Raw genomic sequence first — 64,743 nt, 5'->3', positions numbered from 1 at the left:
ACAGTGTTGAATAAGAAAGCCGTGCATTTAAACTTCAGAGAATAGCCAAGTCAGGCTCTCTGTACAGAGGAGGAAAATCCAACAAGATAAACTGTGCTCAAACTTCAAGGTCTTATGGAAGAACCAGAAAAATTTTACAAAATAGTCAACATGCTCCATGAAATCTCCTATGAGCTTCCTTTTGCACCCAAATATTGATGTGCAAAAGATTTATAGGAAGGCCTTCACAAACAATGACTTATAATCCATATCCATCTCTGAATATAGTTTCTAGAACTTCAAAAGATTCAGCTTCAGCACAGATTAAAATGGTGAATTATCTGGTTACCAAAAGGCACAGAGCTCTGCCATTTTTATTTTCTTCTCTTTCTGTTTCTTAGTTGAGCATAGTTCTACAACAATGATCCATATCACACACTTGAAACATAGGTTGGCATGATGGACACTAGAGGACACAATCCTCATGTCAATCATGTCAAACACTTGTAGGGACAATTATAAGAGAAATTATATGTCATACAACATGTTAAATTTAAAAAATATTAGGCATTTTCATCAGGAAGCTTGCACAAAGATATTATTTAAGATTCTAAAGTACTATATTTCCGCTATCTGCAGTTCTTCAGCAAGCATAAGAATAAGCATTTTTCTTGTTCCCATATATATAATCTTACAAGTTGCTGTGTCAACCACCATTTCGTGCTTATACAAATGTAATTGTTAAAAGAGTCCAGGCAACATACTTCCATCTGGCTTATTAACAAAAATCCAAGCCTCAGCAGCGGCAACCTCTGCTATACCAGCATGCATCTGAAAGATTACAATGATACCATACTACAGAATTTCTTTCCCCCTGTTTCATTTTAAACTATTTATTAAGCATGAAAAATTACAGAATACGGCAGAAATGTTCTCATCACAACCATCTATATCCTCCAATAGCTCTCCAAAATAGAATCAACCCTGCATCCATATCAGTTATGCAACAAAATAAGCAGTCAAGCACTTTTATAAGAGAATGCTAGTAACTGAGAAACATGGTTCATACAACAAGGGAGTTAAAAGGAAAAGATTCTATATTGTCAGCCGCTAACCGATAGATTTGTGTTTTGCATTCTCTTAAGACCATCATATCTTAAGATCTTTCTTTTGAAACATATTATATAACTTTTTTGTTTTCAAATTTTGTATGTTACTAGAAAGCAATATTTAAAAGAAAACTGAGGCTGATAAAGCAGAGGCCAAGAACTGAGGGGCAGCAACATGTATTAAATGTTATGTATAAACCAAAAGAAATGGATTCCATTACATAAGTTGAGCCTCAAACAAAATGGTTTACACTTCAAGCACAAACATAGATGGTGCATTCGTTGACTTCATATACACCACATCCATGCATTCTTCCATGCTTCCACTGGCCAGCATAGCGATATCAACCCTTCTCCCTGAAAAAGAAACATTTGTCTCCATAACACCATAAATTGAGATATATGCCTGCCAAAATCTCAACAAAGTTTGGCAGAAAAAGTAAAATGCATGCTGAGAACATAGAAAGGGCCTAGCATGACACAACACAAATGCGTAATATGTGCATGTTTATATTGGGATTTTAGGAAAAGCAACCTGTGCATGGTCATAAAAAGGGGCATATTCAAATGCAAGGATAACAAAAATGAAACAAAAAGAAACAGATAAATTGATAGAGGAACATACGGTTTTCTCCCAAAATATTTGATCCACACATCACTCTCGTAAAATGGTATTTCATACAGCCCATCAGCCAGACAAATGTTATCTTCAACATCCAGCTCTAACCATTCTTTATCTTCTGGAGTCATGACATCTCTTGATATTATTTTACCTTCAGCTCGCATTTTTGCTTCAAGCCTGGAAAAAAGGAAAATATCCAACTTCACTGTATCATGCATAAATCTATTGCTGAGATTGTGAAACCTACGTTATAACATGAGAGCATCATAAATAGTTAACAAAATGTTACATACTTGGAACCTGGCAGAGTTTCTATATCAGGTATATCAACTTCAACAACCCCATGGCCTTCCATGTTGTTTTGCAGCCATTCACCTTCATACCTATGAAAGAAAACATCTCGTAAGATTTTCTGTTTTCTTGTAATAACATAATGTGTGCAGCACAGAAGTAATTCAAGCAAGTCATTAGCCCAATAAAGTACAAATTTATAGACCCAAAAAAAGAGGGGGAAAATGAATTATTCAAATGATACTCTCAGAGTTGAACTATGCAGAAGCATACATTTCAATCCTACAACGACAGCACAGCCTTATCTGCATGTTTAAGGGGCCTTCAATGTAGGATGGTACTAGAAGATATGAATGAAGAAAGGTGAAAAACAACCTTGTGATACAGCAACAGAGATAAACAAACATAAGTATCATCAAGACTGATGAGTTAAACATTGACAAACCTGACCAACCCCTGTTCTACAACATAAACACCTTTGCCATGAGCCAAGTCATCCCAAACTGTGCCTTCATGCCTTAAAAAATTGCAGAATGATAATAATGAGCAATCAATAAGTCAACGGGAGACATGAATCAGGCATACCATTACTGTGGACTTCAAACAAGTGGAAAGCAAACTATTGGATTAAAAATGAGTAAACGACTAACTTCAACATACACTGACATATTCTCCACATAAATCTATAATTTTGCATCTCGCCACCAAAACTTAAACTTTTTTGAAGTTTTAACTCTTCATAAACATATTCTACTTTTGTTTCTATATTTAAAGGCACTCTTTGTCCTTTTCTTTCTCTAAAGCAATGTAACTTCCAGAGCAAAGACCAAATGAAACCTGTAAGAAAAATGTAGCTACCTCATTGAAAAACTCCTCAATCCTATGTTACTAACTAAACTTCCTCAATTACCAAACTCCAATAAAGTAAAATGCATTCCCTTTCAAGAAAAAAAAAAAAAAAAAGAAAACGAAGAAGATACTAACAAAATGAAGAAAACATTAAAAAGGAAGTTTCTTTAACATACGAGCTTCCATCAGGGAAAATGTAGCTGACCTAATTGAGGAACTCCTCAATCCTATACAACTCTTCAATAACAGCTTTGGGGTTGGCAATATCACGATGATTATTTTTATCCGGTATAGCCGGATAAGGCTTCCGACAAGGAACATAAAACGAAACAATCTCCAGGCCCCCACCTGCCTTAATCTCATCCCTTACAATTTCACAATCTTCCTTATCAGCCCAAACCGGGTCCCAACCTGGTTTGGTCATCTCCAACGGAGCATCCACCCAATACTCTTTCAAATCCTGCTCCCGCCAATTCTCGGGGTCTTGTGGAAAATCCCATATGTCTTTGCGGTAAATGTAGTATTGGTCTTCTTCTTGGATTCTCTTGAGTCTCCTACTCTCGAGCACCCGAGCGTACCTCCGGATGTTGGTTTCGGAGGTGTTTTCGGATTCCGGTGGAGCCTATCCGGGTCGGGTGTAGGTGAGGGTTTCTGAATCAGATTCTTCGATATGAGTCAGGGTCGGAGTCAGGGTATTGCTGTTGTGAGTCAGGAAGCCGTTGTACTTGTTGATCTTCTTCTTCGTCCTCTGGGTCTTGCTGTAACTCAGTGAGTTGTTGTTCCTCTTCGTTGAACATTGTTAGAGGAAGATGAAGAAGGTAAGGTGGAGAATGTGAAGAAGAAAGATTGTTGTTAAGAGAGGGGAAATGAGAGCGGAGACTGAGAGTGGTTTATCATTTCAAAAGGTTTTGGGCTTTTTGGCCTTTTCCTTGTCTTTACTACAATTAGAATTTATAATTATTTCATTTAAAAAAATAAAAAATAGTTCACATACTAAATATCATTAAAATTATTAAAATTCTTCAAAATATTTATTTAGAGTATAATATTTTATATATTGTAACGTTTTTTTTTTGTTGGTTTTTTGTATTTTCATTGTATATTTTTACCAATTATATAATTAAATGTATAATTTTTTAATTTATTATAAATTATAAGTTTTAATTTTTGTAAAAATGTTTAAAATAAAAAGAATAAGAGAAGTACTTTGAGATAGAATAATATTAGTGTTTAAATATAAGAGGGTTAATGAGAGTGTGATTAACGGAGAACAGCAAACAACATATAAATATATTTTCTTTCATGTGTTGTCTCAAATCATAGATAATATTATATTATAATAAAATTTATTTACATGTAATTTTATGTAGATAATTTGTATTATTGACACCTAGAATAATTGTTTAAGTATAGTTATTTTTCAAATAGTTTTATTATTTAAATTTAAAAAATGTATCAAATCTTAAAAAATTAAATTTATTTAAATCTTTTTATGTTAAATGAGATAAAGCTATTGTGATCATTCCAATAAAAAATAAAAATCTTATTTAAAATTAACTTGAACATTTTTTATAAAACATGTACATATTATTTGTCTTGCATTTTAAACTATGTAAATACTTTAATTATTTGCTTTGATTTATTTTAAGTACCATTAATTAGACATATCATAAAATTGACAACTTTATAATAACAACAAAGACATGTTAAAATGGGTATTATGAGTTAAAGGCTTTAAAAAGAGTGGTAAATATTAAAATATTGATAATAAAATATAATATAGATATATCTCCTTTAAATGAATTTTTCAATAATATATATCTTTTTTAAATTTAAAAATCTCATATATTTTTTTCCTATTTATATATTTCCATTAATCCTGTAATATTTGATTCTTTTTTTAAATTCAAACAAATTAAATATCAATTATTATATCTTTTTATTTATTTAAATCTACTTAACAATTAAAGCATTTAGGTTAATCACTCATTGTTGTCTTTTAATCCACAACTACATTATTTTCATTCAAATTCTTCCTTTTTTTAAGTATAAATTTCTTAATTATTTTCAAATTTTTAATGTTCTCATCAAGATTACAATTTAGTTTTTTAATTATAATCTTTATACTAAAAATGATCTCATGAATTGTGCACAAAATATTATTTTATATGAAGGTATCAATAGCAAAGTTTGCTGATGCAATAAAGAATTTTTAATTAAAAAATGTTTAGATTAATTTTTTATTATTTTGTAACTTAAGTTGGGTCTTTTACATATAAATTATTAATTTAAAAACTACATCAGATACAAGAATAAAAATATTTCAAAGGAATTTCTTTCACATTTAACATAATTTTTTATCTATAAGCAACATAAAATTTTTTCGTTGAGAATTGATATTTAACTGTTGATAGGTATTAAAATATAATATTTTTAATTTATTTGAAATAATAAATTGTAATTAATAAATTTACAGATTTAAAATATTTTAATTAATAAATAAAATTACTTCGTCGCACGCCACAAACTAATAACAAAATATAACTACATATCATATATAGGCTTCAAAAAACATAAACTTAATTTTAACCACCAACAATTTGTGAAATAAAAAGACTAAATGAAATAATTGAAAGATGAAATTAAATTTAAAAAAAAAAAAAAAACATAATCATAACCAATCCTAAAACCCTAAAATCTATACGTTAACCTTTTATTGCTCGTGATTCGTGAAAATTAAAAGACCCTTTTGACATTGAAGCATAATTAAACTCGAACTCAGTAACCCTTTTCTTACGTAACTCAACCACCTATCTCCAAATCATTCTTTTGTCTCCAAAAAAACCTACTTTCACTCTACCCTACATATCTCATAATTCTCTGCGGCATTTCCTGTAAGTACTTTTTTTTCTACGGCTTTCACAGCATCCAGGGTATGCTTTTTTAATGTTAACTACTGTAGCTCTGTTTAAAGAATTTGATACAATAATGTTACTGTTTCTACAACTTGGGTTAGGGTTTTTTTTTTTTTTTTTTTTTCTCTTTTCACTGCTTGAGTTGTCCTTTACTTTAAGCGACACCTTCTTTAGTAGTGTTTACTTCTGTTTTACTAGCTTTTGTTTCCCTTTCACTTAATGTTTTTTTTTCTTAATTTTTTTCTTCTGGTTTTGTTTTGTTTTGTTTTTTTTTTATTCCTGTCGTTTAACGTGGCCTTATTGGTTCTTAGGTTGAATTGAATAATGTATAAAGTTTACAAGAGTAGACCAAAAAGGCCCAAGTGTAGCAACTCAATTGAGGAGAAAAAAGGGAGGAAAGAACAATGCTGTTTGGTTCCAGTAACCCCGGCAAAGCCTCGTCCAGGAAGGTCAGGGACAAAGAAAGTTTATGAAAGGCGGTCGAGAAAGAAGCTTGCTACACTAGAAAAGGACTGTGACTTGCTATCTGGGAGTTCTTTAGCTATGAACTGTTCAAATGAAATGAAAACTCTAATGGATTGTGACAAACCATCTGCAAGCTGTGCTACCATGATTTCTTCAGATGAAAGCATTGTTCTATTTACTTCTTGTGTGGCATTGACAGGCAAAGGAAAGGAGCAAAGTTCTGACAGAACAGAAAGCATAAGTGTAAGTTTGGGTTCTGTAGTTATAACAGATTTGAACATGAGCTTGGATTCTAGATGCATGATAAATTTGAATGCTAGAGAGGAAAAGGAACAGGTTTGTGTTCCAGGCTTGATAGAATTGAATATAAGCAAAGAGCGCAGTTCAGAAGGAACCGCAGGCTGCTGCTTGGAGTCTACAGGCTTTACATCCACAAGCAAGGAAAAGGAACACAGTTTTGATGGAATAGAAAGGGCATGTCAGGGTTCTGCAGGCTTGATAGATTTGAATAAAAGAATTTATAGCTTGGAAAATGTTGATGGTTCTAATGAGCAAGTAATGCAGACTCATGAGGGTGAATCCACATGTTTAGTTTCTGATACAGTGATTGAATGTACTGAATGTTTAGATATCTTGGGCTTCAAAGGTCTTAATGATTGGGATTCAGTATTGAGTTCTATTCCTTTCATAGAACTAAGTTTGTCCGAATCTAAAGACTCTCAGTCATATGTATATGCACATACAATTTCACAAGGGTCTGCAACAGACGAAAACTTTAAATTAAATCACAGTAAGTGTTCTGATTTTGTTCTTTAGTTTTATATGTATCATTATTTCTTTATTAATATAGTTTATTTGCATAAATTCCATTTCTTTATTGACATAGTTTATTTGTCCTTTAGTTTCTTTTGTATCATCATTTCATTAGTAATATAGTTTATTTGCATCAATTCTGATTTCTTTATTGACATAGTTTTTCTTATTAATAAAGTTTACTTTACATAGATTTCAAGAAGTCTGAACATAGACCGAAAAGGAAGAAATATAGACCTAAAGTTGTAATTGATGGGAAAGCAAACACACCAAAGCTTGCAACTCCAAAGCAAGAAAAAGAGACAAAGTTTGCAATTTTAAAGCAAAACAAAAAAAGGAAATCAAAGATTGCAGCTCCAAAGCAAATTAATGAGAAAGTAAGGAAGGAGGTCATATCTCAGCCATTGGATCTGTCTGAAATTGAAACCAAAGCACCTGTTGCGAGGGCTTTGGATTTTCATTTGGAAAGTCTACATGCTACTGTGGATTTCGCTTGTCCTAAAAAGAAAAGAAGATCAAGAAGAAGAAGAAAATTGAATTGGTTCGATTTCATTATTATGAATATGAACAAAAATGGCAAGAAGAGTAAGAAAAGACTTTTTACTGTTAATTGGTGTGGGAAAAAAAGAAGGTTACAAAAGAAGAGGCCACAAAAGGTAAGACTTAGAATCACTTCAACTCCAGTTTACTTTTTACTTTTACTAATGAATTGTTTTTTTAACTAATGAAGCTTATAAATTTTTTTATTCACAGGTAACTGATGTGCAAGCAAAAATTGATGTTTCATGTAGTGAAAATAATGGATTTGAAGTTGAAGTTAGGGTCAAGAGTTTAACAGAGATGGAAACCCCAGCTTTAATAGATGGTACATGCAAAAGCATAACTGAGTCAAACATATCAGAATTTCAAAAAGTTACAGGCAAAAGAAAACGTAAAGAACAACCATCAGATGTCACAAAAGGTAACACAATATAAAATTAACACAAAAAAGGAGTTTTTCTATATTTTTGAAGTTAAAACAGTAAAATAAATATTGCTTTTAATGCAGGTCGAAGCGGATTTTTAAGTAAAAAGAATATTGATTTTATTATTCGGAAATTGCAGTCTTTGCATATCAGTGACAAATATACACTGGTTCCATATAAAGTGCCATTGTTGAAAATAATGCCAAAAGTTGATTTAGATGCTGAGACAGTGAGAGTTTGGAATTTACTGATGCATACAGAGCATGATAGGATCGAAGAAAAAGTAAATGAAGAAAATGAGAAATGGTGGGAAAAAGAAAGAGAACTTTTTGTTGGACGGGTATCTTCATTTATTAGCTGTATGCATCAAATACAAGGTATATTTCCTCTAATAAACAGTTCATCTTTACATTATCTATCAAATCTTTTTTGCTTATATTATCTATCAATTTTTTTTTCTTTTTACATAGAATAATGAACAACTAAAAAAGCCTATAACTAATATGTGCCTTGATAAGAATATATTATTGTCAATATATGTTAGTTAGTTATGTAACCTTGCTGACAGCAGAACTTTTTTATAGGGGATAGAGGCTTCAGAAAATGGAAAGGTTCAGTTCTGGATTCGGTGATTGGAGTTTTCTTAACACAGAACGCATCGGACCACTTTTCAAGGTATAGAACAAGTTTCTTAATTAGTTAGAAAAAATGAATGAAACTTAATTGAATTAATTTTTTGTTAATTTTTTTTTTTCACAGTAATGCTTTTATGGCACTAGCTGCAAAGTTTCCTCCTCCGCCAACAAATCAGAATAGTGCATGTGATCAAGAGTCAATTGGAAGTAACATGACAGCAATCCAGACAGAATTTGATGAAGAAGGTAATAAATATTTTGTTAATGAACCAGAATCGGAAAGAAATAAAGAATTTGGGAAAGAATTGGACTTGATTGGTGGGATAGAGGAAACATGTTCCATGCAGATTGAAGACCCAAATATAACCAACTGTTGTGTATCCCATGGATTAACACAAGAAGCTATTCACTGTTACCAGTATCAAAATATGCCAATTGATACAACTACCATTAGCAAGAGGGTTAGAGGGAAAATACCAAAAGCAAAGGAACGTGGTTTTGACAAGAAAAGAAAATCTAATTCAAGGGAAAAGAAGAAGAATGGCAGTGTTCCGGATAGTTATTGGGATAGTTATTGGGAGACTTTAAGGATAAGATATTCCACTGGGCAAAGAAGTAATGATCAAATGGATTCCGTGGACTGGGATGCGGTTAGGCTTGCAGGCCTTAACGAAGTAGCAGGTGTCATTCAATTACGTGGGCAGCAGATCTTACTTGCAACAAGAATTCAAGTAAGAAAACCACGAAACACAATAGCATAGTCACTTAGACAGAGAAATACTCCTACAAATCTTTTCATCTGTTGTTTTTGCAGAATTTCCTTAACCGATTGATTAGAATACATAAATGTCTTGATCTTGAATGGCTACGAAACACCCCACCTGATCAAGCAAAGTAAGTCTACAAATACTTGAAGTTGCAAAATAAATATGTATATACTTATGTTTATTTTATACCTTATATAAATATGTATATACTTATATTTTATTATATGCCTCATACAAGGGCGTACCTATTGGAAGTTGAAGGATTAGGGTTGAAGAGTGTGGAGTGCATACGTCTTTTATCATTAAGACATGCTGCTTTCCCAGTAAGATTTAATCTAACAAAATTTTAATAACTTCTTTGTCAATTAAATTTTGCTGCATTCTAAAAGTTTATTGTTTCTTCAACAAGGTTGACACAAATGTTGGCCGTATAGCAGTACGTTTAGGATGGGTACCTCTTCAAGAACTACCTGATGAACTTAAAATTCATCTGCTTGAATTGTAAGTAGTATAAGATGCTGAGAATCAAAATCACTATTTTTTATTAGAGAAAAATAAAAGAACATTGATGATAATATCTTTTTGCAGGTATCCTATCCAGAATTCTATACAAATATATTTATGGCCAAGACTTTGCACCTTTCAACAGGAATTACTGTAAGCTTCCTATTAAATTATCTCAAAGCTTCCTATTAAATTATCTTAAATTATCTTAATTTAATGTGCTCAGATAGTAGAATATTTGTTGATTTAATTAAATATATTAACTAATAACTTGACATATCATACAGGTATGAGCTTCATTATCAGATGATAACCTTCGGAAAGGTATTTTATCATGATAATATGGACATATGTTGTTAAAGAACGATAATGTTTTCACTTTTCATTTATTTCATTGCAGATGTTAAACTGTTTTTATATATTTTAAAACTTTTTTCAGGTTTTTTGTACCAAAAAAAATCCAAATTGTAACGAATGTCCAATGAGGGGAGACTGCAGTCATTTTGCAAGTCAATATGGAAGGTTTGCATCATACGGATAATTAATATTATTAATGCCAGTCTCATTTAAGATTTCATTTGGAATTTATAAGAGACATTAGATGCTTATTTAAGATACCAGTAACTTAGATTAGACAAATGAAGTGGGAAAAATAGATTTTGCCATACTTAATTCTAGATCATTGAAATAAGCAACATTCATTTATATATTTGTATGTGATAGTAAATTTTTTTATTATTTTCTTGTATTGATCCCAATAAAATTTAATGAGAACATAAAGTGAGTGGGTCAAATAAATAAAATTTTCATCCATTTTTTTTTATAATGGTAATATTAATATTTAGGTTTCAAACAAGATGTTAAAAAAGTCTTTATATTTATATTTGTGTATAAATATAATCATATGTTAATAAGTATATATGATTAAAATATGAAATGTGGTGTATATATATTTAAATATAATTGTTATATACCTTCAAAAGCCTATATAAAATTAAAATCATACATGTTATTGTGCACAAAATTTAATTTTTAATATTTACTTATTCAAAAATATCTATTTACTCTAATATCTAAAGATATTTTTTGAACAGTGAAAGATATATAATAAACGCAATAATCAGGTGACATCCAACTCAATTTATAAATTTAAGTATGCTTTATGCTTATTTAATATATATGTGTTTGTGTGAGATAATATCTCAAAATAGTTTTTTTATTAAAGCATATTCTTTTATTAATATTTAAAAACTATTGAACTTAATGCCGAAGTTTTTCAAATAATACAATGTGAAAGATATTTATGTGTTTATATAATACGAATTAAATTTTTTATAGCTACGCCTAGTAAACGTTCTTTTGCACCACAAACTGTTGTAGCACCGTTTAGATTTATAACATGTGTGGCTTTGTTGTTTACATATCAAAACTGTTGAATGCAGAAAGAATGCCCTGCCAGGCCCATCTGATAAAATAAAAGCCAGTTCAGCCGCAATTTTCAACCCCCTGACGTCAGCTTCTTCATCAGAGCCTATACCACTTTTGGGTTCGGGACACCAAATCAAGATTTGTGAGCCTATCATTGAAGAACCTTTTGAACCACCAGCAAAACTTGAACCTCCGAAGTCCCAGGAACCTGAGAGTGTATGCGATGATTCTGAAGGAATTCCTATTATCAAACTAAATCGAGATTTTAGGACAACTTTATGCAGCCAGAGCAATATCATTTGTGATGGTGAGAGTTCAAAAGCATTAGTTGCTTTGACTTCACATGCAGCTTCAATCCCTGCCCTCAAATTGAGGCGTCTCAGCCGATTAAGATCAGAGCATTTAGTGTAAGTAATCATATTTCATGCAAACTTATTTTGTATGATTTAAATTCGGCGAAGAGCTTAATATAATAAACAAAAATTTTTTAGCATGTGTCAAATAATATTCAATTATGTTGAACATGGTTTATAGAAATGAAAGTTTAACTATTCTCAAGTTAACCACATTAAATTTTATGTTAAAACTTAAAGATTATCTTATTATTATTTCAAACATAGGCAATAAATACAAACTATTTTACTTTTTTTGTTCATGCAGTTATGAACTTCCACGGAACCACGTTCTTCTACAAGGGGTAAGTTGTCTCAACCAATAAATTCTACCAAGACACATGAATTTAAAGTCTGATTATCTCTGTATGTTACAGCTAGAACAAACAGAATCTGATAAAGATGTGCAATACCACGTTGCTATATGGACATCAGGTAACGATTCAATGCAAACAATATAAATTATCAACTAGTCAGTTTATCTTAATAATTGATTAGTGCATAAAAATTCTCATATTACTTTTTTTCCTCTCTTTTTCAACCATATTCTCACATAAGGATTTCTTATAACTAGACCTCTATTATTCAAAGTGTTTACATTTTGGCCTCAGGTGAAACTGCAGATTCATTGGAGCCGCCAAAGAAAAGTTGCAATTCTACAGAGTTTGAACTTTGCAATGAACAAACATGTTTTTCATGCAACAATATTCGGGAACAGAATGATAATATAGTCCGTGGCACTATTTTGGTGAGTGAACAAAAAATCACTTCATCAACCAAAAAACAACCCCTGAATTATGTGCATATATTTGCTGAAGTAGTTGCAGTATACTAAATTACAACTTGCATGAGCAGATACCTTATCGTGTAGCCAATAGGAGTAGCTTTCCATTGAATGGAACATACTTTCAATCCAATGAGGTAAAATCATTTATTTTATTTGTATTAATTTAGTCAAACTTGTTGCTGTGATCACTAGAATTTGGTAACTTTTTGCTATATAACATTTGATCTCCCGTTAGGTATTTGCTGACCATGAAACTAGTCTTCGGCCCATTAACATTCCAAGGGATTTGATATATAACCTTCCAACCAGAATCGCATACTTTGGATCCTCAATATCAACAATTCTTAGAGGTAAATAATCATGATGAACACTTAACATGTAACCTCAAACAATTTGCTCATAAAATACCTTGTTTGAAACAGGTGTATCAACGGAAGATGTTCGGAGATGCTTTTGGGCAGGTACGAGAAAAAGTTCCTAAAAACCATTTAGCAGTTCTATTATTATTGTTATAGCTATTAACATGGTTAATTGACTAATTAAAAAAATGTATAAATACAATGGTCTTTATGAACCATATCCTAAGGTATGCTCTATCTCTCTTTAAAATTATACTAATAGACTATTATTTGGGTTTGGAGGTGAGTACCAGATGTGGCTTAGTGTTCAATACCATATACTGATCAATTTCTTTTAAGTTTTTTCATGTATTTGGAGGGTTGAACTTCCGTATCAGTTAAGATGTGAAAGACATGGATATTTCAAGAAATAGAGCAATATAACTAATATTTTTTTATCTAACTATTGTTACACCTAGGGTGGTTAAATTCTAGTACTAATATTTTCAATTTTGTTTTTCAGGTATTGTCTGTGTTAGAGGATTCGAGAGAAGTACACGAACTCCTAGACCACTTGTAAAGAGATTCTACTGCCCAGCAAGTAAGAGGGAGAAAGTGAAAAGAGAACCGAGTGCCATACTTAGGAAGCCAAAAAATAGTGGCAAAAATATACCCAACAAGTTGCTTTCACAAGGTAGCATGTCATAAAACTATTTTATATTTACATATAATTGGTAACCCATCAAATAATTTTCTGCATACTTATTTTATAAATAATTTATAATCAGCTTTGGGTTTGTATTTATAATAGTAGAAAATAGAGTCGATGTGTGTTTTTTGTCCATTTTTTCTAACTGGATTGCATAGTTCTTTTCCAATATAATAACCATCGATATTCAAAAGAGAGATACCTACAATGAAATTTTTATATTTTCCAAATGAAATTAGACGGTCGAAGTGATTTTTATTGGAAAATACTTATGAATTTAAAAAGATGTATAATAATATTTGATTGTTTCTTGAAGTATCTTATTGCATACACCTTCTTTTTTTTAGCAAATATGAAATTTTGTCAACTCAAAAAAAAAAAAAAAAATCCTCAATGAAGTAGGGTTTAGAATAGAAGAGTGTTATCCCTTCATATACCAAAAACAAAAACTGTAAAAAGTTGAAGGCATAATTTAAATAATTCATAGCATTCCTCCAAACATTTAACAAATAGACAAATTAAAATTTGAATTTCTTTTTATTTTTAAATTATCTACGAGTTAACCAATTACGTAGTCACGATCTAATAAGACTGGTCTAACCGTGTATGATATTGGGTTGTAGTCATAGTCATTCCGTGCTATAAAAGCAACTTTAGAAAAGCGTGTTTAGCTCTTCTAAACGCTTTTGCTTTCCATAGTTCTTATCCATTCAAATCCTTTCATTATTAAAAAATTTTTTTTTTTATTTTTTTATTATATAGACGAAAAACACATAAATAGATTGGGTTTTGGATATGGCCAAAAAAACAAGATTTGTGTTATGGACTATGCAATTATAGGTTATCCTCATTTTATATATTTAACTTTTCTCACTCCATAATTCGAGTTAACAATATTAATATATTTCCTTGAAAAATAAAAGTCAATAAACAAAAAAATTAATAAAATAATTTTTTTCTTCGGAAGGAAGATAAGCTTTTGAGAAATAAAGTTGTCAAGTTTCAACTTGAAAATCAGACCTATTTCTCCTAAAAATTTGGCTGTGAAGCCACCTCAGATATTTTTGTTTTCCTATAAAAAAGTTGGATTTGAATTTTAAAATTATTAGATATTACTTTTTAAAAATAATTATAAATCAAATAAAGTCAATAACTGTATAATTTGTTGACGTTGAACTTTTAACTTTAATAATTAAAATTTAAATTTTTATAATCTCAAATATAAAAGAATATAAATCAAATAAAATTGAATTAAGTTTTGAATTTTAAATATTTTAAGTTTAAGATTATAGTCTAGTGCCAATTAGCTTTAAAAAAAAACTTTTAAGCTTAATATTATGCTATTTCTTATTTTAACAATAATAATGTGAGGGCTCAAAGTAACATGCGTGCCGTAGGCAAATCCTCGCCTAAACATTGGATAAGAGATTTTTATATTTAATGATTCATTGATTATAGATTTTAAGTCTAACAATGTGCTAGCTTTTAATAAATGAAGAGTACACACATCATTCAAATATTATTCTACTATTAAAGAAAATTAAAAAAAAATAATTAACCCTTTTGAGCTTTCATTGTTTTTCTTTTTTCCTTAAATTGTATAACGAGCATTTGTATCCATCGCTGCCTTTATATGCGTAATATCCATATATTAATCAAAGTAACCATGCGAACTACTTTCATGTGTATGTATATAAATAGATTGATACAAAAATTTCGAGTTATATAGTATTAACTACGGAAATATTTTGTCCGTAATAATCAAAATAATTCAAGCTAAATTGCTACAAATTTATTTTTCATTTTACAAGCAAATTAAATTTGAAAAATAATATTTGATAGATAATTTAATTGGGAACTACAACAATTATTTCAATGTATAAGTTTTTTTTTTTTTTAAGTTAAAATCCTCTCCAATTTAAAAGCTTAAAAAAGTAAAGGAATATATAAATTATCACATGGATTTCATCACCTTAAAACGCTGTCGTTTTCTAGTATTAGGATTCCGCGCCAATGGCTGAAGCACCGAGTCCTCGTACCTGCACGGCAACACCCGTCTCCTCCCGCGTTTTGTCCTAACCACGTGCGAAACCTCATCGAAACGTCCGTGCAAACCCACCACCCAACACTTTCTCTCTTCCTTCACCAATTCCTTACCGTTTATCTCCTGAATTCCCAACTCGCTACCGAGTCCACCACGTTGCAACTCGTCGTTTTTCGAACTCAGTTCCCCTGTTTCAGTAAACGAAGGTGAAGAACCATCCTCCTGTCCAAACTCCCTGTCGCAAAACGGCTCCGTTTCCTTCTTTTCATCTTCAACGTCGGTCTCTGAAACTGGGTTTCTTTTCTCCTCAAGCAAAGAATCATCTTTTGTACTTTTCTCTTGATTTGACTTGGCTTGATAAGTAGAATCTATACCAACTGATGAACTGTTTTCAGTTTCTGCTGAAGAAGTTAACTCCAGGTTCAAGTCAATATGGAAACCCTCATTACCAAAAGGCAGAGCCTCGTCCTGAAAGCTGTTTGAGGTGGAGGAAGAATCGTGTGCTTGAAGAAGATGATGGAAAGATGGTTTTGGTTTCGAGTTTTGTTGGTACTGGTGTGAAGGAACAGAGGAGATGATGCTAAGGATCTTTTGCAAGCACATTTGAGCTTTCGAATGTCCGTCTCTTTTACCACCAACGAATTCATGCGAATCCATTGATATAACAAGAAAGCAAAAAGAGATCAAAAAGAAAACAGCGCCTCAGGCCTTCCCTTTTTAACTCCTCATCTAATTCTTCAGTTTCTGCAAAATCACGAGAAAGAAAATAAACTCCGAGAAAGACACTATCCCAAGAAACCGATCTCTTTGCTTAATTTATTCCTTCTTGTTTTTTTCTTTTTTGGTGTTTTACAAAGTTGTTGAAGAGTCAAATGAGAGGGTTAATTGGGGAGTATAATTGTAATATAAATAAATGACGTGGCGCATGTGTGGAAGGAAGGAAGGAAGGGATAGCTGCCTAAACGATCAAAATATGCTTACCTTGAGGGGAAAAACATAGATATATATGACCCTTGCTTTATCACGATGATGATGATTAAAAGTTGCGCTCTCCAGTCTTCTAGGCTGAGCCTACTTCGACGTCGTTTTGATTTGGGTGTCTAGATTCTGTTGGGCTGCTTTTTGCTTCTATACCTTTGACCTTTTGGAGGCAAATTCTTTGGTATTATTTTTTTTAAGGAGAGTGTCCAATTTCTTGGAAGCAGAGTTTCAAAACAGAGAGAGAAGATCAAGGGAAATTATTCTTTGGTCGAAACAGAGATAGCTGCTTTCTGCTTTCAGTACTACCCAGCAACTATTCTTTCTTTTAATACTTTTACTCCAGAAACTATTACTACTAAACTACACTATAAGAACATTATCTCATAGTCTTGCACTGGAGCAACAAAATTTTGATACGAAATGAAAATTTTTTTAAGTTCTTTGGGATCCAATCAAGTAAAATGGTAGTAGTACTATATGTTTTCATGTTTTATTACAATAATCAACCAAATAAAAAGATGTTTGATCTTACCATCATTTTAAACTGAGGTACAATGAAAGACCCAATTCGGTGAAAAGAAGAAACTTTAAAAAGAATGTGAGGAAAAGTTTGGTTTCTGCAACCGGGGCCCTAACTTTGAACATGTGACACTTTTTCCTAACCTGGATCTTCACACGACGAAGGAAGACAATTAACCTTTTAGTTGTCTTCCAGCAACATTGAAAATTTCACCATTACTTCAATTTCAAAGCCAATAACCATCTCTTACAGTCGTACTCATAAACCATAGGCCCTTTTTATTTTATTTAATAAAAAATTGCCACCTTCATCGACCATTAATTTTTTTGTACAAAAAAATCGCAATAACCTTAAACTTTTTTAATATAAAAAAATCATAATCTAAAAAAATTAAATTAAATTTCAAACTCATCGACCCTTAATTTTCATTTTAGCAAATACCATGATCTTTGCATATATACCAAGAAAAGGATAAAATTAAGATTTACTATAATGTTATCAAACTCTAAAACTGGATAACATAATTCAAGACTGGTACTACTACATTAATAAAAAGCATTAAAAAATACATCTGTCACCAATCTTAAAATTTTGCAATCTGCACTTGCCATTGACAGTTTACAGAGACACCATAGTTCCTGATTCTACCAAATGCCTCCTGTTTCTGCCACTTCGCAGTAATTCCTGCCACAAAACCCATCAACTTGTAAACAGGAAAAAGAAATTCACTTTTTTCCTTTTCATTCTTTTTTTTTTTTTACCTCGACCTTCGTTTCTTTTTCGTCGAAACCACGGCTGCAGCTGTTGCTGTCGATCTCTGTGGTCGCTTCTTCCATGGCTCCAAAACCGAGTCTCTAAACCTATGTGGCAAAACCTGACTCCTCCCTCTCTTTGATCTAACCACCGGCGATATATCCTCAAATTCCTCAAACCCTTCTTCTCCAACCTTAACCAAACTGTCTGTATGCCTTTTCATTGACCCACCACCACTTTTTTCAACCTCCTTAACTTGCTTCCTCTTTTCATTCAGGCAATAGTCCCTGTCTGAAATCATCTCCGCCGCTTCTATTAGCAAACCCAATGAATCATTAAACGCTGCCGCCGTTTTAACTTCACCGTGATCAGTAACGCTTTTAAACTCGTCACTTTTTTGCATTTCCGTGACATCAGAAGAAACATCCGTCGCTGTAGCTGTAGCTGTTTTCTCTTCTATTTCTTCAGTTTCTTCTTCTTCTTCTTCTTCTTCTTCTAAATCTGGTTGTTTGCCAACGAAGCTATTTTCAGCTAAAGACTCAGATTTTTCTTCACTCTTCTTATCATCATCATCATCATCACCATCGAGAAAAGAACCTAATCTTAAGTTTAAGTCAATATCAAACCCTCTCTTCTTAGAAGGGTTTAGAGTATTTTCACATGGCGGTGGGATAGTTGAAATTAAATGAAGAATCTTTTCGAGACAAGCTTGAGCTTTGGAACATGATCTTCCATAATTTGCGTTACTAAAGCAAGAATATCTGACCTGATTATTGCAGTACAAAGAAGCCATTTTTGTAGTCAAACAAAAGAACCCAAACCCCCCTTTCCTTTCACATCTCACAAGGCTGTGCCAAATTTTCCGAGAAAATTCAAGAGAGAAAAATGAAAAGTAAGTAAATGAGAGAGACTGAGAAAAAAAACAAACAAACAAGCTAAAGCATGCCCAGATAATCTGACCGTATATAAATATAATAGTAGTACTTTTGTTTTCTATATTCTTAGAATTTCAATTTATAAATGAAAAAATGAGGAAAATATTTAAAGAGAAAGAAATGGATTCTTTGGTGCATTAGTGACGTGGCCTTTTGGCTGCCCGCCCGTTGCATACGTGGCGAGACGTGATTGCTAGATGAGGATGGTTTTGGCACGTAAGGAACCGATGAGAACAAAAGTTGTCACCGGGTTTGCGGCCTTGGCCTTCGGCGTTTCCCTTGTGCTTTTTTGCAAATAGAATGGTGTCCTTTCCTTGAAAGCTTTGGGTTTTGTGTGACCTTTTGTTTTCTTTCTTTCCAGAAAGAAGAATATTTTTTTAAAAGAAATTTATTCTTTTTTATTATTAACCTTATCAAATAACATAAATCTTTTTAAAGAATAATCCGTGTTTAAGTTCAAATTCTCAATCATTGGATGAGTGAAATACTCTTTTTTTACAAGTAACTTCAATTTTAATTTCACTTCAAGCTTTTGTGTATTTTAAATTACTCTTTTTTAATGAAAAATGTAAAAATTTAAATTTTATTAATAGATCCCACAATTATATCACCTATATTTTTAAATTACTCATTCCGGTAGGGAGGCAATATTATTAGAAATAGTCAGTCCAGATATTGACCCTTCGCTGCATTTTCTTCTCCTTTTTTAATTAGTAGGGTCCTCACGGTTTTACTAGGAAATGCATTAATGTGGAGATTTTATATAATGAACAAAGCGAAAACAGATCAATCAATGAAAAAGTTTAGAATTTTAATATTAAAAAAAAATAAAAAGTGAAAACAGGCCAATATCACCATATTAATTAAATATAAACAAAAAGCACTTTGATAAATCCTTTTAGCAGCCATAAGATTTCAATTTTGCAAAGGGTTGATTAGAGTAGTCGGAAATGATTAATTGGATTACATGGTTACTAAGCATCCTCATTTAAGAATGGATAATGCCTGGGCTAATAAAGAAATAAGCAAATATTTTTGTCTTGATCTACCAAAGTAGCTAAAAACCCTACAGTTTCATTTGATAAAAAGGATGAAGAGTGACGAAGATGAAAATTTTATTAATTTAATAATTAAAATAAATAATTATTATTTTATTTTATAATTTAACTATTAAATTAATACATTTTTTTTTTTATTTTCACCGTTTTTTTCATTCTTTCTACGCCATAACATGAGATTGTTATCCATTACCATCACTAGCTCTACAATGCTTTGGGTGCTCCCTGCTGGAAGCCAGAAGGAAAAAAGTATAAGAGCAATTTCCTTTGCAGTTTTGGCATTTGGAGGTTGATTTATTGAAACTCTCCTCTCTTTCTTTAACATAATTATGTTGTGAATCAAATTGCATACTTAAAAGTAAATATAATTAATACTGATATGGGTTTTCCATGTAAGTGGAAATTCATGATGCATGCCCACTCTTCTTTAATACAAAAATAACATCTCTATTTAAAAATTTACAATTTGATATTACTTTGCATCAAGTATCCTAAAAAGCATTATTCAAGATTACTTAAACGTATTATTTATAATAATAAATTTGTATTATGTGCAGTAACCAAACTGAAATTTTCACTTTAAAGGAGGGAAAAACTTATATTTAATGTTTCATAAGGTGAAATTATAATATTTTTATTTGTCTAAACTTTTCAAAATTAATTATATATATAATAAAATTTTAAAAAATTTGACCGCTCGTACAGCAGCACCCCTAGTTCTATCTATGATTAAATGTATTAAAATAAATGGGATTTAGTTGAATCAATAAAAATTTAATATTTTGCTTATAAGATTTAGATTTAAATTTTATTATTAGCAATAACTTTTAATGAATAATTTATAAATTTAATATAAACCCTCTACTAAACTTGCCATGGTTTTAAACTAAAAAAGCCTCCTTCATCTTTTTTTTTTTTTTAAATGAGAGTTAATATGATATTTTCAATCATTAAAAGAATATTTTTTCAATAAAATCTTAAAAAGTAATTTTGTCATATTTTAAACAAAATTTATGTACTTATTATACATTCGAATCCATAAATCAGATTTTTTTTTTTTTGCAATATATAACTTCCTATTTAATAATCTCAAATCTCGAATACAATAGACACCAAGATTTTGGAAGATTTGCCCATTGCTTCTAATGATTGTTAGGGTGGATCTATCAAACTCAGTACAATGTTAGCAAAAAACATATGGTTTTCATTCTAATTGTATTAATTACAAGTTGACAGAAGTTGAAATCATGATCTCATGTGGGGGATGTTAAAGCTTTGACAATGACCTTACTAAAGTTACTGTTGTTTCCATGGCAAGTTTGCTCTGTTTTCGACACCCAGCTGGCTGCAAAGGTTGTCCGATTATTCTGACTTGCTGGGGAGCCGTGTCTTCAATCTCAATGGAGTAATATCCGCGTTGTTTTCAAAGTAATTCTTTTTATGAATAATCATATAATATATTTTTTCTTTCTTTCATATTAATTATTTTTTATTACTCTTTTTCCTTTCTCTTTTTACTCATCAGTTCACAAATTTAAGATGAATCCTATTATTATAGAGCAAATATGTTATTAAAAGAAAAAAAAAAAGGGAAATAATTACATTTCTTTATGAAAAATCAACCAAAATGAGGTACAATTAAAATTCTTTAAGAGTAGACTATTTACAACAAATTTATACCAGCCGTCGGATGACAAACACATGGCATTTAGTGGAAATTTTAAGGGCCCAAGATCCTACTATTTGTCACATTATATATATTTAATAATTAATTTTCTTATATTACTATTATTATTGCTATTACTTTTAATTTGCTCAAAGTCTCAAGATGTATATAAGAAGTTGGGCTAAGACCCAAACGATATAAGCTGGGTTCAGATAGTTGATAGAGGAAGGCCTAGAAAGACTAGCTGGACCACATGGACAACCTTACCTGGTCCAAAAGGTATTGTTGAATTATCTAAGAATGGTTTGATTTGCAATGCAGGCATGGTTCAACATGGTGCATGTGTTTCTTTATTCAAAAAATTAGGTTCGATTTTTAGGAACTAGTTTGAGTATGTACGATTTTGATCCAAATTTCAATTGTGAACTAGTTTGAACTTTGTTGGAATTCTATTGAACGAAGAATTAATTATTTGATGGTTAAATTTATTTATTGGATAAATTTTAAGAGTTATAGAAATTTTTGGTGATTCAAGTAATAGGTTTTATAGATATAGAGTCGGTCTAAATCATGAGAATTAATGTGGAAGTTTTCATTGATATTTATGTGTTAGATGAGTTTGTGGTAATGTGAGATGAAATAAAAGGGTTTTCATGTGTTTACACACTAGATTAGCGTGTGAAAAGTTTGTTTGTTTCAGGCTTGAGTTAATATTTATTTTTTGATATTTTCTACTATCTGTAAGCTTAACGTTTTCTTGGATGTTGGTAATTGACGTTGAGCAACATTAAATTACGTCTCTTGTATTTATTTTATATTGATACCGTTATTAAATATATTTTTACTTCAAAATCCTAACAAAGCTGGAGTTAAAAGACCAGCACCATTTTCATGCTCAATTTGTTTGCAAGAAAATTTTTAGCATAGTCGTTGTCACTATTATTGTCAAATACTTTATCAGGTAGACATCTTCGATTACTCTGAGACCTAATTTGCTTAATATAGCTTTAACTTGCATTGCTTTCATCATACTTGTCTTTTCCCCAAATCAATGGGGTTAATTCAGCATTTGATATTGAGAAGATTATCATTATTTAAACTGTTAACTACGTTTATCTCAGTCTTGTCTAATAACCCTTTGCCTTCTTTACTGCCTTACATCCACGAGCATGGGATTTTTGTTTTCAACAGCAATCAAAGTAGAAAGCTAGTAAGCTCCAACAACCACTTGGCTAAAATCACATGACCATTGAATTTTATGTCGGCCTTGTCAGGCTTTGATACCTCCACATCCCTGTTGGTAAGATTAATGTGGCATATCAAGGAAACTTTCTTTGAACTATATAGAAACATGCATGCAATTCCCCCCCATGTAGGGAAACGGGCCTGACGTCGCCTCTGCATTTATTTATATTTTGGGGTTCTTTTCCCCTTGCTATTGTTGATTCACAATAAGAGAATATATATCGGTTGGCAGGAGAGGCGTTGTCATTGCAAAGTCAACATGTATGATTGCCGTTAAGATCTTTGCAAATTTACCCTCTAATTCTTGCTGTTGCACAAGTTTCGTAGGGAAAAAGGTAAAACATGGAAAACAAAGATTTTTACAAGTCAAAACTCAAGATCCTTCCAAAAGCAACCTGATCTTAATCAACTTACATGAGAAAGACAACATCTTATCAAAATGAAGACAGCACAATCGAGTGGACCCTCGATTTAGTCTATATTGTCGTGTCTTTTTCCCTGTGTCTATCGTTTTGTGACTAGACAGTCTTTTTGATTACTAAAGAGGCAATGAGAGATAGAAAACATGAAAAATGATCCAGCACTCAGCAGACCTAGACAAGAAATAGAAGATTTTCATTCTCTCTCACTACTAGAGATTGTTGGTTAAACACTTTATTCATTCACTTTTAGCACAGAAGTTTAAATATTTATGATTATCTTGACTGAAACAGTCTGAAAGGACCTTTTTACCGACACATTATGCTCTTTTATCATAGTGTTTTAAGATATTTACTTATCATCACATCATTGTTGTTTTCATCATGTATTTATATTGCTCTTTGATATGTAAAAAAGAAATTTCTTTCATATACTAATGTTCCTTAATCATTCTGTTAAGACTTTTTTTTCTTTTCGCTTTTGGCTTCTTTGTTTGTTCCTTTAGATTTTGTCTTTTATAAGTGGAAAATATTCTAAGAAACAATGGAGGGAGCCCTAATCAAGGGAAATGGAAAACATGACTCACCCTTCTGGAAAACTTAAGTGTCAATTCTCTACCTTGACTGATTCAAAATTTCGACGTATATTCTCATTTTGGGTTTGGTGATATTTTATTATATGCAGCTCACCCTTTAGCCACTTATCAGACAAACTGAGTTGTGGATAAGGGTTTTATTGATTTTGTGACTGATTCAGGGGGGATGATTATAGGCTTTACTTGATAAAGTTTCACTAGTTAAGTCGGTGGTGGAAGCTCACCGGTGTGGCCTTCAATCACACAAAAGTACAAATTAATACACATTTTTCTATGAATTCTTCCATTGTTTTTTCTTTCAGCATTCATACAAAATTTTGTTTCCTATAAGTCCATATCAATCAATCAATCAATCTGCAAGGGAAAGTAATGCCTTATCTAATTGCAGTACAACATTTAAGGAGTACTGGACACGTCATGATTTGTCATATCTCGGTGAAGTAAAAACAATTTCATCAGAATCCTTTTAAGCTGCATTTAATAATTCTGACTAAAATGGATTAACTTGTTTGTATAAGTAGCATAAGCGAAGTTGAGGAAGCATTTAACTGTTTGACATTAGCTTCTGATACTTTCATCAAGTTGTTTAAAGTTTAGTAAATTCTAAGGCACCAACCTTAGTTTACAATTATATAGAAGAAAAAGGGTTGTCTCCTCCATATTAGCATTTGTCTTCTTACAAGCAATCAGGAGGGACTGTACTGTCCAACCATAAAAATTCTGTCAGAACGGCTCTAGCCAATGGTGTTATTTGAGAATGGGAATACCTCTTGGGTATCAAATAATACGGTTTGAAGTACTGATATTTACAAGCTATCAGATCAGCTGGTTTAAGTAAAGAGGTCCAAATCAATAGACTCCAAAACAGTCAAAACAAGCTATTTAATCTAAGCTATGCAACTGCAGCCTAGGCCCTACAGAATTGGCACTTTCGAATGGGGAAAGTGAATGCAGTTGAATCTTTCACTCAATTCCCAACTGTCTACTGAATTGCTTTTAATCCCATAGTCACCAACCTAGCGACATTTAAAAGTTTCCCCAGGGTCTTCCTACTCCCAGTTGTTAATACGATGTTCTTTTATATTTAATAAATATATTTTTTATAATTTTATATTTAAATTAAGTTTTTTTTGTTTAAAATAATTAATTTTAAGTTAAATATTTAATATGATATGAAAATTAAAATTTTTTTATTTTTTTCAAATTTATCATGTAATGATTTCATATAATTTTTTATTTTTATTTTTGTTGACACATGATAAAAATTTGTTAATGTGATGTTAATAAATAAATAATTTTATGTAATTTTATATTCAAATTTAATTTTATCATTTACTGTCCAATGATTTGCTTAAAAATGATATTTTTGAACTCTAGTCTCCAGGGGAACTACTTTTGGCTTTGGCTTTCCGTATTTTTCTTGGCTGATTCAAGCTGCAGCAGCTTACACCTTTCGATTTGGTTAAATATAGCATCCCATTTTTCACAGATTAGACAGAACAAAGTTGCAAATTAATGAAACTAGCTAGACATAGCTGCACTAATTGTTCTAACAGTTACATTAATCACCATAATTAAATCTATACTAACATACATATAATTATAAAACCTTAACAACCCATTCTAGTGGCTCTCACACTACGAAGGTTAACATTTAAGAAGAACTTAATTATACATAAATAAAAATAAAACATATATATAGGGGAATTACTACTAAGTTAAAACTATGAAGATGCGACATCAACTTCTTCAAATCCTCAGTATGGAAATCTCAAGGCTTATGATGCTGGGTGTAAATGTAGTCCAAGTGGGCATCTGAGATTATCCTTCTCTTCAAGCATCCATCATCTCCAGTATCACAAGCTTCTACCCCCATTAGTTGCTGCAAATTAAGCATTGGAAAACAAAAACATTACTACTTTATGGTAGTAAGATATTTAGCCACTGTTATAGGATAGAGTCCATAGTTGATTTAAAAAGACGTAGTTTAAGCTTACATTCATTAGTTCAATGTCCTCCATATCAGTGATTTTACTAAGCTCGGCCTCTTGATCTTTTCCTGCAGAAGATGCACAACTTTAGGTTCTAATGATTGCTAAACCAAGGAAGGTGAATAAGGATAAGGAGACAGTACCCACCTTGTTTGTTTGCTATGAAACGAGCAGATAAATGGGAAGAGGAAATAAGAATTAGAAGGAAGAAAAGAAGAGCACCAGAAAGAAAGCCTTGCTTCATGATTTCAGCTTGACACACTTTGCTTGAAGTACGCTCACAACTTGGACACAAATAGAGACAAAAGAGAGAGAGAGAGAAAGAGCTTGAAAGTTTTGGGAGTTGGGATGGTGGAAGGGGGAGATGCCGTATATAAATACATGCAAAGAAATTCTAGCAGTGTAAATCACATGAAGGCTGATCACTTTGGGCCATAACCCACCCAAATAAGGCAGTTACAAACTTACAATACTAAACCTCAAGATGTGGACCTAAAGGCTGAAAACCATGCTCGCATGGCACCAATATGATGAGGAGAGAGAGAGAGAGAGGTAAGAGCTTTAGTCACTGTCTGCCACAGTGGTCGTAGAATAGTCCAAGAACTCTCCAAAAATCAATGTAATCGTGGTTGAATTTGTCAACAGTGAACTTTTGGACATTCTGACAGCTGCTGCCCACACCACCAATTTTTGACAAGTGGCAAAATAATACTGTCTGGTATTTACATCTTGAAAAGACCACACAAATTTATGCAAAAAACAATCTTTAAAATTTTGGTTTAGTAAAGCAAACAAAGCACGAAGGGCATTTCCAAATATACACTACAAAATCCATTACCGTTATTGCATCCACATGCAAGCAACCTGTACTAGTGGCAAACCAACCATCCTCAGCGGAACAAAGTCACTAACCTGGCCCTTTTCGAAGTGATAATTTTCCTTGGTGGTAGGCAAGGATATGAAGTCAATTTTATATTCTCCCACATTTAAGTTTTCTATCACGGTTGTAATGCCCTGGAATTTGTTAATTTGCATGGGAAAAGATGGTGCAATCTTTTTTGAAACAATGGTGGGGAGCCACTTCATTTTTAGAGTTTGTCAGATGAGTGCTTTTGTCCTCTCTTAATGGGTTATCTTTAAAAACTAAAAATGGTGATTATGCTGCTTCTCTTTTGGAAGATTTGATCTTTAATTATTTGCAGGAAGAATTAAAAATTTTCCAATCAAAAGCCATTGTTGGGATTGGATTCTTTGAGGACAAAATGTTTATTAATGTATGATCAAATTCTCTTGAGAATTGAGCTGGAAAATTGAAAGATCATGTCTGCCAGCCCCAGACAAATTTGATTGGGAAACATGATAATATTAAACTCCTATGAACACTTTTATGGCTAGTTGTGTGACAGTGGCATTGGAAAATGATACATGGAGTACTAATTACTCTTAAATCTTTTTTTTTTTCTTTTCATTATATTGCTAGTCTTTTAAAACAACACATTTGTAAATTTGAACAATTCTTTTGCTCTCTCCTGATTTAAACTTGGAATTATAATATGTGCCCAGACTTTTTTTTTTTTTTAAGATTAGCATCAAATATTATTCTTTTCCTTAGCATTTTTTTGAAGTAAGAATATTAAAACTTTAGCTTCAATCTTGCTTGATGTGAAGCAAAATTGCAATTTAGTCTTTGCTTATGTTTGAAAAAGATGAGAACCTATTGCAACTATAAATAATTAATGAACTTAAACATTTGAGCATATATATTTTTATTCAAAAATTTCACTTCAAAGCTTTCTTTTTCTAAAAAAAAAAAACAACTGACATAAAATTTTAATAAAGGACCTAATTTTCTGTGCTATAAATATATAAATATATATATATATATATATATATATATATTAAAAACATGATTGCACATATCTCTGTGGGTTGAAGCCAACTTCATCGTCAACAAATTAAAGAAATACCCCATTTGACAATTAATTTTATGTTTCATCTCAGGGAAGAATATTTTATTTCCCTGCATCGAATATCTCACAGTAGCTAGTCTCTAAAGAAACTACTCTTCCCACGACTGTGATCTACTGGAGAATTGATGAGTTATGGCATATCTTGATTTTGGCTTGATTATTCTCATTGGAGGTTTTTGTCAAACAGGTGCACTGATTAATCACCATTTTATGAAAAAAATTCAAACAGTTAATGCACTTGGTACCTTGAATATGACTAGTCTGAGTGTATATTAAATGAAATTTAATTTATTAAAATATGAATTTTAAATTATTTCATGTTAAATATTACTTAAAATTATATCTAACTGAATCTTATATTTTATTTGATTAATTCATGTAATTATTTTTAAAAAATAATATTTAATAGATATGAAGTTTAAGTCAAACACCTGCAATCTTTTTTACATTTGAAGATTACAATCTCTTTTTATATGTAACTATTTTATTATTGTTAAGCTAATATTATTTTCTTTAAGAGTTCTCAGAAATCGGGTTTTTTTTTTTTTTTTGGTCTTTCTTCTTCATTAGATAAAAGGGAAATTGAGAATGATGCAACCCAAAAACAGCAGTTACTAGTTCAAAATTCTCCGTACAATTGGTTGTTGCCATTAAATTTTGTTATGTGTAAGATTTCGTAATTGGTTGCAAGAAATTTGTAGATTTTGTGGTGGGCAGATATATGTATAAAAGGTTCATGATTTTTAGACATGCGTTTTGCTTTTAACATTGCACTCAGTGACCAATATCTTTCTTGGATGCCCTGTTGTAGTAGAAAACAACCAATCAAAAGGAATAGGCGTATCCGTCACATTAATCGAAACACTTTCTTTTTTAAAATGCTGAGGGAATTTTCTCTCTTTTTTTGAAAATTTTTGTTTTTAAGTTTCACATACATGGGAAGAATAGAAAAGAACCTGAAATTTTCAAAATTTTCTTTTCCAATTCCTCCTTTAAATTTTGGGCTTCCTTGCAAAATAAATAAATAATAATAATAATAATTCAACACTCAATTCAAATATCATCAATCATCCATTTCGACCATCTGAGGAACTTATATTTAGAGGGTGTCTTTCGTCTAACTTTGAGAAAGAGATAGCTGAGATTTAGTGTTAGGATTCATTTGAATGAATGATTAGATTAATTTTGATGAGATTTAAAATGATAATATTAGTAAAATTAATTATTAAAACAATAAATTTAAAATAAATATAGATGATAATATGATGATAATAAAAATCATTATGAAGGGGTTTTATTTAAAAAATGTATTGATAAATTATTTATATATTTTTTAATATTATTTATAATATTTAAAATTTTAATTCAATCAAAATATTAATATGGATTATTTATTATATAATAATAAAATTTATTTATTATATGATAACATTTATTTATTATATTAAATTAATAAAATAATTTTTAAATATTAAATGTTGTTAACACTCAACAGCATTCGTTGAAGCGATAATTTTTGAATAATTTATTTGTTAAATTCGACTTTTTTTCAACAGTCAATGAATGATTTATAAATTGAATGAAAAATCTCACTAAAACTAACGATATATCATCACTTCACCCATTTAAAAAAAAAAAAAAAAAAACAATAACATAAGGGTTACCGCTTTTATCCCATCTCGACCGGGAGTCTTGCTTTAAAAAAAAAAAAAAACCCATTATTTTATGGACTCAAATCTTGGCTAAGATTTTTCTAAAAGCCAACCATATTCGATTTAAAAAACAAAAAAAGAAAAAGCACCTATGGTCACTTCTATCGGCCACCAGCAGGAACCCAAAAATTTCTCCCGTTTGAAAATGGGAAGTGGAACTTAAATCTGACAATGCTTTGGCAACTTCACCACTAATTTTGGTGTCTTTGCTCACGAATTTTGGCTGTTTTCTCCACCAATTTGTACTTATAGTAAAAAAATATTTTTCATATGACTAGTGGAATAGGTGGTCCACAGTTGACTTTGTGGTACTTACCAGCCTGTTGGATTCCTTCGGTCTCTGGGATTTCTTTGTCTCTTTTAAACACCACATCTTGTCCCATGAATAATGCTAACTATTAAGCCTTCTAACGCTTGCCAGCTCCTTTCTTTTTAATTCCCATGCATGGCCCACTTCTAGGCAATCCAACTCTTTAAAATATACGTTCCTGAAAGAGTTCAGTTTTCAAAAGCGAAGCCGTTACAGTAACCAAAAAAAAAAAACTTTCAACTTTATATTAGTTTCATTGCTACTAGTCATTACAACGGTAAGTGTATTTCCAAACTCCACTACAAAATTCTCCAATGAATAATAGAATTGACCAACCCTGGTCCAGGTGGGGGCCTAAGGATCCGAATTTTTTACCTAAGGTTTTCAATATTATTGTGGAACGAGAGACGAGACAAAGGAGGAAATTGGAAAAGTGAATATAAATATATGGTTGGTGGTGAGTGGCTATACGAATGAGTGAAACAGAAAGTAAGACGGAGTAGTTTGCTTTCTCCCACAGTTCCACTAAGCTTAGCTTTTGCTTTTGAATATGTATATCTTTCGTGCAAAGTCATTTAGTGCAACAGGGAATATGCCTCCACTCCACACTCTAATGCTTTGACATTTCCATCAAGATAAAGTAGCTAGTCAGTACTCACTCGCGAATCTAAAACCCCTTTACTTTTGGTGCTCCCTAGTTCCTCTTTCACAATTCACATCTTCGCGCTTTTTGGTTCCTTTCTTCCCCCCCCCCCCCCCTTTTTGTGCCCTTTTCCCTGACACTCCTCTTTATCTCCCATGCATGGGAGCTAATTCTGCCATCAGCTCCAAAATATTCGCTTGGGAATAGCTTATTAGGAGAATAGCAATGCTCCTTTGGTTTTAGATTCATTTATGACCTGCTAACTGAATACGAGAAGCGTTTGATAGAATATCAGTACTTTAACTACTGTTTGTATCTGGTATTAAGAGGCAAGACAATGGATTCTCCTGTGCAAACCAAAATGGTAGTGAAGTTTGCACTCCTCTCACACCCAATTGGTTTGGTAGCTTGGCCTCACGGATTGGGCTAACTAATTTGTTGGTTCACTGTTTCTTCCTTTTTAGTTTTTTGCCAAAAGGTGAATATATAACTCGTATTCAATATACTAAATTTTGTTCAGATATGGCAAAACAATGTTACTACCACCATGATACAACGTGCTTGCTAAAGTTAAAATAAGCTGTTGGATTTTAGCTGAAGTGACATGACGGCATAAAAATCCACTTCCTGAGATTTATAATTATATTAATTACTCTAACTTTAGCACATTACTGTTGAGATGGCCGAGTTGGTCTAAGGCGCCAAACTAAGGTTTTGGTCCAAAAGGGCGTGCGTTCAAATCCCACGTTATCTTTTTCTATTTGCTTTGGTTTCGGCTTCGGTTTGGGCCTCTGCTATATTAAACCCTCAAGTAGATCACCAAAGACACCCCATTTGCTGTCTTCAGTCCAGAAATGGAAGAGCTAAAATTTTGGGCCTTGGAGTTTAATGCAGCAGATTGGGATGAATCGGATATATGTAGCAGGACTAACGAGAATTTACTTGATTTCTGATGTCACTGTTTTATTAGATTTAAACAAATGGCTAGAGATTGTAATTCCAAAGTTGATTGAGAAACTTTGGTTAATCAATCACCGTGCAATCTAATTAAATTCATTAATTAGAAATGTTTTCAAAAAATATATGAAGGTTGGTAAAATCCCATCAACTAATTTTGATCAAGTCTCTTTAATTATTTTGCAATCAAGTTTAGGTAAGGCAACATTTCTTTGCTGCAACAATTTCTTGTGTCCGAAGATGAAGCATATAGTGAATGTGAAAGCAATTAGGAGATGAAAGGGGAGCAAATTGATAAGTGGGAAAAAAAGTTGCTGAAACCAAAGGGAGTGCAATGCAATCTTGATCTAGTTGGGGCAACTAATTAATGCTGCTCAATCTTTTTTATTTAATTGGAAAACTTTGCTTTCTTTGTGAATTACCAATCTTGATCAAGTTAGTAAAGTATTGGATTTCACTTCCACTGATCAGAATTCAGTTATTGATAATTTTATATATAATATATGTATAAATAGTTGTTAATTATTTTTGAATTTGTAAACAATAAAAATTGTAGACAATTAGTAAAAGAAAAAAATAATGAAAGTCAGACCCTATTAGATTGATTCGATAGACTAAAAAAATTATGAAAAATAATGAATAATTTTTGCAATGGTGGGTGGAAACTTTTTCTAGAATTTCCGTATGAAGTCATGATTCATGAAATTGATCAGGGGGCTATAAGGATGAGATCAATTATAATTGTTATGACACAATGGTTGTTGGATATTAAACTGTGGGTGTTGTTTCATGAGGATCAGTTAAAAGTGACAGAGAAAAGAAGAGACCAAAACTCAAATGAAAATAAAGAAGGAGTGGATTTATAATTAATTATTTGACTAAAATAAAAGATAGATGAACAAAAAGAAGAAGAAGAAGCAAAGGAATAAACCTTGAAAGAGAAAAAAAAAAAAAAAAAAAAAAAAAGATTGAAAGACAAGGATGGATGAACTTCCCAAAAAAGGGTCAAAAGCTTAGCATTCTAAAAAAGTTGGTGAGTTTTGTGGTCAACCGTCAAGACAGCAATTGAGACCATTTATTAGTTGTTGGGTGGGCAGTGTGAACCCATTTCTAATTTTGAATACCATTTTCTCATATTCCTTTAGTTTGTTTTAAATATACTATGTAAACAACACTAAATTTTGAAAAAAAAAAAAAAAAAGCATTATAAGTGCACTTTATTCCTTAAAAATACTTTAAAAATATAGTAATTAAGTGTTGAGGGAGAGACTTAATGAGTTGGAGGCTGACAAAGTTTGTTCGAGATTCTAACAATTGGCTTTAAAATTTTGGTTGAACAAACTAATTACTATATATTTGGTCCCCGACAATGATCATTGATCACGTGTATTATCAATAATTTTGGTTTTTTTTTCGGAAGGAATGGATTTTTTTTTTTTTTTAAAGTAGTAAAAGTTTTCATTATCTTATTTAAAGGTTAATAATGTACATTTAGTTAAATTTATGAAAAATGTTTATGTAAATCATTTATATTTTTTTTCTTATTTAATTTGAAATCATTAAATTTTAATCGTAAATTTAGATAAATGTGCATTATTGATCATTAAATAAATTAATGAAAATTTATACTATTTTTCATTACTATTTTTTAAGTAGTGAAGATGATTTTTTTTTTCATTTTTTTAATGTAAGAACATTTAAGAAACAGTTCAGTAGTAGAGGACATATTAAAACCAAAATTTAATGTAACATAATTTATTTATTTTTTGACAAAAAGATTAATATCGTATTGAGAAGTGTTGTCATATGTTATATATTTTTGTTGATTAAAACCAAATTTTATGATTTTAACTTAATCCATACGAATTAAGTATTATTTAAACTTTTAATTAATTTTTTTTATAATGTCTTTGCATTAAAATTATAATTTAGTCATTAAATGTTACAAACGTATCATTTATTTTTGTTAGTTAGTGTAATGAACTTTATCTACATATGTACATATAAAATTAAAAATATGTTTTTTATATTATTAAACGCTATGGTACTAGATTTGCTTACATAAATTTGAAGTGGTACAAAAACAAAAGTACTCAGGCATATTCTTTTGAAGATGTAATTTCTACGTATAAGAAAGGCGTGGGGAGTGGGTGGAAGAGGAAAAAGAAAAGGAACAAGAAGAGTAAGGAGGGTAAACGAGTCAATGGAAATATCGACGTACGTAAGCGGGAGGTGAGAGGATCGTCATTGGCATTTGGCAAAGAGCCGGTGTAATGCTTTCAACTACTCTGCAATAGCATATCTCCAACTACCACACCCCTTTTCATCTTCTAATCATACTATCTCCCTCTTTTGTTAACCCTTACCAAACCCCTACTCTTCTCTTTCTCTTTAATTGTTGCATTTCAATAATAAATATTAGGCTAAAATACTAAAAATATTCTCAGATTATTTTATTTTTTAAAATAAATTTTTATATCTTTATTATATTTAAATAGTTTTTTATTTTTTTATTTCTATCTAAATAAGTTTTTATTTTAAATTAAAAAATTAATTTAAATTAAAAGTTTATTTAAGTATAAATTAAAAATTAATGACTTATTTAAATATAAATTAAAGATTAAGAGTTTATTTAGATATAATAAAAATATAAAGATTTATTTAAGTAAAGTAATGAATTTTAAGAATTTTTTTATTATTTTAACATAAATATTAATCCAATTAGTAAAAAAAAGAATTTTTTTATCAATTAAAATTTGATTTTTATAGAGAGCAATTCAAAAATAAAAAATTTTGATTGTATCATATCAATATAATTGAATTTTCATTCAATTAACCAGTAATTCTTGTGATTTGATTGATCGACAATGAAAATTAATCTGATTGTTCAAGCTCTTTCAATTATTAATTTGAAGCTTCTATTAAGACTTTAGATAATAAGATAAGTAGGTCCGTGCAAAAATCTGAAAATATCCTAATCGTCATATTAAAAACAGTTTTTGTTTTTTTTTTTTATTGCTTCTCATTGCAATATAGTAATGAATAATGAGCCCAAATAATAAAATTATCAATATCTAAATTAACATGTTTCCCTCAAAATCCTTTTTGAATAATGAATGATAACAAATATTATAGCCATGAAAATTTTTGAAAAATAAATTAGGATATTTTATATTATATATAATATTCATGTACCATGGAAAATTTTTCTAAAAGATTAGTTTATTTATTATTAGCTTTTCAAAGCCAACACAATTATTAAATGGAAATGTTATAACCGTTAAGATAGAATTAAGGTTTTTGGGCAATGAAGCTTTGTCTTAATATCAAGAAAAAAAAAAAAAAAGGTTTAGATTTTATGTTTAGGGTTCAGGGATTCAAACTTCAAAGTTGATCTGGCTACTAAAAAATAAACATTCTAAGTTTAGTTGTAACTTCGACTGATATATAGCCTAAATGATAACCAGAAATTATATATAAAGAAGTGTTTACAAGTTCAAAATTCCAAATTATCAAAATAAAAGAAAAAAAAAAACACCTTTACTGGCAATAAACATTCCATCTAACGTTATTAACAATACAAAACAAAAGATTATTAAGGGAAAAATGAGAGAAAACATTGAGCTTGAGATGGTATTCACACTCACGAAAACAAGATCATTTTTTTGGAAGGACTTGATCAAACTCTATCATAAAAATATTTACCCAACATCAACAACAACATCTACTTCAACAACAATTCTTTTTTGCTTGTTGTTGAATCCATTGATGAATTAAAAATTCTCGTAATAACAAAAAAAGAACACAAATAAAAAAAAAAGTAAATTAAAATTATTTTCCCCAATTTCTTTTTTTTTAATGCAAATAATTCTCTTTTTTTTTTTTTTTTTTTTTAATTTCCATGGGTTTTGCTACACTCCCCTTGAAGGGCACCAAGGCGTCATATCCATTGGGTAACTGCCCAACACCCTCAAGAAAGACGTGAACTCCTGTACCTCAGCCAACGCGTTTTGGGCCCTAACCTCAGCCATCGACGCTTCGAAATCCACGTAAAACATATACTCGAAATGCTTGGCCGTTCCAACATTCGCGTCGTCGACCAACCGTATCGGCCTGTTGCGGTGCGGCCGCGACTCGATTTTCGTCAAACTGATATTCCTAAATGCAAACGCCGATAGAACTTTAAAAAGCACACTCGTCCCTTTATCGTGCGCGAAAACTATACTCGTTTTGAACGGCCGGTCCGTGCGTGGGATAATTGGATCCCGAGCTAACATAACGAAGCGCGTGACGTTACCCAAATCGTCTTGGATACCATCGGCGAGAATTTGGAGTCCGTAGAGTTCGGCAGCGCGTGCGCTTGCTATGGCGGCCGTGTCCCGGAGGTTGTTCGTTGCGATGTACTCGGCGGCTCCCGCGGTGTCATCAACGGCTTCGCGTGTGACGTTGAGGCCGAGCTTGGTGATCGTGTGTTCACACTGGGAGAGGGCTTGTGGATGAGAAATGACACGTGTCAGGTACTCTTTCTTGACTCCTGGGAGAGCCAAGAGGCAGTGGTGGACTGGAAGCTGAACTTCGCCAACGATGTGGAGACGGTGCCGTAGGAGGAGATCATAGTTCCGATGAATCGAGCCGCCGAGTGAGTTTTCCACTGGTAAGACAGCTCGATCGGCAATCCAAAGCTCAACTGCTTGAAACGCAACTTCGAATTGATCACAGGGGATTGCTTCACAGTTAGGATATGCTTTTCCCGCTGCTGCTTCGGAGTACGCACCGGGCACTCCCTGGTAGGCCACTCGCATCTGAGAGCCGTGCATAGGAGCAGGAGACAGGTCGGTGATAGTTAACGGTTTCTGTGGAGGAGGTTGGGAAGGTGGCTGAAGCTTCTTGTTTTTGTTAATAGGAACCAGGTTGAGATCTATAGAGGTTTTATGGCCGTTGACGGCGGCGGCGAGGTGGTCGGAGGCGGAAGGAGGGTTAGATTTATCGCCGGAATCTTGGTCCTGAGAAAAGACTTTGCTAGAGAGAATAGCACATGAGCTTTGCCAATCTGCGCGGCTTGAACCGACTCCATTGGGGAATTGGACTGAGTCAGAGCGGTATACACAGCGGACGGCGAACCGAGTCAGCCGGTTGAGCCGAGGCTTCGACGGACGAATTATAGAAGAATTAAGATTTTGCGTAGGAGTAACCGCCTGCATTTTTTTTTAAAAATAAAACTTGAAAGCGTTTCCTTCTAAAACAAACAGATCGAAAATGAAAGAAAAAGGGAGATATTTGTTTTCGGGTGTGTTTTATTAAAAGCTTGGTGTTCTCTCGGAGAAGGGAACGTCAAGCTGAGAAAAAGAAGAGGGGTGATGGGCTTTTATACTAAGAAATGAAGAGATGAGTCTTTGAGAGGATGGTGCGTGTGCGGAGGTGGTGGTTCAGTCAATCTCATACCTACCCCCCCCCCCCCCCGGCATTCCTTTTTTATTTTAAATAAAATAAAGATGATTTATTTTTTTATGTTCACATATTTTACTTTGCTTACTCACATCACATGTTGACTAATAAAAAAAATAATTTGGCACATGTGAGTTTTTTTTTTGTTTTCCTTTTATAAAAAATAACTAAAGCAAAAATCAATTATACAAAAAATGAAAATTCAACTTGTAATTATCAAAAGAACATATGAAAAGTGATGTAAAAAAAAGAGAAAAAAATTTGTAATTTGTTAGCATTTTCAATAACTTTTTTCTTTCTTATGATAATGCTAAATTTATAGTAAAATATCGATGCTATCAAAATAATTTTCTTTCAATATGAGTACTTTTACTTTCGATGTAATGTAAGTGTACGCACATATTTTTCAAACTCTTTCCTCTCTTATTACATACCTATATTGTGCTTTATAATTCAAATCCTTTTATAATTCTCATTGACAAAAAAATTATATTATTGTCCAAAAATACAATGTAATCCTTAAAATTAAAATTAAATAAAAGAACATACAGAAAATTTGATGGTAGGTGTGAGGAGGGGACCATCATCCGCGTTGTAAGGTTTTTTAAAAAAATTGTGGACCCATAATTATGAATAATTAGATAGTATAGTTTTTATTTTGACGGGGGCAAATTTGTCCCTAGGCATTCTCTCCCCATAGATGGGCCAAAGTTCGCAGGACCAGTGCCACGTTGCCCGGCCACGTGTGTTAAGGTGCTAAGGTCCAAAATCCCAAGAACCTTTTTTCTTTTTGCGAAAGGGGGTTTAATTACCTTTTTAGTTTTTATTTTTTATTGTTTGGAATTTACTAACAAGTTTAATAATAAAAAAAAAGGCTACATTTGAAGAAAAAAAAAACAGTAAATTTTCGAAAAAGCAATCAAACAACATAAATGTTTTCCATTGCATCATGTACAATAAATAATTTTACTTCTGAAATTAATTATGCACAAAAAGAGAGTAATTGGAGTTATTGTTGCGAAGCAGTTGAAATTAACATGGCTTAATCAGCAAAAATTGTTTTGTTCTGTTTTTTTTTCTTTCTTTATGTAAAATATATTATAATAATAATAATAATAATAATAATAATAATGAGAAGAAGTTAACATACGGAGAAGTTATATGTAAGAAAAAAAATAAAAAATTTTTCCTTTTTTTATCAAATTATAAATTTAAAAATTTTATAATCATAATCAAATATTATATTCATATAAAAAATTAATATATTAAATAGACAAACATATCAATCAATATAATTGAAAAAATCAAATATAAAATCAAATTAGATCTCTACATTAAAATTAAAAAAAAAAAAAAAAAACCACAGCCACACGTATAACTCTAACAAGTTGCATTTCTAGATAGCTTTTGACTTGACCCGATTAGAAAAGCTTCTCTCAGGAGTCATATGTATCCAACAAGCTTATTATATTTCTTGAAATCTGTTTGGCATTCTTCAAGACTCGCTTTGTTGAAATTGAAGGATTTAAACTATCCAACCATATGAAGTAAGTTCAATTAACCTGCATTACTTCAGACGGCAGTCAGGTTAAATTAGGTGAGAAGAAAATAGTAGAGACCAATTTTGCTACCTAACAACTACATGTACTTCAAATTTATTTTTCTTATATTATATAAAAATTATCTTAATTATATATTGACAAATTTTGACATGTGTCTTATTAAACATGCATACATATATATTATTTTTAATAATAGTTAATAAATTCTTAAAAGTATTAAATTGATGTTTGAAATATATTAATTTGTAGAGTTTAAAAATTTTATTGTTGATGTATATAATAATAATAAATTATTTCATTCAACTTAATAAAGGTTAAAATTTTCACCAATAAAATTAAAAAATTGCATATATATATATTTTATTAGAATATATAAGAAAATTAATAAATTAATATATATAAGTAATAAAACGTGTAACAATATATATATATATAGTTTTAATAATATATATAATAAATATATATATATATATAGTTTTAATAATAATTTTATTTTTATCTTTACTCAAAAAGCTGAATTCGAATATCACTATATAAATTTTGATTTATGAAACGTCGGTTTTCTTTTTTTTTTTTTTTTTTTTTCTTTCATTTTATGTTTTGTTTTGTATATAAAAGGTCCAAAGGCAAAGTCTGCTTAATTCCAAAGAAAAATTGGACCACACGTGCACATAAAATCAACGAGGTTTATATATGCATGAACAACGTTTTGTCCAAGGTCTCAATAACTATACAAATCGATAACGTTTCTGGGCAATTTCATTGAACTTTGAGAATGACCATAAAAAGTTCATTATTTGAAAATCTAGCTAAATAATAATAATTGTATATCGAAAAGCTTTAAACAAATAGCTCTCTAGATAATAAAATATATATATATTTAACCCAAAAAATCTTGGCATGAGAGTCCTAATACAAGCTTTTTTTTTTATTATTATTGGAGAATATTAGGAGACTCTTGATAATTGACATTAAAAATTTTAATATTTTGCCAACAAATCATATAATTGTTGGCTGCAAACTGATACGAGCATAAAATCCCTAATACTAGCAGAGCGTTAAGATAGATAAAAGTGGTAGAAAATGAGATAGCTAGCTCTTAGTTATTTTTCAACATTAATTTAAGGATAATATGGTACATATTAGAGGGTCAAATAATTGTTTTAATTCCATTTTGGTTTCATGCCAATTTAATACTAATATATTCATGTAACTATATATATATATCATAATTCATTTTACCTAACCTTTGTTAAAATTAAAGTAAATTAATTAATATAGAAAATCTCCTTTTTCCGTTTATAAACTTCTTCCAATGTATTAAAAAAAAAGAAAGAAAGAAAGATTAAACAACCGATTACGTGCATTTATGTTCCATAAAAATTGGAGGTTTGATTTCAGACATTTTGGATCTTGCTTCACGCAAGAGACGTGTTAATATGTTAGCAAAAGTTGAGTTTCAAGTTGGTCACAATCGAGTTTGGGAGGGACCGTTGCCCAATCTACTTTGTAATCTTGATATTTTATGATAAATTTATCATATCATTTATTGATAAAATATTATACTTTTAGCTTTTGATAATCTCAAATATAAAAATATTTCAAAATAATAAAGCTAGCCATGCACATGGACAACAAGGAAACAAAAAAAAAAAAAAAAAAAAAAACCTGTCTTAGTGAAAATTTTGATATAAGTTATTATTGTTTATAGAAAATGATTTTTGATACCCAATTCTTCAATTAAGCCCTAGAAGAATCAAAGGGTTTAGCCATGTGAAAGAAATTGAAAACAATTTTTTTTTTTTTTTGAAACGAGAGAAAAACATATATGGTTAATGGACTAACAAACAAAGGAGACGTAGGTTTATGAAAAAGATAAATATAAAACAACAGCAAAAATTGGCTTTAAATTAAGAAATTTCAATATGACTGCAATGCCGCATGCTTTTTTTAAGCAGAACAAGCTAAGTTCTGACAGAACGTTAGCGTAAGGCCGCTCCTCTGCTGAATATCTATCTATTATAAAAATGACATGAAGATAATAGATAAAAAATTAACATTGATTTTTTTTTAGTGAGTAATCAAACTATTGAGCACTTTAACATTTTTTGTATAAAGGAGTTCCTAATTTAATAGGCCGCATGCAAATATTAAAATTTAAAATTTAAAATTATTAAATATTATTTTTAATGATAATTATATTAGTCAACTAAATTAAATCTTAAGTTAAATACTTTTAACATTTCTCAAAAGAGAGATTGCCTAATAATACAACCATTTGAACTATAGAATTTAATTGTGGTAAGAAGTAGAAAGGGATGTTCATGAACCTGAATGAGCAAGATTATTTAACAGAAAATATTAGCTGTGAGCATTTTATATATACATATATATATATATATCCAACGTTAAATTTTGTTAAAAATTAATTGGTAGATGAAGTTCTAAAATAATGTAAAATTTAATTAGTATAACTTAGATCTCTCTTTAATTAAAAAAATAAGACTCTTATGTACATGATTTGTGAAAATCACACCATCTAGCCCAATAAACATATTTTGTGAGGGAATCATGGTCAATAATGTTACCATACTTAGTTATTTAATACTATATATATATATATATATACACTAAAATCGTGCACATAATTATGGGCAAGGTTTTTTGCTATGTCAACGTCTATATTAAAAATTATTAATAGATCTCGATTTGCTAAAAATGTATGTATATATATATATATATGTATATTTATATAGAAGATCCAAGGAATCTTATATATTGTGCCAAGGCTTCGGGGCTGCTTTTGTTTTTTCTTCCCATTTAGCTTAACTTTGATTGTTAAGTATAAACATCGATTTTGTTTAGGTCTATTATTTTTTATTTTTATTCAATATTAATAATAATAATATTATTATTAGTTTAATTAAAATTAAAAATTATTTAAAAAATTAAAAAAAAAACAAACACAAAAATCCAAATGAAAGAAGAAAAAAAAAGGTAAGGGTTGGTGCCAATGTGTGCCGTGCACGGCACCATTAGCCACCCACGCATCCTACCACCCCCTGTTCAGTTCCCTCACTAAAACACTGTAGCTCCATCATCACTCCTTATTTTTCAAACACCCAATCCCTTTAAACGTTAAGCTCAAACACACCCAAGAGCTTTGGGACACACCTTTGGATACACAAACACCTTGCCTACCAAAAACCCAAAGATCCTCACACATCAGAAACCCAAACTCCAAACCTAAGCTCTCCCCTATCTCCACCTATCAGAAAATAAAAAAAAAAAACTCAAAACAAAAAATAAAACACAGTCTTCCCTATAATGAGGAACCCAATGCCAAGCCACCTGTAAAAAAAAAAAAAAATTTCGTCAATTTTTTTTTTTAAAGAAAAGGAGATCGAAAGCTTTTAAGGCCCAATGTATGTCAATCGGGGCTGTTTTTGGCAAAACAAACATCGGATTTGAAAAAATCAAGTTGAGGTGAGCGTTTTGAGAGTTTTTTTTATGTTTTTGGACCACCAACGGCGGCTCATCGGTGACGGTAGGCGCGGTGGCCAGCACGACGACACGGACGTCGGTGACCGAACATCGACAGAGCCCCTGGGAGCTCTCTCTAGAGCTCTGAAAAACTTTTTTTTTTGGAGCAGAAGATAAAGTGAGCTAAATTTTTTTTTTTGCTTTTATATAGAAGAGCCAAGCCCAAAACGATGTTGTTTTGGACTAAAGAAATCTGCCCATTGACCCGGATCCTCACAACCCGACCCGGTAACCCTTCATTCAACCAGCCCTGAATCGATTTAACTGAATCGCTCGTCGAACTGCTCCTCATTTGGTTTAACGGGATCAAACCGCTGAACCATCTGAACTGGTCGAACCAATGTTAACTGGACTATTGACCAATCCAGTTCAAGTATTTTTCTTTAATTTTTCTTTAATTTTTTTCTAATTTTTATATTATTAGTTTTAGTTTTATTTTTTTAATATTTATGTATGATAAATTTTTAAATTTATTAGAATAAATATTTGATTGTTTTTAATAATAATAAAATAACAATAAAATAGGATAATAAATATAAAAATACTAAAAATGCTTAAAATAATAATATAATAATCTAAAAAATAATAAAAATTTAACAATATTTTTTATTTTTATTTTTCCTACCTAGATGTTGGAGGGAATAAAAATACACTTTTAAAAATAATTTCGCCTAGATGTTGGGAAATTATTATAAAAAAATAAAAAATGTATAAAAAAGGATAAATAATAATAATAATAATAATAATAATAATAATAATAATAATTTTCATAAAAAAATAAATATGAAAACTTTTTAATTAATGTTTAAAAATTATGAAAATCGAACTTGCTCCGAAAATCTATCTAGATGTTGAAGATTTTTAGAGATGTTCGTATTTTCTTCAATTAACAAATATAAACCCTAAAATCGAAAACTTAAAACCAAAACCCTAAATTCTCCAAACCCCAAAACTAAACCTTAAATCCTTCAAACTCAAAACCCTTCAAACCCTGAAATCAAAACTTTAAACCCTCTAAACCATAAAACTAAACCCTAAACCCTATAAACCCTAAAACTAAACCCTAAACCCTCTAAGTTCTAAAATCGAAACCTTAAACATCCAAATCCTAAATTTGAAACCCTAAAATCCAAAATGCCAAACCATAAAATCCAAAAACCTCAAAATTCAAATCCAAAAATTCAAAATTTGGTACACAACTCTAAACCATCACCGAAAAAATCGTTCAAACTCCAAAACCCCTAAAACCCTAAATCTATTCTGAAACTTTAAGGATACGTGTGAAAATCTCATATGAAATGATTTGTTCTCGAATGCCGTCTAAATGATGAGGTATTTAAGAAACTTTATTTCATTAAGTTTTTCATACGAATCCTTAATTTACATTTATAATAGGGTCAATAAATAAATAAGAATAATAATAAAATCGGATATTAAATATAAATAGTAGTACCTAAGCTCTGCCTAGATGTTTGAGAGTCAAGGTGGTCCAATTATATTTAAGAATCTAGTTTCAAGTTTGCATTTCATCATTATACATAACACCTATTAGCTTAATTACATTTATTTGTTATTGTTTGCACTCATTTTGCATATTTGTTTGCTACCTGATAGTATCATCATTTACTTTTTTTGTACAAAATGTTTTTTAATTTACTTACTTTTAGAAATGTGCAATTTTAAAATAAAACAAAAATAACATTTCGAAAAAAATAATTTTTGATACTCTGCCTAGATGTTGGAGAGTCACCAATAATTATCTTCTGCAAATGATGTTATTTTCATTTTCAAGGGATGTCGTGGTAAATATAAGTTAAAAAGAATTATTTTTAAAGTTTTGTCTAGATATTGAAAAATTTTAAAATAATTCTTTAACTTAGAGATTTTTTCAATACTCCTAAATAAAGAATTTTGATAAAATTAATTTTTTAAAAAAAGAGAATTTATATTATTAAATATCAAAACAAAATTATTTCATCAAATACTGAAAATAGCGCATAATTAAATAGTACCAATTTATGGGCATTATGGGGTGCTAATTATTTTCTACACGTAACTGACTCTCGGACTCAATATGATTTTCATAAATCAAAATTTATCTTTTTGATAAATTTTAAACCTGTTTTTATAATTTTATTAAAAAGATAAACTTTTGAGTAGTCAATCACATTATAACAAAAATTAGTAACGATTCTCTTTTTTTTTTTTATTTTAAAATTTTTTATGTCTGATAATTTCAAAATCGTTACGATATTATATGAAGTAGCAGCAGATAGCATGCGTTACATGTCGACAGTTAGTTGATCATCTTGACTATTTTTTAGAAAACCCAACTTTATTATCCATGATTCACACAATGAAGGGAAAAATGATTTGATGTGGACTTTTTTCTATTGTGCAAAAAAATAAAAAATTGATGTATACTATTTTATTCAATTCAATTCAGAAAATGTAAGTTTATCTCTTTCCAAAATTTTAAGGGAATCATTGCAACTTAGAAAACATGAATATCTCTAAATTAGTTATGTACAAGATTTGTCGCATCGGGTCATGTTTTAATGATAAGAAATGTAATGTGATAAGTCTCATATGTTGAATTTCTCATTTTGTTGGTTTTATTTGATTTATGTTTATTGATTTCTATAGCTGAAAAGGTATCTAGTGCAAGATTTTAGATATTAACATGTCATTCTTGTAAGAGGGAGGTGGAGCAACAATCTGACTGATGAAAATGAGAGAAAAATTGACAAAAGAAAAGAGTGATGAAGTTGTGGGAGATAGCAACAGGTAACCCCTTTGCATCATACGAACTCAGTGGTCCTCAAACTGAAGGATATTAACCCTTAATATCGAGGGCAATGATGTCAGAAAAATAGGAATTGTGTACCAATTACCATGCGAGGAAACATTGTCAACTGGATCACGGGCTTTTTGTGTAGCTTGCCTCAGTGGCATAAACCAGTTAACAACTGCTGCAGAAAATTGTGGCCCAATGAGTTCTAATTATTTTGAAGCTATATTTATGGATGAAAGTGAAATGAGTTACACAGAAAATTTTCACCTGTTTGCACCATGTTTGAAACTACAGTAACGAGCTTCAAAACCAATACTTAACCTCCAATATATAGCAGAACCAGTTTCACTCTCTGGTGTAGGAGTTGAAAATATTGCTAACCCTAAGACGAGTACGAACAATAATTTTCTTTAGTGAGACCAGCTGCTGAAATTTTCTTCCTCGACATCATTTCATTGTCGACCTTGATCAAGGATTTGTCTTCGATATGATGATGAAGATGCGATGTTTGGACAACCTTGTTGAACAGCCACTCAGAAAGTAGAGAGATTTCTTCAACTTTCAGCCACTCAGAATATGCACAATTATACAGTAAATATATATATATATATATTTATACACACACACACACACGGAGCAAAGCCACTAGTCTTTGAGATGGAAGAAAGGTACAATAAATCATTCTGTAAGTGGAAGGCAAAAGTGTAAAAAAAAAATAATAATTAACTCTAGAAGCAAAGTCACAATTCAAATGAGTAGTCTTTTCCAACTAAAGCTGGAGTTTAAGAGATATGGAAAATATACAAAAGTTAGACTTGCAGTCTAAAAGGTTAATTATTCCAACAGAAAGTATTTGCTCTTCAACCTAACTTCTTCTGCCCTGCCCACCTCAAAGACGCAAATTCATACAATTTTTGTGAATTTCACATGCGGGCCTTTCCTTATACATTCAATGGAGAATATTGTCAGCCGTATCTCATTATTCCCGACCAGGAGAATTTGGTGAGTGGCAAGCCTTGCTGCATTAAGTCTTAGGATCACATTAGCCTGGCATTGAGGATATGGTTCTGTTAAGTTTTTAACGATAGGTCCGTTCTGGCTTAAACCGTTCCAGTAGACTTCAAGAAACACAATAGGAACAGTAAGGCATGCGCCCATGGCAAGTAACACGAAGGAAGTGCATATTATAGACAATTCTTAAACATCACAAGTTGACATTTTACGCCCGAAAATTTAATTTAAAAGCTGTTTAAAACATTCACCAGCATAATTCCAATGTAGATGGGAGAGAATCCAGCACTCCTGAAAGAAGCTAATCAAATAATAATGGGAAAATATACATGAAAGATGGTAACTAAAAATGTCTTCAGCAAAAGTGAAATGTCCCTCTGGATAATATCAGTGACTCAATGTACCCACGGAACTTACAACACAACTGTATCCCTTCGGATCCTCAATGTACACAAATAACTTATCTCTATAGCACCTATAGCCCCCAAAAAAGTTGTGTAAGGAAAAAAAAAACAGTTCAGACAGCTATTTACCCATATGAGCTTTGAGGGTATGCCTATAAAATCACAGCGCAGAGTAGTCATCCCCATGAATGGCTATTGATGAACTTGACGATGTCGTGATGACTGACATGCCTACAAAAAGTTGTCAAAGCCCAACCCACTTCACCCATCTAAATATCCGACCGACCCGGAAGGGCAACTCATAGTCTTTGACGATGGCAGGTTCCCTTCTTGCAGCCTCAGATTCAGACCATACATAAACCCCACGTTCTTCCCGACTTCCAGGTACGGTGTTGTCCAATATAACGGCCACCAGGAATGCTATTACCATGTGCAATGATAGCAACGTATTCATAATGTAGTTTACCTGCAAAAAAGACATCAACAAACAAATGCTTATTTATTGGTAAAATATTTTAGGATAGATAGTTGTGAATTAGAACATTCGAAGGTATCCGGTGAAAACAATGGAGCTTGGCAGAGCCCAGCATTTTCTTGGACATCATTCAAAAGGATTTAGAAGTAAATAATAGCTGCATGATCGTATTTCTCATAAAGTTTCAACTACCTAAGTATCAACACCAGATATAACAGTCATATTAATCTTAGGTCATTGCAAAATTAACATACTAAGTACTCTAAATCTAAGAGGTTCATTTCCTGAGCACCATAGATTTTTGCAAAGTATATCTGATCATGCAACTACAAACACTATTAGAGAAGAAAACTGATGGGACTTCTAATGGAAGTTCTACTGGTCTTCATTATATCCTTTCCATTTTTCACCAATTATTAAACATGCATGAGACTAAATCAAAAATACAAATATCGAATTCATGGTTCAATTAAAGTTATGAGATGCATACCCCACCATATTTACTGCGGAAAGGTCCATGAGATGCCACAATATATGGTTGAAAATAACTTGGAACAGACAAGTTAGAATTTGGAGAGATGCCATATTGCTGAAAATAAGCTGGTATTGAGAGGGAAAAAAATAAAGATAATCCAACTATTATGATATTCCGGGAGCTTCCAGCCTCACTATAGCGTAGATTTGACAAACCCAAAGCTGCAAGCATTGCCCACATGAAGCATAGGAGTGCAGCAACCATGACTTCAGGAATTGAAGCAATAAACCCTCCAACTTTACCTGTGTATGGCAGAAATGTAGTGTGACCAAATTGAGAAAAATAATAACAGACAAAGAAAGAGATTCAAATCTGCACCATTCTGTCTAATTCATAAACATTTCTTTTTTTCTATAAATGCATCATAATAAGACAAATTAAGGCATTGCAAACTTATGAGAAAAAACAATTAAATTTATTAATAAACATCTAAGACACTATCATTTTATTGCAATCAATTGAGCCCTCAAACATCGCTTTTTATCCAATTGAACCTTCAAACATCTATTTTCACCAGATTGAGCCGTTGATTGGACAGAAATTAATGATGTGGGCCAAATGACCTCCTAATACAGCATAAAGAAACATCCGAGTAGTCATTAGAAGTTGATTCATCCTTGAATTCTCTTATATGTTATCTATACAAACAATAATTACAATTAACATGCAGTCACACTTTAGATATATCATGTCTTTTGACAGATTAACAAGGACATTAAAAATTTTAGTTGTCATGGAGGCATCTTCGAGTTTAAAAAGTAAACTTGATTATAACGTACCTATAAGGGATAAGACTATCAAAACACATGCACCCAATTCAACAGCTCTGCGACTTCCCATCTTAGTCACTGCAATTGTATGCACATTTTCAGTCAGCGATGTGGATCCAGTTCCTGTACCCCAGAGACCTGCTAATACACTGGACAGACCTTCAAGACCAATTCCTCTGCTAACAACACCAGGCGTTGGAGGTCTGGATGCCACCAGCAATGCTGATGCATGATATGAACCAACCTACGAAATGCAGCAACCAAGGTAAAGTCAGGGTCCCATTAGCAACTTCAAAACAATAAAATGGAAACAAAGATGAAGAAAGGCTGAAATCACTAAAGTACATGTGTGTATAAAATCTAGGAAAAAGAATTTAATGTATTGCAACTTGACATAGATATTATTTCATTTATGGTTTGATACTCCTTAGATGCGAGTCAGCTTGGCTAATCCAGGCACCAGTTCCACCCCCAGGGCACTTCAAGAGCTGCATATAGAAATGCATGCATGCATATGCTAACTTAGATCATTTTAACCATCCACAAAGTTCCCAGACCCCAAGTTTTGCAAAAGAAGCAATGGATCATTGGATTTGGTGGTAATGTGCTAATTCTGTGTGTAAGAGCTAGATAAATTAGACCAAGGTAACTGAAAGCCTTGGAATCTTACCCAATGTTTATAATATATTTAAAGAACCTAAGCATTTAGATTAGCACTTCAAATGGGATAATGGAGCACTCATATCTCAGTCAATTAATAAATGACTACAACAATTTATTATTCCTTCCTCTAACATTTCAGAACCTAAAAATCTGCCCTTCACTTAGCCACCTTGACATAAATAGCAATCAGAACACCATTCAAGTAGACCACAAAAAGAATTCAGTACACTTTTAGCATACATTTTGGACTTTACATACAATTTCAAGCACCAATGTTAAGAAAGTTTTTTTTTTTTTTCTTGTAATTTCCCGTCTTTCTTAGTAGGTCAGAACCAAAACCTTTTTGTTTATACACCATCAATAGCGACAATAAAGAAATTAACACTTTTATTTGCATGGAAATTCCAGGACCTTCCAAAACAAAGTAACAAATTTAGCCCACAACAGATAACATGAATCGCCACTGAAGATGCAATTTCGGAAGAAAATTAGAATTTATTATGAGTTCAAATTGCAACAAGATTATGAATCTACACTGCATGTATCGTTGTTATAGATGATAGGAAACTAACCGAATCTACTGAGGCAATTATTGAAACCACACACATAACAAGGGCCATTTTCCAGTGGAAGACAGGAGTTCCCCATTGTAATGGATAAGGAAACCTAAACCATGGGGAAGATTTTAATGCATGAGAAGTATCAACTCGACAGAGCTTCATCCTGGGAACATGTTTTCTGCAGTGCTCAGATATTGTATTTGAGGTAGGTATATTGGCATCACAACCTTTATAGCTATAGGCTCCTGCTTCAGTGAGAAGGAAAGCAACTGCCCATGTGATTCCAAGGCCCAAAGGAACCTGGAAGTTAGCAAAAAAAGGCAGATCATGGTCACAAATGATACGTGCAACAACATTATATAACATGCATCGAAAGCTAAAAAAAAGCACCTAGAATAATGACGTTACAACTCTGTAATGAAAAAACTTACCGCATAGATTAGAAATATGCGATGGCCAAGAACAGATATCTTACGAAGATACTGCAAACATGGAAACATTTTCAGATTTTTTTCTCACAAAACAGTAACAAAAATATATCCAGATTGTAATTATTTAGGCATTCAGCCAGCAATAAAATGATCAACAATAATTAGGACTAAAAAATTGCAAAAAGTAAAATGAGTTTCAAAAACTTACAAGAGAGAAAATAATAACCAACAATATCTGCATGGTACCAATCTCAAGACATGTCCCAACTAGTGGGAAACCATAACTATAAAAAGAAAGTCCAACTGCAGCAATGGTAGGTGCAACTACCACTGGATTTATTAACCTGAAAATAAACACAAATGAACTCAGTTTAAAACACACCACTCAATGGACAGATTTTAGTGCAAGTAGTATTAGTATGTTATGATCAAACGGTGCGTTAAGTTGGAGAGGCATGGAGCTTATTTTGCATTTGATATGATGTTTAGAGATGGCTAATCCAATTTCTTGCTTAGAAGTTATAAGCAGCTTTGGAATCAGGTTGCTTGATGTTTTCTACTGACATATCACAGTTTGTAGCTTTGTTATAGTATATCTCTTGACTTGACCTACAGACCAAATTGGATCTGCCCGATTAGAAATGCTGAATAGATACCAAACCTAATTATATGGAAATGGGACTAATGGTTAGAATAATAATTTGTTTGGCCTCTTAACCAGTTTATCTAATTCTATCTTACACAACACAGCAATTCAAGCAATTCAAACTCTCTGCTCAAAAAAAAAAAAATAAATAAATAAATAAAAATGAAACATAACTCACGAATAATCAAACTAGTAAATGAAAAATACCTCAAGAATAATGACATTAGTCCACTATATCCAAGTATTGCTTGAAAAGCTGAAGCTATGATAATGGCCCCCTGCAACTCCTTCATAATATGTTTAAAGTTCTGCAAAGATGAAATGAATCAACAGGGTAGATGTTCAGCAAACTCAAATTTGCCATCGCATAAAATGAAATTTAAAAAAGAAAAAGGAAATATAGATGAGGTACAAGATTGCAGCATGATGTGCTATTAGCAGAAGGAAATAAAATGAAATTCAGAAGGGTTTTCACATCCAAGGCAAATATGTAATTTGCAGCATGATGTCATGTGTCTATTAGTTTGCTATTTGGAATCTCAATCCTATTCAGTAGAGAATATTAAAGTAGTCTCTATAAATATCCAAAATATTATGATATTTTAGAAGACTTGTTATTTTGGTTATTAAAACACCAAAGCCTGAAGTGATATCATTTCCTCTGATTGTTCTATTTCTTATTCTTTCCCAACTGCCATGGAGTTATCCACAAAGTAAAAAACCTCCAACTCAAGTTCATCTCTAACATAGAACAAATGAACCCTGCTTTCTAAACATCGAAATTTTGAACCCTCCACATTTTTTTTTATCAATTTCCATCATAAATCCTCCATATATAGTGTTAAATTTCCGCAACCATGATCCTTAAATTGCAACAACACCTTTATTAGTATATTATCTAACCCCAAAGTTACAAACTATAATCCTACTTCCCATTGCAATATCATATACTAAAATCCTAATATCAAACCCATTTAATATATGAAATGATATTATCTATTAGTCAAATAATTTATAAATTGTGCAACTCCATACAAGTGAAATAATTTATGAAATGGTGGACAAATGCAAAATAACATTATTGCCGAAGTAAGTATGGTCAAAAATAGAAGCATACATTTCCATTTAGTCCTTGAAACTCTGGAGAGTTAATAATCGCCAATGCAGGAGCCAGGTAAACAAATGATGGACCTTGAATCAGAGGCAACCGTGAACCAAAGAATGAATGCAATAGCGTGGTCACTCCTGACACAAAGAGCACCGTGGACACCACATTTCCAGTATCCTCCTACACCCACTAAATCCAATCAGATCAAGCAGTCCACAGTCTACACTCCTATATGTACATGCTTCAAATTAAAATAAAGCATAATTTAACCACTCACATAAGTGCCACCCATTGCAGGAACTATAACGGACGGAATAAGTATCAATGAACCCAACATTGAAAGATAATGCTGGAACCCATAAAGACCAATGGGAACTGGAAAAGAAAAATAGCAGTCAAAACAAAATTACTCTCAAACCATCAAAACTCACATTCTTTAAATATTTTACCATTTCAAATGAATATAAATACATAGCAAGATATCGTATTTTGGCACCAAATCAACAGTCATACCATCACCAAATTTACAAGCAATAACACATCTTAAATTATCAATAATATATCGATAAAATTAAGCAAAGACCACATTGTCCACTCCCAAAATAGCTAATAAACGTAGAAAAGAAAGCAACCGATAAATCATGCGCATAAGTAAAGCCTCTAAAACCAATAAAAGCACACAGTTTAAACCTCAAATAGAAAAATAAATTAATAACTAAGTAATACTCCAAAAATTAAATAATTAAGCATAACCCATTTCAGTTGTCAATTCAGACAAATCTCAGAGTATGTACAAGCTAAACCACAAAGACCAATTAAACGATTAAAAAAGAATCATTTTCACTTTCAGATAATGTGACAAACACCAACAAACAAGCCACACTCAATAAAAAGAATCACAACTACTAATTGCACTAAACTAATAAAAAAGATCTTCTTCTTTTTTCTTCCTCACCCAACTTAAAAAAAAAGAAATGCAAATTAAACATTTAAAACAAATAGGAAAAAGAAAAACAAGTGTTAAACTTACCAAGACCAGGAGTATCTCTAAGCTCATATTTCATATGTGAATGCCTCCCTACAAATCCTTCATCATCCACATTTTGTGGCAACACATCAACCACTTCCTCATTCCTCGACGGCCTCCTCCTCGGCTGCTGTGCCTGTGGTGCAGTCCCTGTTTCTGCGGCCCCATTCGTACCCGTATGCCCATTAGCACCGGCACCGGAGCTCCCTTTATTCGCCCCATCAGCCTCCCTCCTCTTCTTCACCATCTGATCCTTCTCCGCTGGACCCTTCTCATTCACCGGCGGCTCCCCATTAGCCAGCGGTGGAACCGGTCGAGCCCGACCCGCTTCGAGATCAGTCTGGTTCTCATTCTCTCTAGCCCTCGGAGGCAACGCTATTTGACCCGAGTCACTGGCATTCGTTTCCCCTGAGAATTTGGGCCTAAAACCAGTTCGCTTAGCCCAAGAAGAAGGCGGAACGGGAGCAGCATCGGGAGCTGGTGGCCATGGTCCCGGTTTGGGTCGGGTTTTCGGATCAGAACTCGACATTATTAAAAAACACCAAAATTTTTTAATGGGTCATCGCTTTAAAGCTTGTAGATGAAGATTACAGATCTGGGATTTTAAGAGAGAAAGAAAATAACAAAACAAAAAGTAGTTTTTTTGGGGTTTTGGAGGAGCTTTTTAGAGAGAGAGAGAGAGAAAGAAGAGAAGCTTCTTTTGTATTGTAGAAAGAGAAAAGGAGGAAACAAGCTTAGTTTAGTAGAAGAAAAGGCAAGAGAAAAGAGAAGTGTGAGAGTGAGTGAGTTTTTTGGGGAAGTGAAGTTAAGTGAGATGAAATGAACAGAAAGAGTGTGGTGGAGGAGAGCTAAAACCGCGTTTTTTTCTATTGTTTTTCCGTTGTTGGGGTTGGGTTTGGTTTGGTTTATTCCGAGATCACAGGGATGATGTAATAAAACTGTGGGATTTTTTTTAATGTTGATTGTAAGCGTGACTTTGTGTTCTGTTGTTGACTGTCGTGTAATAAGATTATATATATATATATATATATAGATATATATTGTTAAACTCTTGAAATTCTTTGGTTCTTGTGATCTTTTATAATATTAACGGCTAATTAAAAACTCTTGAGAAAAAAAAAAACAATTTTAAATTATTAATATTCATCATCTCGATATATTAAAAAAAAAATACTATTACTATAAACATTGAATGATTTTAAAATATATATTAGTTAAATTTGAACCATTTTGTTAAGTTAAAATTGATTCGTATCCAAAACCACGAATTTGGTGAAACTAAAGTCGTAGCTATGTTTTTCTTGACAACATGTTGAACAAGAAATTGACAGTGGGCATGGAAGGGAAAAGTAGGATTTGAAAGTATAGGCAAATAGGGTTGAACCCCAAGCAAAAGTTTTGATTTGGGTCCTACAAGTAATTAAATGTGAAAGAGTGACTTTAGATATCTCTGAAAATGAAAGAAATCAAATCAAAATTTTGTTTTTTTAATCTCACTTAAGCATTTGCAAACACTCTCCTCTTTACTCATTGCTCAATTGGCTTGTCTATTTTCTTCTAATGGTATTTTTTATTAAAATAATAAAAAACAGCTCCTACTTTATTAGATAATAATACAGCTGTAAATTTTGTTTGGTTAGATGGGAAAATATTGAATCAACCATTGTATTTCATCACAACAATAATGTTACGTTTTTTTTTTTTTTAATCAGAGAATATGAGTAGATTTATATTCTTTTTTTTTTTCAAATTATATCATTTCAAGTAAAAAAATTCATTCAACTTAAATTAATCATTTTATTTATAATTTACTTCTAACATCATTTTTTTCTTTATTTTCCATCACTCATATCAAATACAATAAAAAATAATTTTCCTTTCTCTTTTTTTTTTTTTTTTCTTTTCTTCAAATTTTCTTCCTTTTGACAAAAGTTAATGATGATAATGATTGATTCAGTTTGGTCACAAATGAAATGCGGGTTGTAAATGCAGTTTTTGCCACATTTTGCATAATCAAGAGCAGAAAAGAAAAGCAAATTTGTGCTGGTCCCATATGTGGTAATTGATGAGTTGGATACGTGAAGGAAATACCGTAATATCTGGGAATTTAGGATTATAATTAAAAAAAAAAAAGGGTGAAGTGAATGAGGGAAAAGTTGGATGTATCCATTCATGGTGCCTCATAAAAAGCACTAATGACCAGCAGATCAACACACAGTTGCAGTCCTTTAAGGAGACAAACTTATTTCAGAAAGACTTACTTTTTCCCCCTATCTTATCTAGGGGTAAAACAAGTTTCTGATCTTTTTCTTTGTTTTTTTTTTTTTTTTTAAGTGAATTTTAGATTGATAGAAACCTTTCATTAGAAAACACATGTATCTTGTCTTCTTCACCAGATTCATCCATGTAATTTTCAGGCAAATCTATTTTGTCAAGCCCTTTTTTCCGTGTTAGATGATCATTGCCTGGCATTCAAAGAGAGGACATGAAAGCCATCATTGTCTTAAGCACAGTGAGTATGGTGCCAAATCATGTGATCTCACTCATATAAAATCAGCTTAATCTTGTTTAGATCAGGTTAGAGTTGCAGTAATCAATATTAACCATTTTAAATGCATGGTGGAAGCATTGAATTCATATTCTCTCTCCACACACAGCCAATATCATCAACTTGTTTTAGGCCATATGAGTGCTATAGGCCTGGACCATGCCATATTTGTCATCACACTATGGTAACAGTGCGAATGGAGCAATAGCACAAATTTATTAAAGGGAATTGAAAAGAAAAAGAGTAAGAAATTGATAAGGATGAATATCTCCAAGCTGGCTTTGATGATGCGTTGATGGCAAAGAAGGGAAGGACCGGGTTGGTGGGGGAGTGAAGGTGCCCATCTCCACAACGGACAAATCTCATGATGGGTCAGCCCACAAGGCAAATTGATCAAAACTACCGTAAAAGACGAAAGAAAAAGATTGCTAGCTGGATGGATCTTTTGGTGAATGCCGTGGTGGTGGTGGGAAAGCAATGGCTAACGATAAGTTAGGGGTGCGAATAAAATTTTTTATAAATAATTCATGAATATATTTAATTTTTACATATTTATATTTATTTATTAAATTTAATAAGTAATTATAAATATTATTTTAAAATTTGTTAATTAAATAAACGGATTATAAATATAATGAAATTTGTTTATGTTAAATTTGTTTATAAAAATTAATAAAACATTTTTAAAATTTAATTATTTATTAAAATTAATAAATAATTAAATAATATTTTGTAATTTATTGATTAAACAAATAGATTACACATATAATAAAATTACTTTGTATTTTAATATTTATACCCCTAAAAAGTTAACAGAAAAAGAAGAGTCAAGCAAAAATTTGGTGGTAAATGAAACCCAATTCCAGCCGTTTGAAGAAGGGGTTGGAAAATGATGTGTTTGATTTGGTCTAAAGTGAACCTACCATATCTAATGAGTAATAGCTGTAGCTTGTTGGATTTTGATGTGCCTTCTAGCCAATGGTTAATGCCGTTGCTATTGGTCCGTAGTGGGATTGGCTTGTTTTGAGCTTGATTTTTTTCATTTGAATTCTTCATTTTTTTTTTCTAAGTAAGATTCTATCTTTATCATTTAAACAACATATCATATATCGATCAATTAAATCAAATAGTCAAATTCAATTAACTTAAATGATATATCAAATCACAAAAATTTTGGTGTTGGTTGTCAAGCAAATCATATGCTTAGGTTAACGGGGAAATGATCACGCTAAAAAAAAAAAAAATAGTGAAGACATATGTATTTTGAAATAAAATTTTAAAATCAAAATTTGTCAAATTATTTTTAATTAATTTTTTATTTATTTTCCTACATGATTTAAAATCATTAAAATTTCAATGATAAATATACTCTAATGTACATTAATAAACTTCAAATGAACTAATGAACAATATCACTACTTCTACCTGCGAAGAGAATCCTGTGGATCTCTTCATTTGATTTATTTATTTATTTCAAATAAAGGAAGAATTTCTAAAGGAGAAGGGATTCAAACATTGAGTCTTATCTTTATTTTAAAAATGGGTAATCACCTTGATCAATATTCTGTCCATTACTTTTCAATATTCTCATCGTTACAAGTTTCTAAGTAAAACTTTGATTGACAATCAAAGTTTTATTGTTATAGATATGATTACTTATAATTTAAACAAAAAGCTAAAATTTATCAAGACATAAAGCAATTATTTCAAGCAGTTAGCTTAAAGGGACTCTACGTAAAGCCAAACAGTAATGATTTTGGAATTTGAAAGATAATTTAGATTTCGTTTCTAGTTGAAAAGCGCATGGTAAAAATGACTTTTTTTTTTTAATATTAAAAGTTTAATGGGTAAATTTGATTTTATAAAAATTGAGCTGGTTCAAACCCAATTCACCAATTTCAACTCGATTTAAGAATGGGCTCCTGAGCTGGGTTTGGAAAAACTTAATCAAGTTGGGCTTCTGCATATCTCAGGCTGATAGGTTGTTGGCACATGTCATTCCCTCGTGAACTCCATAGAAACAACCGTAACCATACCAAAAAAATAACCAAAAAAAAAAGAATCTGAAAACCTCTTTTCCAATATTTACCGCGAAAACATAAAAACAAAAATTATCAAAAAATAGAAAAATAAAAAATCCAAAATGATTTCCCTCACACAATCTCCTCCGCTTCTCCACGGCCGACTGTACCAACTCCCTACCAAACGTCGAACTCTGTTCACCGTCCGATCATCATCGAGTCTCCAAGAGATCGACAAGTCGTCGCCATCGAAGGTGGAAGAGAGGGAGCTGAGTTCGGAGCTTTATGCGTCGGTTCCGTCCCCTTCGATAAAGGCGAAGAAGAGGGTGGTGCTGGTGAGGCATGGGCAGAGCACGTGGAACGAGGAAGGGAGGATCCAAGGGAGCTCTAACTTCTCTGTTTTGACTAAGAAAGGTGAAGCTCAGGCTGAGACTTCCCGCCAAATGCTCATCGATGATTCCTTCGATGTTTGCTTCTCCAGGTCTTCTTTGCCGCTATCTTTTGAATTTCTGTTCAATTTTCTTTCTGTTTGGTTGTTATTTTCAAACATTTACTTTTATTATTTACCTATATATAAATGTATATTTTTTGGTATTTAGGAGTGAAAATATATTTTCTTTTGAAGAATTAAAATTTAGAATTTGATTTTGTTTGAATAGAAACTCTTAATATCTTAATATAACAGGATTATGCTTGGATAAGTGATAATCTGCTTATTTTTAAGAGAAATTATAGATACACTCACAGTCAGTTTTTCATAATCGGATTAAGGTAGTGACACATATTTTTTAGTATATATTTTAAAAAATAAAAAAATTAATTTTTAAAAAAATGAAACATGTGTCAATATGTTTAACTTCACCTTTAAAGTTAAAAAATTTTCACTTATCAAATAATTTCTCTATTTTTAATTAAAGACAATGAGTAATACTATGATGTTATTTTTACATTATGACTTTTTCAGTTTAATTCGGAAGGTTTCTTTTCTTTTGAATTCTTATAATCACTTTGCTGATGTGGGTTTTCTTTCTTCTGTCAGCCCTCTCATTCGGTCAAAAAGAACAGCTGAAATCATATGGGGCACTCGAAAGGAAGAGATGATGACAGATTCCGATTTGAGAGAAATTGATCTCTATTCATTTCAAGTATGTTTTGCTCATCCATCTTGTTTTTACGTGTTATTGAAACTCACAATGCATGAGTATATTTTTGGTTAGGAAGATTTAATGTCTTGTTATGATTTTTTATCTCAGTTTATTGGCGGATTTTAGGGTCTCTTAAAGCATGAGGGGAAGGCAAAGTTTGGTCCAGCTTATCGCCAATGGCAGGTTGATGCTGCGAATTTCAACATTGATGGTCATTTTCCCGTCAGAGAGTTGTGGGCCCGTGCCAGCAACTGCTGGACTAAAATCCTTGCTCATGAAAGCAAGTCTGTTCTTGTGGTTGCTCACAATGCTGTTAATCAGGCTCTAGTTGCGACAGCAATTGGTATTGGTCCCTTTCTCTATTATAGTTACATGTTAGTACACAAAGGTAGATGGACTTTACTTTTTTCTTTTTTTTTTTCTTATCCTTTTACCTTGCCTGATGATCAGGACTGGGAACAGAATACTTTAGGGTTTTACTTCAGAGCAATTGTGGTGTCAGCGTGCTTGATTTCACGCCACGCCCTGAGGAAGGGTCTCCATATATCTGTCTCAATCGTTTAAATCAGGTATGATATAAAATTACTGAAAACTATCATACTTTTTAAATTCTTTTTTTGTACTGGAATTGACATTTGGCAGATTAAACCTATAAATATGAAATAGTAGAACTAAGGTTTCTTAGGCCAAACCAGAATGATTCTGGTAACTCAACAGCTGAGTGCTGTTTTGAATTTTTGTTGCCTTTGTATCATTTCATCCTCTTTCCAAACATACCAACATGGCAACATTTTGTTGGTTGATGCAAACTATAACTTTTCAAACAAATGAATGTTACTCTAAATTAGATTATCACACTTTATTATGCATCATGATCGGTTTTTAGTTATGAGCTGAACTACTGAATTTATGGTAAATATTTTCCTTTATGCTACTGCAGTAGGTCTCTTTCAAGTAAATCATTGTTTTCTTTGATGATGATTACTGCTATGTAGGTCATATAATTGCTTATGGCATCTTTTAAATATTGTTGCAGACACCAAGTTCACCTGTTGCTGCTGGGAGCTCTGGAGGAAGAAAGGCCAGTAAGCGGATCATACTTGTTTGTCAGGGATCCACACAGGATATAGAGGTATGGGAGCAATAGCTCGGTAGATTGCCCCTTGTTTTGTTTTGGGTGATATTTATAACCTTAAGTTGCATGAAGTGGTGCTCTTGTATTCAGACACATTCTCTTGCAGCCTGAGGGTCGTATCATCTAGCAGAGAATGGTCCTTAGAACTTTAATAACTTTGAGCGCACCTATAAGCCTTGTTGATTTAATGTTAAAAAATTTTCCTACTGGAGAGGGAATGCTATCTGAATGATGGGTAAACTGTTTTACTTGTTTAAAGTCTGTTGGATTATTCTATCATCGTGTTGGGTTAAAATCTCTTTTAAATGTTGGGACTATTAATAATTACCTCAATTATTCCACAGGCTAGTTTTTCCAACTTAGGTGATCGACCCCTGAACATGCTTGGGATTTTACAGGTATAAGATCGATAACATTTTTGCGGACTGATCATTGAGAGTCATATTATCTGAATCTATTCAATGGTTCTTAACAGGCCCAGAAAACTGCAGAGCTGCTTCTTGATCTGAAAGTGAGTGCCATAGTTAGCAGCCCAAGGAGTGCGTGTGCTGAGACAGCCACAATTATCTCCAGAGTAAGCTCATCTTCATTGTCATTCAGTCATTATGTGAGAAGTCATACACTGTCTCTCTCTTCTTGATGTTTAACCATATAGACGAGATCTGTTAAGTTTTGGGTTCCATTGAAGAGTCCATTTTGGTCCCATAATTCCAAAAACTCTCTATATTGTAGGTGCAAGAGGCTGCTGATTGCTTGGGTGCTGATTGTGTTCCTCGGTATGTAGAGATGAAGCAAATACAGGACCTTGATGTTGCAGAAATCCTTCAGCAATCAACAAAGGCAGGATATCTGAGCTTGACATTACAGGAACCTCATACCTCTATTTGAATTTATTATTTTCTTCACAGAGATAAGGAGGGAGTAAAGAAATTGGTGTCGTAATTATTAATTGTTCAATTAAGTCATGTCATAGATGATATGGGCATAAAGATCTTTTTGCTTCATTTGCCTGTGGTCGAGAGCTTAGCATGAAGACATGAACATTGCATGCTATGTGGAAGAGTCATGTCTCAAAAGCCTTTTTGGGCTATAAAAATGTGATAAGGAAGTTCTATTTTTAATGTTCTAATGGAATTGTTCTAATCAGTCGACTTTATCTGTTCTGTAGGACACAATTGATGTTTCGTCTCTACGCCCTGGTTGTTTAAATGGATTAGACGATGAAGTCATGTCAACACTATGGGAGCAATCTGGGCGAGCCTGGCATTCACTGTTGACTGAACTATCTGACGAATCCGAGAAAGAAACAATCATTGTTGCTGTTGGTCATCCCACAGTGCTCGTAGCATTGATGGGACACTGCCTAAATCTGACAAAAGAATGGCTGGGATCGTTCCATCTTGATGCAGGGAGCATCAGTGTTGTAGATTTCCCTGATGGACCTACTAGTAGAGGCGTCATCCGGTGCATAAACTACACTGCCCATCTAGGGAGATGGTCTATACCAATTACAAGATCAACAGTGGATGATGAATCATTTTAATTGTGAATATGTATAGAACGGTAGATCCCACATATCTCGTAAAGATACTTGCAATGCCGATGATGTATATCGGTTGAAATGTTCAGTAAGCATGGAAATTTTGAACTGTAATTTGCGCACCGTATGCAATGATTTGGTTGAGATATGTACTGAGGATTGCATCTATGGCAGAAGTTGGTTGAATACATTTCAACCAGTAAAAGAGTTCCCTTGGTAGTGTGGTGGATGAAAACAATATAGGACATCTGAAATCTGATGTGTATATTTGCCTGTAAAATCAAACATTGATTCTGGAAGACATAATTAACAGAATTACACAAGTAAAATAATTCCATTTGTGTTTAAAAGTTTCATCATCAATGTGTAAAGGCTAAAATACTAAGTGATTTTTTAAAATTGTTTATCTATTTCAGATAAGTCCTTATAAGTTTTTAATTAAATAATTTTTTAAAATTTGTATTTAAATAAACTTTTACCTTGGCTTTTATAACAATCAACCATGGAAGATAATAATATGACCTAATGAAGTGATTGAAAATTAAAAAATTATTTTTTGAAAAATAAAAAGATTAATTTAGATATAAATTAAAAGTGGAAGATTTATTTGGATATAAATTAAAAATTAAGAGTTGATTTGAATACAAATTAAATATAAAATATTTGTTTGATACAATAAAAGCTTAATTAAATAAATGGTAAAAGTTATGGGTTTTTTGGGTTATTTTAATCTAATAATTTTATTACTAAAAATATATGGTAAAAAGAGAATTATTATGTAGGCCATTTCCATTAGAAGCAATGGGCTTGGCCCTGGTGGACTCTAAGGTCCAGTCTCTTAAACCAAGTCCCACGAAACAAACAAAGCAGCGAGCAAATTCACAGCACAGGTTTACTAGGAACCAGGGTTTTGCAGAGGTTTTCACTTTTCTTGGTTCCAATTGAGAGAACAAAGAAATGGCAGCTAAAATTGCAGCAAGATCTTCTTTTCTTCGTCCAATTTTCAGAACAGCAACAAGAACCGGAATCCCATTTTCAGTTCCAAATCCTTCACTTCGCTCCAATTTCACTCTTCATCAGACCCGGGTTTCTCCTCCCTCTCTTTCTCGGTAATTCTTTTTATGTTTCTTTGTTAATAGAATAAATGGGTTTTTTTCTAAGAGCTCATGGTTTAAAATTTTGGTTTCTTTTGGGTAATATGTTCAGATTAGTTCGACGAGAACTAAGCACTCTTCAACCGGTTCACAGTGCGGTTGCATCGGCTTGCCTTGTTTCCAGGCTTCCCCGTGATGCCAACAGTCGTGCTGAAGGTATCTCCAATTTTGCTTTTCTGACATTTTCGGTTTAGGTACTCTGGTTTATACGTCTTGGTTGTTTTGAGAACATGACTTGATCGGATTGGGTAGTTTAATCCGAAAACCTCAAACTCCAAACTGAATTGTTTTAAATCTGGTTGAACTGCTGCTCATTCCTCATTCTACTGGAACTAATTCTTTGCTGAAAATTCTACAATTTGAACTAGAGTTTAGCTCTACTTGGCAGTTTTTGTTTTTGTTTTTGTTCCTGTTCCTATGCCTGTGGGGTATATGGGGTTGGTGGAAAGATTTTCTTACATGCTTATGTACTTTAAGCCACTCAGCGGTTGCCAGCGGTTATCATCGATGGAAACATTGTTAAATTTTAGCCAAGGGGTCGTATATTCCAAAGCTCACCCTATTAGCGCTTTAGCAATAATGGGGGTAGAGCATTTGAGCATTAGTTCTTTGGATTAAGCTGTGTATAATTATTGCTTAAGTAGAAGATACCTAATCAGTTTATTCAGTACCTTTTAGTGTAATTTGGAGGCATTTCATCTTCTGTTGCTAATTTAGTGAGGGAAATGAAAGTTTTCTCTCTGGTAAGGAAACTGTTGTCATAGATAGAAAACTAGCATTTCTTAGAAGCAAAAAGGTAAAAGGTGGGCTAATATTTGCTTGTACTGTCTAGATGATAGATGTTGTCGTCATTTTCAAATCATTTCGAAGGTAATGAATTCATTGTTTGTTATGTATATAAATGTGTGTGACTTTATCTATGATTTGTCTTTTTGCGGATGACAGGTAGATTTGCTAATTATCTCAGTCCCATCTAGTAGCAAGTGCTTGTGGAGGTTGGAGCTTACTCGTCTCAATCCATTGGTGCTGCTTACTTCATTTCATAAATCAGAATTCAGCTTTCCAGGGATCAATTGGCTGAATGTGTTTATTTACCCACCTTTAATTAGTATCTGGTTTTAACTTACTCTTGAAATTCTCTTTAGTTTGTAATGGTTTTAACTTATTTTGGTGGATGCTTCTTTTGCTAAAAGTTTCTATTAATATCGTCTGACAGTTAGAGAAATAAATCCATCATGGTATCCAGTTTTGACCTGTTGATTATGGTTATGTTGGTGAGTGGCGATAATGTTTCAAATTGGTGAATAAAAATGAGATAAATGTCTCTATTGCCACTGTAATTCTGCAGTCAGAAGTCTATTCTTTGCATCCTTTCATGTTATTGAAATTAATTGTCAGAATAGTTCTAGAAAACTGCGCTCATTTTTTAAGAATTTTGATTTTGACTGGCTTAAAGTTGGCTAATGCTGTTTTCTAGATGTTTATCCCCGTGATATGAGGATGGTATGCTTGATTTGAAATCTTGGTCATTTCTTTGGAATTTTGTGTGGACTGTGGTGCCATAAAAGATCATAAGGCACTAGAAAACTTAATTTTTGTATTATTAGTTTATATAGCATCACAGAAAATGTAATCCTATGTGTGGAGTTTAAAAAATTCTGATAGATATTGCAATATTTAGTCGTTTTTATTTTGTAAGTGGTTCGAGCTTGGACCTAAAAGGAGTTCTCCTTGGTTGTAAATCATGGCTGCACTAGAATATTGTAATAGAGTAAATACCAAGTTGTCTTGTAGTTGATTGAACCTAAATAGAATTGTTCCTAAGAATCATCTTTTTATCAGGTAGATATTTCAAAATCTGATCGTAAAATATATACCTTTTGGGTAGTGATAAATGATTCCGTTGTTGAATCCAAATGACATTTGAATTCTTCTCTTCAACCCAATATTGTTGATTTATTTATCATTTTATTGCTCTTATATAAATGCTTGAGTACACCTTATCACATGATTCTTGTGATGGTGGTTTGGTAATTTGAGTTTCTAAGCTTTATTGTGAAAGAGGGATTCTTGGCAAATTTCTTGGGATCGAATTTTCATTGAGCCGAGCATTTAAGGTTTGTCCTTGATTTGTTGGAGGGAAATGTGATGGAGCTAAGAATGCTGTACGTGGAGTTGCAACCACAACATATATTGGTGCTTGTTAGGCAAGTTTTGTTGGCTATGCTTGATTTGGTTGCTTCCAGTATTAATTATGGCGGATTGCACAGAGTGTCAGCTTTGTAAGAGGATAGATGATAAAGCTGTTATACAGCTGAATTGTAAAGTGCCTACACTTAGATTAACCACTAATTTCTCCTCTGGAGATTGTGGTGACAATGCGGGGTTTAATAGATGTAATTGAGCTGTTTTTCATTTTGTGGAAGGAGAAAATAAAAGGCCACCACACGTTCAAAATCCATTTTCCGCATAACTTTATGACTTTAAAATTGATTATTGATTAACAATTTGTGTTATTTCTCTCTGAGTTTTTGCTTAACCAATAAGTAGCATTGAGTTTGAGAATTTTCGAACTTGTTAGTATCCCTGGCATGGAGGACAGGGTAAAACCATGTGAAACAAATAGAGGAAGGTACTATTATTTCATTGTAAAAGCTAACTTCTGTGTAAGTTGCTGCTGCTTTAATTTACCACAGTCGCAGCCTTTCAATAGCACGTGGGATTCAGTTGCCAATATTATGGATGATATTTGTTTGTTTGTTCCCTGATTTATCTGCTGGTGGCTGTGGCTGATGTTGATTGTTTTATCCTTATTTTGTAAAATGAAGAACACAGAATGTATCAAGACTGAAGGAACC

General features: G+C 32.0%; 7 protein-coding genes and 1 pseudogene across 9 annotated transcripts in view; 3 read left to right on the top strand and 5 right to left on the bottom strand.

The window, feature by feature from the left end:
- LOC111286534 (protein TIC 100-like) overlaps positions 1-3,754 on the bottom strand; it is a 5,999-nt pseudogene extending 2,245 nt beyond the window's left edge. The window contains exons 1-7 of the transcript XR_016342615.1: positions 3,027-3,754; positions 2,447-2,518; positions 2,004-2,093; positions 1,714-1,887; positions 1,355-1,445; positions 901-963; positions 746-810 (exon numbers count right to left, since the gene is read on the bottom strand). The product of XR_016342615.1 is annotated as a protein TIC 100-like (transcript). The remainder of the gene's footprint in view (positions 1-745; positions 811-900; positions 964-1,354; positions 1,446-1,713; positions 1,888-2,003; positions 2,094-2,446; positions 2,519-3,026) is intronic.
- Positions 3,755-6,089: 2,335 nt separating this feature from the next.
- On the top strand, positions 6,090-14,258 carry LOC111286070 (DEMETER-like protein 3). The gene is made up of 21 exons (XM_089763279.1): positions 6,090-7,020; positions 7,236-7,699; positions 7,797-8,004; positions 8,092-8,385; positions 8,593-8,683; positions 8,768-9,374; positions 9,458-9,537; positions 9,649-9,733; positions 9,820-9,911; positions 9,999-10,067; positions 10,202-10,238; positions 10,354-10,436; positions 11,009-11,038; positions 11,357-11,749; positions 12,003-12,039; positions 12,112-12,169; positions 12,346-12,482; positions 12,590-12,655; positions 12,757-12,871; positions 12,944-12,982; positions 13,383-14,258. Exons 1-21 carry the CDS (start codon positions 6,090-6,092, stop codon positions 13,565-13,567), a joined length of 4,101 nt encoding a protein of 1,366 aa, XP_089619405.1. The 3' UTR covers positions 13,568-14,258.
- A 3,313-nt stretch (positions 14,259-17,571) lies between these two features.
- On the bottom strand, positions 17,572-18,995 carry LOC149518311 (uncharacterized). The gene has a single exon (XM_089761630.1). The coding sequence runs from the start codon at positions 18,657-18,659 to the stop codon at positions 17,871-17,873; it is 789 nt and encodes a 262-aa protein (XP_089617756.1). The 5' UTR covers positions 18,660-18,995; the 3' UTR covers positions 17,572-17,870.
- A 6,260-nt stretch (positions 18,996-25,255) lies between these two features.
- On the bottom strand, positions 25,256-26,132 carry LOC111286425 (putative phytosulfokines 6). Its single transcript, XM_022876372.2, has 3 exons — positions 25,924-26,132; positions 25,783-25,844; positions 25,256-25,667 (listed from the first exon to the last, which is right to left on the bottom strand). The coding sequence occupies exons 1-3, from the start codon at positions 26,018-26,020 to the stop codon at positions 25,557-25,559; spliced, it is 270 nt and encodes an 89-aa protein (XP_022732107.1). The 5' UTR covers positions 26,021-26,132; the 3' UTR covers positions 25,256-25,556.
- Positions 26,133-35,079: 8,947 nt separating this feature from the next.
- Positions 35,080-36,760, bottom strand: LOC111285940 (arogenate dehydratase 3-like). The gene has a single exon (XM_022875649.2). The coding sequence runs from the start codon at positions 36,567-36,569 to the stop codon at positions 35,280-35,282; it is 1,290 nt and encodes a 429-aa protein (XP_022731384.2). The 5' UTR covers positions 36,570-36,760; the 3' UTR covers positions 35,080-35,279.
- A 9,230-nt stretch (positions 36,761-45,990) lies between these two features.
- Positions 45,991-53,262, bottom strand: LOC111285852 (nucleobase-ascorbate transporter 12-like). Of its 2 annotated transcripts, none has more exons than XM_022875483.2 (10): positions 52,346-53,262; positions 51,593-51,690; positions 51,325-51,495; positions 50,415-50,515; positions 49,770-49,905; positions 49,562-49,612; positions 49,143-49,430; positions 47,917-48,151; positions 47,093-47,379; positions 45,991-46,593 (listed from the first exon to the last, which is right to left on the bottom strand). In XM_022875483.2, the coding sequence occupies exons 1-10, from the start codon at positions 52,869-52,871 to the stop codon at positions 46,372-46,374; spliced, it is 2,115 nt and encodes a 704-aa protein (XP_022731218.1). In that variant the 5' UTR covers positions 52,872-53,262; the 3' UTR covers positions 45,991-46,371. The 2 variants fall into 2 exon arrangements, with proteins under 2 accessions (XP_022731218.1, XP_022731219.1); XM_022875484.2 differs by having other exon boundaries at positions 47,098-47,379; positions 52,346-53,249.
- Positions 53,263-56,961: 3,699 nt separating this feature from the next.
- Positions 56,962-60,879, top strand: LOC111286364 (putative 2-carboxy-D-arabinitol-1-phosphatase). The gene is made up of 9 exons (XM_022876284.2): positions 56,962-57,392; positions 57,951-58,056; positions 58,183-58,399; positions 58,507-58,625; positions 59,093-59,188; positions 59,536-59,589; positions 59,667-59,765; positions 59,924-60,031; positions 60,360-60,879. Exons 1-9 carry the CDS (start codon positions 57,034-57,036, stop codon positions 60,732-60,734), a joined length of 1,533 nt encoding a protein of 510 aa, XP_022732019.2. The 5' UTR covers positions 56,962-57,033; the 3' UTR covers positions 60,735-60,879.
- Positions 60,880-61,590: 711 nt separating this feature from the next.
- On the top strand, positions 61,591-63,130 carry LOC111285175 (uncharacterized). The gene is made up of 3 exons (XM_022874470.2): positions 61,591-61,840; positions 61,938-62,041; positions 62,831-63,130. Exons 1-3 carry the CDS (start codon positions 61,689-61,691, stop codon positions 62,860-62,862), a joined length of 288 nt encoding a protein of 95 aa, XP_022730205.2. The 5' UTR covers positions 61,591-61,688; the 3' UTR covers positions 62,863-63,130.
- The last annotated feature ends 1,613 nt before the right edge of the window (positions 63,131-64,743 follow it).

The sequence above is a fragment of the Durio zibethinus genome, chromosome 6, assembly GCF_047325235.1.
Source record: "Durio zibethinus cultivar Kanyao isolate XHJ-2024 chromosome 6, ASM4732523v1, whole genome shotgun sequence".
Lineage (NCBI taxonomy): Eukaryota > Viridiplantae > Streptophyta > Magnoliopsida > Malvales > Malvaceae > Durio > Durio zibethinus.
Note: the sequence above shows the minus strand (reverse complement) of the source record. Positions and strands in the feature narration are given on the sequence as shown.

Coding starts and splice junctions, on each gene's coding strand:
- LOC111286425 (XM_022876372.2), bottom strand. CDS start 26,020: ATGAAGCAAGGCTTTCTTTCTGGTGCTCTTCTTTTCTTCCTTCTAATT. Junction 25,845..25,923: donor TTTCATAGCAAACAAACAAG/GTGGGTACTGTC, acceptor CATCTTCTGCAG/GAAAAGATCAAGAGGCCGAG. Junction 25,668..25,782: donor AGGACATTGAACTAATGAAT/GTAAGCTTAAAC, acceptor CTTAATTTGCAG/CAACTAATGGGGGTAGAAGC.
- LOC111286364 (XM_022876284.2), top strand. CDS start 57,034: ATGATTTCCCTCACACAATCTCCTCCGCTTCTCCACGGCCGACTGTAC. Junction 57,393..57,950: donor TTCGATGTTTGCTTCTCCAG/GTCTTCTTTGCC, acceptor TTCTTCTGTCAG/CCCTCTCATTCGGTCAAAAA. Junction 59,189..59,535: donor GATCCACACAGGATATAGAG/GTATGGGAGCAA, acceptor ATTATTCCACAG/GCTAGTTTTTCCAACTTAGG.
- LOC111286070 (XM_089763279.1), top strand. CDS start 6,090: ATGTATAAAGTTTACAAGAGTAGACCAAAAAGGCCCAAGTGTAGCAAC. Junction 7,021..7,235: donor AAACTTTAAATTAAATCACA/GTAAGTGTTCTG, acceptor TACTTTACATAG/ATTTCAAGAAGTCTGAACAT. Junction 12,170..12,345: donor CGTTGCTATATGGACATCAG/GTAACGATTCAA, acceptor TTTTGGCCTCAG/GTGAAACTGCAGATTCATTG.
- LOC111285940 (XM_022875649.2), bottom strand. CDS start 36,569: ATGCAGGCGGTTACTCCTACGCAAAATCTTAATTCTTCTATAATTCGT.
- LOC111285852 (XM_022875483.2), bottom strand. CDS start 52,871: ATGTCGAGTTCTGATCCGAAAACCCGACCCAAACCGGGACCATGGCCA. Junction 51,496..51,592: donor CTGCAATGGGTGGCACTTAT/GTGAGTGGTTAA, acceptor TAGTGGGTGTAG/GAGGATACTGGAAATGTGGT. Junction 49,613..49,769: donor TGGTTATTATTTTCTCTCTT/GTAAGTTTTTGA, acceptor CCATGTTTGCAG/TATCTTCGTAAGATATCTGT.
- LOC111285175 (XM_022874470.2), top strand. CDS start 61,689: ATGGCAGCTAAAATTGCAGCAAGATCTTCTTTTCTTCGTCCAATTTTC. Junction 61,841..61,937: donor TCTCCTCCCTCTCTTTCTCG/GTAATTCTTTTT, acceptor TAATATGTTCAG/ATTAGTTCGACGAGAACTAA. Junction 62,042..62,830: donor TGCCAACAGTCGTGCTGAAG/GTATCTCCAATT, acceptor TGCGGATGACAG/GTAGATTTGCTAATTATCTC.
- LOC149518311 (XM_089761630.1), bottom strand. CDS start 18,659: ATGGCTTCTTTGTACTGCAATAATCAGGTCAGATATTCTTGCTTTAGT.